This window comes from Capricornis sumatraensis, chromosome 6 (assembly GCF_032405125.1).
Source record: "Capricornis sumatraensis isolate serow.1 chromosome 6, serow.2, whole genome shotgun sequence".
NCBI classification, from domain to species: Eukaryota; Metazoa; Chordata; class Mammalia; order Artiodactyla; family Bovidae; genus Capricornis; species Capricornis sumatraensis.
The window spans coordinates 91,416,326-91,488,414 of NC_091074.1; positions in this window are offsets into that span (position 1 = coordinate 91,416,326).

The window sequence follows — 72,089 nt, forward strand, 5'->3', positions numbered from 1 at the left end:
TTCTTCACTATCTCCTGGAGATTGCTCAAACTCATGCCCATTGAGTTGGTGATGCCAACCAACCATCTTGTCCTCTGTCATCCCCTTCTCCTCCTACCTTCAATCTTTTCCAGCATCAGGGTCTTTTCTAAAGAGTCGGCTCTCCGCGTCAGGTGGCCAAAGTACTGGAGCTTCAGCTTCATATCAGTCCTTCCAGTGAATAGTCAGGGTAGATTTCCTTTGGGATTGACTGATTGATTCCATTGTCTACAGCTATAAAAAGAGCAACATCACTATCAAGTCAATGACATTGGAGATCAGAGTTTCCCAAACTTTCTCAGTTCACAGCTCCCTTCATTTCAGTTCAGTTCAGTCTCTCAGTCGTGTCTGACTCTTTGCAACCCCATGAACCACAGCACGTCAGGTTTCCCTGTCCATCACCAACTCCCAGAGTCCACCCAAACCCATGTCCATTGAGTCGGTGATGGCATTCAACCATCTCATCCTCTGTTGTCCCCTTCTCCTCCTGCCCTCAATCTTCCCTAGTATCAGGGTCTTTTCAAATAAGTCAGCTCTTTGCATCAGATGGCCAAAGTACTGGAGTTTCAGCTTCAACATCACTCCTTCCAATGAACATACGGGACTGATCTCCTTCAGGATGGACTGGTTGGGTCTCCTTGCAGTCCAAGGGACTCTCAAGAGTCTTCTCCAACACCACAGTTCAAAAGCATCAATTCTTTGGTGCTCAGCTTTCTTTATAGTCCAACTCTCACATCCATACATGACCACTGGAAAAACCATAGCCTTGACTAGACGGACCTTTGTTGACAAAGGAATGTCTCTGCTTTTTAATACACTATCTAGATTGGTCATAACTTTCCTTCCAAGGAGTAAGCATCTTTTAATTTCATGGCTGCAATCACCATCTGCAATAATTTTGGAGCCCCCAAAAATAAAGGTCAGCCACTGTTTCCCCACCTATTTGCCATGAAGTGATGGGACCAGATGCCATGATCTTAGTTTTCTAAATGTTGAGCTTTAAGCCAACTTTTTCACTCTCCTCTTTCATGTTCATCAAGAGGCCCTTTAGTTCTTCACTTTCTGCCATAAGGGTGGTGTCATCTGCATATCGGAGGTTATTGATATTTCTCCTGGCAATCTTGCTTCCAGCTTGCGCTTCATCCAGCCCAGGATTTCTCATGATGTACTCTGCATATAAGTTAAATAAGCAGGGTGACAATATACAGCCTTGACATACTCCTTTCCCGATTTGGAACCAGTCTGTTGTTCCATGTCCAGTTCTAACTGTTACTTCCTGACCTGCAGATAGGTTTCTCAAGAGGCAGGTCAGGTGGTCTGGTATTCCCATCTCTTGAAGAATTTTCCACAGTTTATTGTGATCCACACAGTCAAAGGCTTTGGCATAGTCAGTCAAGCAGAAGTAGATGTTTTTCTGGAACTCTCTTGCTTTTTTGATGATCCAGCAGATGTTGGCAATTTGATCTCTGGTTCCTCTACCTTTTCTAAAACAAACCAGTTTGAACATCTGGAAGTTCACGGTTCACATATTGCTGAAGCCTGGCTTGGAGCATTTTGAGCATTACTTTACTAGTGTGTGAGATGAGTGCAATTGTGCAATAGTTTGAGCATTCTTGGGCATTGCCTTTCTCTGGGTTTGGAATGAAAACTGACATTTTCTAGTCCTGTGGCCACTGCTGAATTTTCCAAATTTGCTGGCATATTGAGTGCAGCACTTGCACAACATCATCTTTCAGGATTTGAAACAGCTCAACTGGAATTCCATCACCTCCACTAGCTTTGTTCATAGTGATGCTGTCTAAGGCCCACTTGACTTCACATTCCAGGATGTCTGGCTCTAGGTGAGTGTGAGTGATCATACCATCATAATTATCTGGGTCGTGAAGATATTTTTTATATAGTTCTTCTGTGTATTCTTGCCACCTCTTCTTAATATCTTCTGCTTCTGTTACCTGAAAAAATAAAATAAATATATAGAAAGAAAAAACAATTTTGTTTCATTCTTTAATAGTCAAAATCACTACTGGGATATGTGTTCCTGGTGGAACTGCATAACTTCTCAGATCCTGGAATTAGATTGGCCACCACTTGCACATTCCCTCACCCACTTTAGTTTTTGTGCAATATTGCTTTCATGGAAACCACTGAAAACCCAGTCTTGCAAATATATGGCATCATCAAGAAGAATATAGCACAATTTGATGTTGAAACTGTGAGCTCCTTTAAGCTAGCAGTTCATTCTGTGTCTGACAGGTGTCAAGTAGCTTGGCACTGCCCTCAAAAAATCTAAAGTACTCTATAGTGATTTGAAGTGTTCACTGTAGCACCCCTGGGTGCCTTGACACACAGTTTGAGAACCATGGGAGTAAGTAATATTAATAAATACCCTCAATTCATCATTAACAGTGACAATTTTTGTCATCTACATATAGCTATTTTTAGAACTTTAAAACATGATTTATCATGATTTTCTTTGAAGTCTAAATGTTTTGATATCTGTAATACTTGCTTGGAAAGGATTTCCAACCTGTAGTAACTAAGGTCAAGACAAGTAATCATCTGTCTGCTATACTTATAAGGACACCACACGTATTTCAGTGGGTCAACTTTTGTCATTAATTTTCATGCTTTTATAAAATACTGAATTGCGTCAAACTGGTAATTGAATTAGTTCATATAGAACTTGAGTAGATGGAGAATGAGAGCAATTACATGTGAGAATTGACCTTTCAGTGGGAAAACTGGGAGTCTTCATTTATTCTTAAGACTCAACTCATGACTAATCTTCCCTGAGATGCTTTCTGATTTCCTCTCACTAAAAGGAACTACTCTGTGTTGACTTGTATCATAAGTTTATCACACTGCTAGCTCACCCACTGGCCCCACCCACCCCTGAAGGAAGTCCTTAGAAGCCGAAGTTTCATCTTTTGTCTTTGTTATCCAAGAACCAAGCACCCTACCGGATCATGAAAGCAGATGAATCACAATATCAATAACAAGAGCTCTAAGAGTTGAAAAACCAAGTGTTGGTAGAAAACTAATGCTAAATGAATTACAGAGGGTATTGGAAGGGAAGTAATGTTCAAGCTGAGTCTTTATGGAAACTTAGGAATTCACCAGAAAGCAAGGGAGGCATTCCAGGTAGTCTGAACAGTAAGTGAATTCCAGGAGATGGTGACAGAAATTGAATGCTTGAAAATGAGTCAGAAGTTCTGTGGGCAGGAGAGGAGAATGAGTGTTTGGAAGTGGCAGGATTTGTGAATGCAGAAGCAGGTTTGGGCTAGATTATTAAGGGCCAGTAGGCTGTTAACAAAGGATGAAGATTTAATCCACCAGGAAATCCATCCCAGAAGCTGATGCAGGGCTCCAAATGGGGCAATGGGATAATCAGATCTGTATTACAAATGGACCATTCAGGCTGCAGAGTTGGGGAGTGAATAGAGCTGTGGAGATGAGGGAAATGACTTTTAGAATAGACCAGAAGGGAGATGAGATAGATGTCATTCATGGGGCCTGGGTTTCTTACTCCATGACCTTTGTAAGATATGCAGGTGACATGTGTTCACAGAACATGTCAGGGACTTTAAACTTTTCATTTTGAAATAATTGTAGACATACAAGAAAGTTATACAAACAGTAGAATGTTCCCATATATATCTACCCTAAACATCTTCAGATGCATAGTGCAGCTACCAACACCAGGAAATGAATGCTGATGAAACACCAGTAACTAACCTACATACCTCATCTGACTTTGTTTTCTCCTATTAATATCTTTTTTTCTGATCCTAGATGGACCCCACCTTGCATTTAGTTGTTATGTCTCCTTATCTCCTCCAGTCTGGGCCACTTCCTCAGTCTTCCCCTATTCTTTCATGATCTAGACACTTTTGAGGGCCATTGGCCAACTATTTTGTTAAATGTCTTTCTATTTGGGTTTATGTATTATTTTTCTCCTGATTAGAGTGATGTTATAGATTTTTGGCATGAATACAAGGTGATAGGCTGCTTTCTCAGTGCATCATATCGGGATGTGTAGCTTTCTGACATGTCTTAACAAAAAGGAAATTTTAGGAAATCTTATATTTTAATCTCTATTCTTTTTCCTCTATTGATTTAGGTCCTTTACTGCTATTACCCTTTCTTCTTTCAGGAAGAGATTCCCTGAATTCTTCAGTATAAGTTGGTCTCTTCCTTCTCCTATAGCAGTGATGGAGCCTGCTGATTCTTCTCAGTATACATTCTCTTTGAATTCTTTTTAGTAATGGAACACCTCAAGGTGAAGCTGAGTTCATGACTGCCAACTAAAAATTACAGATTCTCTTGAATCTGAAATAATAGACCAAGTTGGGGCCAATGGAATGTTAGTCGAGATGATCTCTGCTCATTAGAGACATTTCTTCCTAGACTTTCTCTGGGAGCTATCCTCAGCCATGAAGATAAGGGTAACTGGAGCAGCCACCTTGTCCATGACCAAGCTTCACAACAAGGATGGCAGAGCTATTCTTGGGCTGTTTCATAAAAGAGAAATAATAATGCTACTATAATTGAGATCTTAACTTATTCTCTATCACAAGTCATAGAGTTAAGACATCACAACCAAGATGATGTATATGTTTTCTTCTTTACATGTGTTCCCTTATTAACATAGCTATATTTCTATTTAGGGGGTAGACACTGAAATTGCATAACATATTTCTTGCTATTCCCTAGGAGCATATGCCATGGTTTATATATGTGAGTTTTCCAGGCCACTCCATTATTTTTTGGATGGGAAATAATAAGCTGGTAAATAACTTTTCTGTTTTAGCTAGGAATAGGTTCAGTTCAGTTCAGTCGCTCAGTCATGTCTGACTCTTTGTGACCCCATGAATTGCAGCACACCAGGCCTCCCTGTACATCACCAACTTCCAGAGTTCACTCAGACTCAAGTCCATCAAGTCAGTGATGCCATCCAACCATCTCATCCTCTGTCGTCCCCTTCTCCTCCTGCCTCCAATCCCTCCCAGCACCAGGGTCTTTTCCAATGAGTCAGCTCTTTGCATGAGGTGGCCAAAGTACTGGAGTTTCAGCTTTAGCATCATTCCTTCCAAAGAAATCCCAGGGTTGATCTCCTTCAGAATGGACTGGTTGGATCTCCTTGCAGTCCAAGGGACTCTCAAGAGTCTTCTCCAACACCACAGTTCAAAAGCAACAATTCTTAAGTGCTCAGCTTTCTTCACAGTCCAACTTTCACATCCATACATGACCACTGGAAAAACCATAGCCTTGACTAGATGGACCTTTGTTGGCAAAGAAATGTCTCTGCTTTTGAATATGCTATCTAGGTTGGTCATAACTTTTCTTCCAAGGAATAGGTTAGCAAATGAAAACTTTTTTTTTTTTTCAAAGAATTCCTCTTTCCTAAACACAAGATAGATACTACTAATGGATCGCATCATTCCGTTCCCAAGTTGGGATGCAGTATCATAATCTTTCTCAAATAAAATGCCAAGCAGCCACTACTTATCTATTAGAGTTGATTCAAAATGTGGCTCCTGGGGGCTTCCCTGGTGGCTCAGTGGTACAGAATCCACTTGCTAACGCACAAGACATGGGTTTGATCTCTGGTCTGGGAGGATCCCACATGCTGTGGAGCAACTAAGCCCATACACCACAACTACTGAACCAGCGCTCTAGAACTGAGGAACCACAAGTACTGAGCCGATGTGGCCTAGAGCCCATGCTCTGCCGCAAGAGAAGCCACCACCGTGAGAAACCCAGATACCGCAACTACAGAGTAGCCCCTGCTCACAGCAAATAGAGGCAGCCTGTGAGCAGCAAGGAGGACCTAGCACAGCCAAAAATAAAAATTGTTCTTAAAATGTTTAAAAAAAGGATGACTCCCTTTTGCTATCCAGTAGAATTTTTGCAGAAATACTTAAGTGTATCAAGCAGACTATCAAGATTTCCACTAGCATGTGAACAACTCCATCACTTCACTATAAATAGCGAAGACCATAGTTAAGTATAGATCAGATCAGACTGTAAGGAAATATGTAAGAGAGGTTTTTCTCATCTTTCCCCTTCATATTTTACAGGAAAGAAGCATCTCTTACCACTTTTCTTTGTTTTTGAGTTCCCCCTGAGGTTGGGTTTACCATTCCAGTGTGGCTATCTGCTACCTCATAATTGTTTTCCCGGCTCTCTTTCTCCCCTGGGGTAGGAGTTTCTGGCAAGAGGGCATACTTTCCAACCACCATCTTGCCTAGCATCATGCTGCTTACATCGTGGACAGCTGTCAGTACGCAGACGCCCTTTACACTAGAATAACAAACAACTCCCAGATCCTGTGACCTAATGCAACAAGTTTATTTCTTACTGAGAGGATCTCCTCCTGGAATGAATCCAGTTATGGAGGTGCCATCTTGCTGCTGACCTCCATGGTGTGGCTGTGGATGGGTAGGGAAGGGAATGCAGTGGGTACCACACAAGCTCTCTGAGTCTCACATTTCACTGGCCAAAGCAAGTCATGTGGCCACATGTTACTTCACAGAGGCTTCAAACTTGCAATGATCCCAGAAGGAGAAGCAAACCAGGAGATTTGTGGAGAATCCTAAAGACTACTGCAGTACCCAGGAAGTACTTGTGAATGAATGCAGTCATATCTCTTTTTACTTAACAATTGGGATGAAAACCTCAAAGAAAATCATACTTCCCTCCTCCCCAAAGCTTGAAAAAATCCAGAACAGAGAGACAGTTACACCAGAGAATACATTTTCATGCCAACAATGTGAATTCTCATTTTGTGTCCTGAATCAGAAGGAAATAGCTTTCTTTCTTCTAAAGAAGGATTCCAACCCTTGAAAAGTCTTGAAATTTGCACAAGGGCTTACATGTATTCATAACACACTTAAGCAATATGTCTCCCACAATTGTTTCAGATTAATTTGTTCATTGAAGAATGTTCCTTTCCTCTTATAACACACTAAATGAACTGGAACTTTACTTTTCAGAACATATTTACAATGAGTATAATAAAGTTTTATCCATTAAATTTTAAACATTAAGTATTAACATTAAGTATTAAAGAGACAATTTACTTTGCTCACATGTTATGGCACCAAGTCTTAAGTATATAGGGGTTCAATAAAATTTGTTGTTGGATTAGTGTTTCCCTCTTTAAATTTCTCCAATAAACTATCTTCCAGAGCAATCTAAATATCTTCTTGTAACAGGGAGGAGTCAATTTTGACTCTTCCACGCTAGATCTGTTTCTTTGGTGCTTTTGTTATTGTAATCACACATAACAGCCAGCCTCTGAGAATCGTGCCTCTCTGCCCAATTGTCAAGCTAAAGTGCCTTTGTTTGGAATCCTGTCCACCTGTAGATGGCAGGAAGGAAGAAATTAATACATCCCCCCTGCCTGAGGCTTTCCATTCTAGGAGATACTTGCAAGATTAAACAGCCTTTTTACTTTATTTTCTACTTCCTCCCATGTCTGACCCATAAAAGGGTCTGGCATCCAGACCCCAACAAGATGGTTATTTTCAGGCGTTAGTCTGCCATCTTCTTTGTCAGCTGGCTTTCTGAATAAAGTCATGTTTGTTGCCTCAACACCTCGTCTTTCATATTCACTGGCCTATCATACAGTAAGCAGAGTGAGCTTGAACTCTAACATTTTGAGCTTAAGAGAAGAAAAAGTTTTCCAGAATCCTGAGAGAAATTTGGTCAGATCTTTAGATTTAATTATAAATTTCATCTTTATTTTTTTCTCTATTGGCCAGGAAAACATTCTGAGACTTTTGAGACTTCACTTAATCCTTATGGGACTTTTAAAAGATTCACTAAAATTTTTGCATGTTGCATTTCAATGTTAAGTGTAATAATGATGGAAATGCTTGTTTTAATTTTGGCTTATTTTCACTAGTATTAATTCATTGTTCTTATGGCTTGGTTTGGGGGAAAAAAAAGATGAAACTATTTGTCATACTTCTGGGATTTCTAGAACAGGAAATGCTGTTGCTTTGTTGTACGTCCTATTTTCTGTCACCATGAGCATGGGCCACTTTAGAGCCTGAGGGGGATGTGATGCCTGTCTATCACAGGCCTGTTCCATAGCATAATGTGGCAATAATGAACTGGGAATATGTGGGGGACCGCCCGTGAAGGGTTAAGTCCTGGGAGCTGCTCCGCAGGTATGCAGAGCCTTAGGCGTTGTCCTAAGCTCCCTGTCCCGCCACCCTCAAGAATTCTTGTAGCCCTTAAGGCTCCAGGTCGTCTTGCTCCAGGATGTCTTGTTCCTGCAACATGTCCTAGAAGATAGATTATCTTATACACGTATCATAAAAGATAGATTATCTTATTGAATTCTGTACATAATGGTAGGGGTCTGGTGATTGTATTTGGAGATTAAAGAATAACCTTGTACATGTCTTAAGTCACGTACTTTACCCTATAAATACCGTGGCCTAATAAAGGAAGGCATCAGACATAGTGGGTCTGATCCTCTCAACCCCATCTTTTGTCTCTCTCTCTTATTTTTCCACGCGGGGACGCTCCGTTCTCTCCCTTTGCAGGTGCGACTCTTGCTTGTGCTGGCCGCGGCAGGTGGCGCCCAACGTGGGGCCCGAGATCGACAGCTTCTCCTCGCCACTGCTCATATTAAGTCGAAAAGAGTGAGTATATAAGTATACTAGCGACTATCAAGGAAGGAGCAGTAAGGTATATCGTTGAGAGTATAAATATGGGACAGACGCATAGTCGTCAACTCTTTGTACATATGCTATCTGTAATGTTAAAACACCGGGGAATTACTATTTCTAAACCTAAATTAACCAATTTTCTTTCATTTATTGAAGAAGTTTGTCCTTGGTTCCCCAGAGAAGGCACGGTGAGCTTAGAGACATGGAAAAAGGTAGGGGAACAAATTCGGACTCATTATACTTTACATGGCCCTGAAAAGGTTCCTGTAGAAACTTTATCTTTTTGGACACTAATTCGGGATTGCTTGGATTTTGATAATGATGAATTAAAACGTTTAGGAAATTTATTAAAACAGGAAGAAAATCCTCTTCATGTTCCTGATTCGGAGCCCACGTATGCTGTTCCCAAGGGAATTAAAGGTGACCCTCCCTTTTGTAACTTGTCGAGTCCGCCAGATAATGATGATTCACTTTCCTCCACAGATGAGGCAGAATTAGATGAAGAGGCTGCTAAATACCATCAAGAAGATTGGGGTTTTTTGGCACAAGAAAAGGGGGCGTCAACATCTAAAGATGATTTGGTCGAATGTTTAAAAAATCTCACTGTTGCTTTGCAGAACTCAGGAATTAAGTTTCCTAGTAACAGTTTAAAATCCCCTTCTGCTCCACCTCTCCCTCCTGCCTATGCTCCTTCCGTTGTTGCTGGTCTCGATCCCCCTCCGGGGCCTCCTCCTCCTCCTCCATCTGAGATGGTGTCTCCGCTACAAAAGGCATTGAGACAAGCACAACGACTTGGTGAGGTTGTCTCCGATTTTTCCCTTGCTTTTCCTGTCTTTGAAAATAATAACCAGTGTTTCTATGAAGCACTGCCTTTCAAACAATTGAAAGAGTTAAAGATTGCTTGTTCACAATACGGTCCTACCGCTCCATTCACTATTGCTATGATAGAAAATCTGGGTACTCAAAATCTACCCCCAAATGATTGGAAACAAATAGCTAGAGCTTGTCTTTCGGGGGGAGATTATTTATTATGGAAATCTGAATATTTTGAACAGTGTGCCCACATAGCTGATATTAATCGGCAGCAAGGTATACAAACCTCCTATGAAATGTTGATTGGTGAAGGCGCTTTCCAGGCTACTAATACTCAACTTAATTTCTTACCTGGTGCATATGCACAAATATCAAATGCAGCCCGACAGGCATAAAAAAACAAAACAAAACAAAACAAAACAAAACAAAACTCCCTAGCTCCAGTACTAAGACAGAAGATCTTTCAAAGGTCCGACAGGGACCTGATGAGCCTTATCAGGACTTCGAGGCGTGACTCTTAGATACTATAGGTAAGATAATGTCAGATAAAAAGGCTGGGATGGTATTAGCAAAACAATTGGCTTTTAAAAACGCTAACTCTGCCTGTTAAGCTGCTTTACGACCTTATAGAAAGAAGGGAGATCTGTCTGATTATATTCGCATTTGTGCTGACATTGGACCCTCCTATATGCAAGGCATTGCTATGGCAGCGGCATTACAAGAAAAAAACATTAAAGAGGTACTTTTTCAGCAACAAGCTAATATTTCCTTTTTTGGTCTTACTATGCAATATCCTATGTGCTTTTCTTATCAATTACAGCATCCTCACTGTATACAGGTGTCAGCTGATATATCATATCCTCGAGTGACTATTTCTGGCATCAATGAAAAAACCGGAAAAAGATCGCACCGTGACGGGGCGGGACCTCTCGACATTCCGTTTTGTGACAAACATCTAAGCATCCGCATGGGAATAGACACTCCTTGGACTTTATGTCGAGCCCGGGTTGCGTCGGTGTACAACATCAACAATGCCAATACCACCTTTTTATGGGATTGGGCACCTGGGGGAAAGCCTAATTTTCCTGAATATCGAGGACAGCATCCACCCATTCTCTCTGTAAACACTGCTCAGATATTTCAAACAGAACTGTGAAAACTTTTTGTTGCTTTTGGTCATGGTAATAGTCTATATTTACAACCCAATATCAGTGGGAGTAAATATGGTAATGTAGGAGTTACGGGGGTTTTTATATCCCCGAGCTTGTGTCCCTTACCCATTTATGTTGATACAAGGCCATGTGGAAATAACATTGTCATTGAATATTTATCATTTAAATTGTTCTAATTGCATACTTACTAATTGCATAAGAGGTGTTGCAAAAAGAAAACAAGTTATAATAGTAAAACAACCTGCTTTTGTAATGTTACCTGTTGAAATAACTGAAGCTTGGTATGACGAGACTGCTTTAGAATTGCTACAACGCATTAACACGGCTCTTAGCCGCACTAAAAGAAGTGTGAGCCTGATTATTCTGGGTATAGTATCCTTAATCACCCTTATAGCAACTGCTGTTACTGCTTCTGTATCTCTAGCACAATCCATTCAAGCTGCTCATACTGTAGATTCCTTGTCATATAATGTTACTAAAGTAATGGGAACACAAGAAGATATAGATAAAAAAATAGAAGATAGATTATCAGCTTTATATGATGTGGTTAGAGTTCTAGGAGAACAAGTTCAGAGCATTAGCTTTCGCATGAAAATTCAATGTCATGCCAATTATAAATGGATCTGTGTTACTAAAAAGGCTTATAATACATCCTACTTTCCTTGGGATAAGGTGAAAAAACATCTACAAGGAATTTGGTTTAATACTAATGTCTCTCTAGATCTATTGCAGTTACATAATGAAATTCTTGATATTGAAAATTCTCCTAAAGCTACTTTAAATATTGCTGATGCTGTTAACAATTTTGTGCAAAATTTATTTTCTAACTTCCCTAGCCTGCAATCACTATGGCGAAGCATAATTACAATGGGCGCGGTTTTGATTGTTGTGCTTATCGTGATTTGTCTGGCTCCTTGTCTTATTCGTAGTATTGTTAAAGAATTCTTACACATAAAAATTCTGATACATAAAAACATGTTGCAACACCGACACCTTATGGAGCTTTTAAAAAAAATAATAATAATAAATAATAATAATAAAGAGAGGGGAGCTGCGGGGGACCGCCCGTGAAGGGTTAAGTCCTGGGAGCTGCTCCGCAGGTATGCAGAGCCTTAGGCGTTGTCCTAAGCTCCCTGTCCCGCCACCCTCAAGAATTCTTGTAGCCCTTAAGGCTCCAGGTCGTCTTGCTCCAGGATGTCTTGTTCCTGCAACATGTCCTAGAAGATAGATTATCTTATACACGTATCATAAAAGATAGATTATCTTATTGAATTCTGTACATAATGGTAGGGGTCTGGTGATTGTATTTGGAGATTAAAGAATAACCTTGTACATGTCTTAAGTCACGTACTTTACCCTATAAATACCGTGGCCTAATAAAGGAAGGCATCAGACATAGTGGGTCTGATCCTCTCAACCCCATCTTTTGTCTCTCTCTCTTATTTTTCCACGTGGGGACGCTCCGTTCTCTCCCTTTGCAGGTGCGACTCTTGCTTGTGCTGGCCGCGGCAGGAATAGGCTCTGGGTAAACACCAACTTCCATGGCATGATACATAGGACCTTCCATGATCTGGCCTCTACCCACCTTTCAAGTCTTGCTTCCCACAACTGTCTCTTTTATAGAATGAAAGTGAAAGAAAGTGAAAGTCACTCAGTCATATCTGACACTTTGTGATCCCATGGACTATACGGTCCATGGAACTCCCCAGGCCAGAATACTGGAGTAGGTAGCCTTTTTCCTTCTCTAGGGGATCTTCCCAACCCAGGAATCAAACCTAGGTCTCCTGCATTGCAGGCAGATTCATTACCAGCTGAGCCACAAGAGAAGCCTAAGAATACCGGAGTGGGTAGCCTATCCCTCCTCTGGGGGATCTGCCCAAACCAGGAATCGAAACAGGGTCTCCTGTATTGCAGGTGGATTCCTCACCAACTGAGCTATAAGGGAAATCCTTTCTTATAGAATGGGGCAATAAATTTCCCAAGGGCAGGGATTGTGCCTCTCCCAGTCAACACAGAGTCCCTAATACTGATGGCAGTTTAGTGCTTAATGAATACCTGTTGAATGAGGGAAACTGCCACAGTCTGGGCATATGACTAGCTCTCTCCTGCATCTATGCCTTCCTACAGCTATTCCCCAATTTGGAAAATTTGCACTTCTCTTTAAAGTCCGAACTCAGCCATCACTGCCCCTGTGCTCTTTCTCTCACCTCTCAGACAAAGCTGATTGCCTGTTTACTTCTGTGATGCTGTAGTCATGCCCCAAGTATATACTATGGTTTTACATTTGTTTGTCTCACTCACAGACAATATACAGCTCCTTAATGGTAGGACATTGTCCTCTTCATCTCCTTATTCCAGAAGCTGGTTAAAGTGCCTGGCATAGAGCCTGCATATTGAGAGCTTTGGGTTATAGCAGCTTATCCTATATCCTCATTACTGCAGGTTCTTCAAGTTAGAATCATGCAATCCAGAGTCATGTTGATGGCAGACATCTACTAAATGCTGCTGACATGAAATGAGAAGCAAGCACAAGATCTGATGGATCTGTATTTTAGGTCTTAAGACCAACAGGGTTGCTGCAGCTCTGAGTTGCTAGGGGCAAGGGCCTGTGCCCATCTTGCAAGGCAGTCGTCAGTTTCACCAACTGGAGGAGCTTCTCCTTCTCTGTTCTTACTGTTTTCCTCCATGTAGAGGGAGGTCAGTTGTATATACTCCTGGTCTCTCCTGCCTTTTTGTTTACTCCATTCAGGAATGTGGTCGGACTTAGCTTTTGGATACATTTGGGAGAAATATGCTGGGCTTGCTCGTCATTTTAGATGTCCACAGGAAGCATGTATTTTCATGTGCTTCTCCACATCATAGGTTTTCTCCACACTGTGAGTCCCACTGTCATGCAATGTCTGAGGTGACTAGGTAATAAATTCTGCCTAATTCTGAGGTTCAGAGAGTAAGCCCATGAGGCTACAAAATAAAATGATGCATCCTCCATCATCAACTTTATCAGAATAAACATGAAGTTCCAGGCCCTAGTTCTCATACATTAAGGGGATTTTTTTTTCCTCAATTCATTTATGGCTTGGCTAGGGAAGATGACTGTTTACCATTTTGCCTCAAAAGACCCCAAACAGCCTCCATAGGGTCGTCAGCGACTTTCAGTAGACAGGACTGAATCCATGATCCATCTTGAATCTGCTCAGAGACCACCCTGCTGCCAGTTCAGGGTGGTCCTAACACAGGGGTGCGGTGAAGGTGGGAGGTCCTTACTCTTGGGCGTGCTTCATTTTTATGCTGATTGCTGGCTCCTACCACACAAGAACACCCTGCCTCAGGCAATAACTCAGGCCTCAAAACTATTTCTCACTTCTCCCTGCCCTTGGAGAACCAAGGCTCCTATTCTTCCCAAAATGCCTAAGGAAAAAAAAAATATTCTGACCCACTAATTTGCACTCAGAAATTAGAGTCTGAAGAAGTCAATTAGAGGTATTATCCCAGGGATACTTACAGCCTCACACAACACTTAGAAGGCAGAAATACATTTATCCGAAGATTCAAACCAAAGAAATAACCTGCTAGGAGTTTAACTTCGCTCACTGGTCTCCAGGCCTCTCCATGTGGTCTCTCCATGTGGCCTGCCCAGCACGGTGACTTCAGGGTGACTCGACATGGCAGTTCAGGGCTCAAAGAGCAAAAGCCTCAGGCTTCATGTGCATCCCAAATTAGTACGGGCTCTGCCCATCACAGGGACCAGATGGGAGCTACAAGACTTAACCTCAGAAGCCCCAGAACACAACTTCTGCCATATTCTGTGGGTCAAGCAGTTTACTAAAACCAGCTCAGATTCAAAGGAAAGATAATTAGAGTCCACTCCTCTGTGCGATAATCAAGTGCCTAGTTACGATGATTAAAGCCTTGGAAAATAATCTTATAGAAATTAAAATATATACAAAATTAAATGTAGCTGAATTAGATTTCTAATTCTTAAAAAAATAATTTTGAATGATTATCATTTTTTATGAAGTCAGTCATGGGGGTAATATCACATTGTCTTGTTTCACTTAAATTAGATGTAGGCATGGGACTTGCTTTGGCCAGAAAAATGCAAGCACCAGAGACATATGTCATTTCTAGACAGAAGTTTTAAGAACCAGTGCATGGTTCACCATCATCCCCCTTTTCACTATCATCCCCCTTTTCCCATCCACAGCTATCTTTCTAAAGCACACATCTTCTTTAAGGTTTTAATCTTCTACAGGCAGACCCTGAAGATATTGTAGGTTTGGTTCCGGACCACCACAATAAAGCAGATATTGCAATAAAACAAGTCACACAAATTTTTTAGTTTCCTAGTGCATATAAAAGTTATGTGTACACTATACTGTGACTTATTAAGTGTGCAACAGCACCATCTTAAAAATATATATACATACCTTAATTTAAAAATACTTTATTGCAAAATATTGCTAACCATCATCTGAACCTTCATTGAGTCATAGTAGTATATTGTTGGGGAAAAGGTGTTAATAGACTTGCTCAATGCAGGGCGGCCATGAATCTTCAATCTGTAAAACAAACAAACAAACAAAAAACAACCCAGTATCTGTGAAGTGTAATAAAATGAGGTATATGCCTATATTCATGAAACCATCTCAAACTTCCATACGGTTCACATTTTTCTTAGTATCTTCTAGACAATTCAGTTTGTTTATAATGACCATAGCTTTTAAAAAAAAAAAAATCTTAAATTCAAAGGGCAACAAACAGCTTACTCACGTAATCCAAATGAGAAGAGCTTTCTTCCATTTCTCCGGCTGTATGTCAATGAATTGAACATAGCTACCCCTTAAGGCACTTTTGTTGCAAGTAAATGAAAATTATTTGATCTATGTTTAACCTGTCTGCCTACAATGCCTACCATGTGGGAGACCTGAGTTCAATCCCTGGGTCGGGAAGATCTCCTCGAGAAGGAAATGGGAACCCACTCCAGCATTCTTGCCTGGAAAATCCCATGGATGGTGGAACCTGGTAGGCTAAAGTCCATGGGGTCGCAAAGAGTCGGACACAACTGAGCGACTTCCCTTCCCTTGGAGAACTTGATAGATACAGAGAGCCACAGAGAACAAGTTCCCACCAGCTCTTCCAATTGCTATTTTAATTGGTATGTGTGTGCCTGGAGGTTTCTTCTCCTTTGACAACAAATCAACTTTAATAATACGATAGACAGTTACTTTTTTACCAGCAAACAAAAATTTATTCAGGAATAGTCAGAGGAATTGCTATTTAAGATATTCAGACTATGGCGAACCATAGGCAAACCAGAGAACAAGGAAGGAAAATTTGCTTTTAAAGGGAAAGAGGGAGTTGGAAGGAGCTATAATAATCAAAAAGACCATTGCAGGAAAATGCAATCTGAAGTATAAGTGTTAGTTGCTCAGTCATGTCCGACTCTTTACAGTCCCATGGACTGTAGCCAGCCAGGTTCCTCTGTCCATGGAATTTTCCAGGCAAGAATACTGAAGTGGGTTGCCATTCCCTTCTCCAGGGGATATTCCCAACCTAGGAATCGAACTTGGGTCTCCTGCATTGCAGGCTGATTCTTTCCCACTGGAGCTGCTAGGATCAGTTCAGTTCAGTTCAGTTCAGTCACTCAGTCGTGTCCGACTCTTTGCGACCCCATGAACCGCAGCACGCCAGGCCTCCCTGTCCATCACCATCTCCCAGAGTTCACTCAGACTCACGTCCATCGAGGCCATGATGCCACCCAGCCATCTCATCCTCTGTCATCCCCTTCTTCTCCTGCCCCCAATCCCTCCCAGCATCAGAGTCTTTTCCAATGAGTCAACTCTTTGCATGAGGTGGCCAAAGTACTGGAGTTTCAGCTTCAGCATCATTCCTTCCAAAGAAATCCCAGGACTGATTTCCTTCAGAATGGACTAGTTGGATCTCCTTGCAGTCCAAGGGACTCTCGAGTTTTTTCCAACACCACAGTTCAAAAGCAGCAATTCTTTGGCGCTCAGCCTTCTTCACAGTCCAATTCTCACATCCATACATGACTATTGGAAAAACCATAGCCATGACTAGATGGACCTTAGTCAGCAGGGTAATGTCTCTGCTTTTGAATATGCTATCTAGGTTGGTCATAACTTTTCTTCCAAGGAGTAAGCGTCTTTTAATTTCCTGGCTGCAGTCACCATCTGCAGTGATTTTGGAGCCCAAAAAAATAAAGTCTGACACTGTTTCCACTGTTTCCCCATCTATTTCCAATGAAGTGATGGGACCAGATGCCATGATCTTCGTTTTCTGAATGTTGAGCTTTAGGCCAACTTTTTCACTCTCCTCTTTCACTTTCATCAAGAGGCTTTTTAGTTCCTCTTCACTTTCTGCCATAAGGATGGTGTCATCTGCATATCTGAGGTTATTGATATTTCTCCTGGCAATGTTGATTCCAGCTTGTGTTTCTTCCAGTCCAGCGTTTCTCATGATGTACTCTGCCTAGAAATTAAATAAGCAGGGTGACAATATACAGCCTTGACATACTCCTTTTCCTATTTGGAACCAGTCTGTTGTTCCATGTCCAGTTCTAACTGTTGCTTCCTGACCTGCATACAGATTTCTCAAGAGGCAGGTCAGGTGGTCTGGTATTCCCATCTCTTTCAGAATTGTCCACAGTTTATCGTGATCCACACAGTCAAAGGCTTTGGCCTAGTCAATAAAGCAGAAATAGATGTTTTTCTGGAACTCTCTTGCTTTTTTCCATGATCCAACAGATGTTGGCAATTTGATCTCTGGTTCCTCTGCCTTTTCTAAAACGAGGTTGAACATCAGGAAGTTCATGGTTCACATATTGCTGAAGTCTGGCTTGGAGAATTTTGAGCATTACTTTACTAGCATGTGAGATGAGTGCAATTGTGCGGTAGTTGGAGCATTCTTTGGCATTGCCTTTCTTTGGAATTGGAATGAAAACTGAACTTTTCCAGTCCTGTGGCCACTGCTGAGTTTTCAAATTTGCTGGCATATTGAGTGTAGCACTTTCACAGCGTCATCTTTCAGGATTTGAAATAGCTCCACTGGAATCCCATCACCTCCACTAGCTTTGTTTGTAATGATGCTTTCTAAGGCCCACTTGACTTCACATTCCAGGATGTCTGGCTCTAGATGAGTGATCACACCATCATAATTATCTGGGTCGTGAAGATCTTTTTTATACAGTTCTTCTGTGTATCTTGCCACCTCTTCTTAATATCTTCTGCTTCTGTTAGGTCCATACCATTTCTGTCCTTTATGGAGCCCATCTTTGCATGAAATGTTCCCTTGGTATCTCTAATGTTCTTGAAGAGATCTCTAGTCTTTCCCATTCTGTTGTTTTCCTCTATTTCTTTGCATTGATCGCTGAAGAAGGCTTTGTTATCTCTTCTTGCTATTCTCTGGAACTCTGCATTCAGATGCTTATATCTTTCCTTTTCTCCTTTGTTTTTCACCTCTCTTCTTTTCACAGCTATTTATAAGGCTTCCCCAGGCAGCCATTTTGCTTTTTTGCATTTCTTTTCCATGGGGATGATCTTGATCCCTGTCTCCTATACAATGTCACGAACCTCCCTCCATAGTTCATCAGGCACTCTATCAGATCTAGGCCTTTAAATCTATTTCTCACTTCCACTGTATAATCATAAGGGATTTGATTTAGGTCATACCTGAATGGTCTAGCGGTTTTCCCTACTTTCTTCAATTTGAGTCTGAATTTGGTAATAAGGAGTTCATGATCTGAGCCACAGTCAGCTCCTTGTCTTGTTTTTGTTGACTGTATAGAGTTTCTCCATCTTTGGCTGCAAAGAATATAATCAATCTGATTTTGGTGTTGACCATCTGGTGATGTCCATGTGTAGAGTCTCCTCTTGTGTTGTTGGAAGAGGGTGTTTGCTATGACCAGTGCATTTTCTTGGCAAAACTCTATTAGTCTTTGCCCTGCTTCATTCCACATTCCAAGCCCAAATTTGCCTGTTACTCCAGGTGTTTCTTGACTTCCTACTTTTGCATTCCAGTCCCCTATAATGAAAAGGACATCTTTTTTGGGTGTTCATTCTAAAAGGTCTTATAGGTCTTCATAGAACCCTTCAACTTCAGCTTCTTCAGCATTACTGGTTGGGGCATAGACTTGGATAACTGTGATAGTGAATGGTTTGCCTTGGAGATGAACAGAGATCATTCTGTCGTTTTTGAGACTCCATCCAAGTACTGCATTTCGGACTCTTTTGTTGACCATGATGGCTACTCCATTTCTTCTGAGGGATTCCTGCCCGCAGTAGTAGATATAATGGTCATCTGAGTTAAATTCACCCATTCCAGTCCACTTTAGTTTGCTGATTCCTAGAATGTCGGCGTTCACTCTTGTTTGACCACTTTCAATTTGTCTTGATTCATGGACCTGACATTCCACGTTCCTCTACAATATTGTTCTAACCGCATCTGCTTTTATCACCAGTCACATCGACAGCTGGGTATTGTTTTTGCTTTGGCTCCATCCCTTCATTCTTTCTGGAGTTATTTCTCCACTGAGCTCCAGTAGCATATTGGGCACCTACTGTCCTGGGGAGTTCCTCTTTCAGTATCCTATCATTTTGCCTTTTCATACTGTTCATGGGGTTCTCAAGGCAAGAATACTGAAGTGGCTTGCCATTCCCTTCTCCAGTGGACCACATTCTGTCAGACGTCTCCACCATGACCCGGCAGTTTTGGGTTGCCCTGCAGGCATGGCTTGGTTTCATTGAGTTAGACAAGGCTGTGGTCCTAGTGTGATTAGATTGACTAGTTTTCTGTGAGTATGGTTTCAGTGTGTCTGCCCTCTGATGCCCTCTTGCAACACCTACCATCTTACTTGGGTTTCTCTTACCTTGGCCGTGGGGTATCTCTTCACGGCTGCTCCAGCAAAGCACTGCCGCTGCTCCTTACCTTGGACGAGGGGTATCTTTACCGCCACCCTTCCTAACCTTCAATGTGGGATAGCTCCTCTAGGCCCTCCTACGCCCGCGCAGCCACCGCTCCTCGGGTTGCTCCTCCTGTCCACCGTGCCTGGCCTCGAGCTTTTAGTGTGCTGCCGGGTCGCAGCCACCCGCGCTTTTAATGCGCCAGGTCGCAGCCGCCTGTGCTGAGCTGCTAGGCTAGAGGCTTTTTATTGTTAGGGCTGCAAGAGTCTCTGATTGGCTGGGCTGTCCTGAGGCAGAGAGAGGTTTTCTTCCTTCTGCCTGATTGTAGAGTAGGGACACCTTCCCGTCAGAGATGCAAGCGTATGTCTCTTCCTGTTTGGAGTAGTCGCCAGCTCCAATTTTAGCTGAGGTTTTTTAAAGTTAATTCCAAAGAGTACAAGTTATAACTGGGTAATCTGGACCAGGGCAGGCTTGGGGTTTGCTTCTACAATTCTTTTTATGTGTATCAGTAGGTTTACCCATTTGAAATACTCTTGATTTCTGCACTTTTTTTCAAGATCACATCTGTAACACTTGTTCATGGGTGTACTCCCCATTAGAATGCAAACTCTGTAACAACAAACACAGTTCTTGCCTTGCTCAGTGCTATATCCATCCCAGTTAGCACAGTGCCTGGCCCAGAACATGGACACATTATACTGTTGTCAAATGAATAACTGAAACCAGTATTCTTTTAGCAACAAGATCTTGTGAAACCTGGCAGAGATTCAGGAGGTCACAGTGAAACCACAAAACCATGGACTGGGAACAATTAAAGATTACTAAATATGTTGTTAAATATGCAAAATGTTTTTACTTAGTGGAGTCTTTACATTGATTTCATTACTGTTTCTTTATTGTTTGGTGTATGTACGTTTAAAGAATTTCTGTAACATAGAGAAAATTATATGGACATTCATTTATTCTCTTATTTTGACCTTATGTTCATTGTTTATTTCCTAAAAAATATTGAGGAGAACTGCCTATGCTCTTCCTAGTCCCTACCCTGAACTTTACGTGTGAATGAATATAGGGTGGGCTTTGGGCTTCCCTTGTGGCTCCGCTGGTATATAATCTGCCTGCAATGTGGGAGATCTGGGTTCAATCCCTGGGTTGGGAAGATACCCTGGAGAAGGGAAAGGCTACCCACTCCAGTATTCTGGCCTGGAGAATTCCATGGATTACAGTCCATGGGATCGCAAAGAGTCAGACACAACTGAGTGACTTTCACTTAGGCTACAGGATTCTCAATCTCTATTTCTTCCTTAGCCCAGGGAGCTTCTCTTTCTCTTGCTGGGGGTGGGGGAAGAGGCATCCTATTAGCAAACAAATTGCTTTACAATACTCCATTTGCCAGGCCTGTCTACTTCACCGTGTTTAATGTCTGTGTGATCCCTGTGGGTTGGTAGCTGTGACAGACATCTAATATCTTGTTTATTCAACTCATTTTCCCTTTCTTCATAGAAGAGCTGCTTTCGCCTCTCCAGTCTTATGGTTCAAGTGAGGACCACCAGGTTTTTACTCAACCCCACTTGTCCCAGAGTCCACTGACTGAGAAAGTCCCCTGACTAGCATGGAAGCAATTATAGCACCCCTCCCACACACATCTGGCCATGGCTGATTGGTTTAGGGGTGAGCACCTGGCCTGATCCTGGCCAATCAATGTGCTACCCTGGGATTTTTTTTTTTTTTCAAGTGTAACTAGAGTAAAAAATTTAATTCCTCTGTGATGGTGACACTGAGAGATTAGAGAAACCCAACCTTTCTAAAGCTGAAATATAGAAAGAAGCAGAAAAGAGAGAAATAGAGCAAAAATCTTGGCAGGGTTCTAGATTTTTGAGCTCTAGCTGCTTCTGTGTTCTGTCTATGGGTTAGTAATTCAATTCTCCTGTAGAGTCTATGAGATAAATTCCCCCATTTTTCCTGAGCTATCTTGATTCCTGTGGCTTAAAACCAAAAGACCCAATCAATCCAGTGTCCCCTTTCCCCTCCCCATCCCACCACCAACTTCTTTTATCTGCCTATATGATCAAGAGTATCTAAGAATTTCCTGGTTTTGAAATAAAATTTTGTTTCCCACAGGGACTGAGTGTAAAGGGAGTGTAATCATTGTGAAAAGGGTCTCAGTCGTGGTGAGTGAATCAGTTCTCCTCTCTCCCTCACTCCCTCCCTTTGTTGCCCATATAATTTGAGGTTACCTAAAACACTCTTCTCTTAAAGGGGAGGAAAGTCTCTCAAACGCATGACTCCACTATATCCATATATTTATAATGTGTACTTGTCTGGTGTCCAAGGATTTGGGATACTGGGCTCCCCTCCTCTAATTTGTCATTTTTCTTTTTAGTTGCTAAGTCATGTCTGACCTTTCACGACCCCATGGACTATAACCTGTCAGCTCCTCTGTCAATGAGATTTCTTTGGCAATAATACTGGAGTGGGTTGCCATTTTCTTCTCCAAGGGCTCTTCTCAACCCAGGAATCAAACTCACATCTCCTGAGTCTCCTGCATTGGCAAGCAGATTCTTTACTGCTGAGACACCAGGGAAGTACCACCCTTCTCTAATAAATAGCTCCTTTTTTTAGGTTTGAGAACTTTAAAAAGAAAATACCAGTTTAGAAACATCTATAGTTCCTAGGATAATGCTGCATACACTGTGTTTACCTCTGGGTATCTGTCTGCCCTGGAGGAGGGCACGGGAACTCACTCCAATATTCTTGCCTAGAGAATCCCCATGGACAGAGGAGCCTGGTGGGCTACAGTCCATGGGATAACAAAGAGTCAGACACGACTGAGTAATTAAGCACCATTTGTCTGCTCATCAGATATTTAAGAAATTTTTACCTTTTATGAATTTTTAGAAAATTCTTGCTAAATACATCTATTCATTCTTTTCTAAGGTGAACTTGACAGAGGACTGAGATGGAGGTCAGGGCTCTTGTCCTGCCACCATACTCACTGGCCTGTGCAAGGCTTATGGTGACTCAGATTGGGCTTCAAACCAATCAGCAGCAGGACTGAGAGAAATCTGGCTGCCCCCTCATTTGGGCAGGTTTTGGTGGGAATTAGTCATGGGGGTGAACTTCAGTTTGCACCATGGGACCACCATACCTCAGTGTTTTGGGAATGAGATGTGGTTAACTACAGGTAGGGGCACTCTGTTTCATGTAGCTAGGTCAAGTTTGACCTGCATAACGGTTTCTGGGCCTAAGAAGTTGCCAATCCTACTCATAAGAACTTGACTTCTGCCTCCCAAAATGTGAATGATTATGTCCCCACCCTTTTTCTCTCTTTTGTTTCTCTTTTGTTTCTATTTTCATGCCGTTATGTTGGAGGTTTTATGTTCTTATGTGATGATTTATATCCTTTTTGGAACAAGGCAAGTATAAATACATACATACATATGTAAGAGGGGCTTCCCAGGTAGTGCTAGTGGTAAAGAACCCACCTGCCAATGCAGGAGACATAAGAGGTGCAGGTTCGACCCCTGGGTTGGACGATCCCTTGGAGGAGGGCATGGCAATCCACTCCAGTATTCTTGCCTAGAGAATCCTATGGACAGAGGAGCCTGGTGGGCTATAGTCTTTGGGGTCGCAAAGAGTTGGAGATGACTGAAGTGACTTAGCACAGCACATATGTGAGAGATTTTATGAAGCAAATGCTAATCAATATTCCTTGCAGTCTTCAGGACTGAAGAAAAGGGAGAAGGTTGAAATTAAAGCCTGAGAGGATCTGATGGAACACAAGAAAAAATTCGCTGCTCTTTGAGCGATTAAGCTCATGAGAAACTTTAAGAATGCTGTTGTCCCAAATGGTTGGTAACACTTGTGTGGAACACACTGTGTGATTGCCCAAAGTCATGTGTGGCTTCTCAGTTTTTTGAGATGTGGCCATTCATATCCTTTCTAACCAAATCCATGTGCTAAGAATATAGAAAGAAAGACACGGTCCTGGCTTCAAAGAGTTCCTGATCTAAACAGATACCTAATCAGATCATTACAAGAAAGTACAATGTGTATAGTTATAGAGATAGACAAAGAATTATGGGATCATAGAAGATGCTGAGAGAAGTACTGAAAGGCTACATGATAAGTGGAGAGGGTTTATGCTTAGGTTCAAAGCTCATTGGTTTAATCAGGATACTATTGAGTCGTCTATCTTCAGGGTAAGTAACTGTCATCTTGAACACTGCAAGTTCTGGCCATAAACCTAGTGTCCAAAACATAAGGCAAAGATGCGACTATCCAAGGGAGGGTAGGATATACGGCAAATACACACCCCTCTCAGAGCACAAGGCCTCAAAATAGAGAGGATAACGAAGAAGAAACCCAAGTGATAAAGAATTTGGAGAAAGGGGAGATGGGAGAGGAGAGTAAAAGCACAGATGAAAGAGGTGCTACATCCATCTCTTAGAAGAGTGCTGCAGCTGATGCCCAGCAGGTGGCCATGTGCAGTGGCGCAGGTTGTTGACTGCATCAGTGCACTCTGCCAAAAGGGAAGTGAGGCTGAATCAAGACTGCATTCAGCTTTTTGAGCCATATGCCTTGGTATGGGGCTGACTCTGCTGGCAGGAAAGAAAGACTGTTTTCTAAATTATATAGAAACATTATTAAGCAGTGGCCTTGAGTACAACCTTCTCTACTTACACATTTCTGCCTTTAAATAATCTCTAGCCTTGGCTTTCATCACTATTTTTTTTTAATTGCATACTATGCTTTTTTAAAACATTGTCTGTTACATGACTATAACATCATGAAAGCAATGCATAAATCTTCCAAGTGTAAGGTAGTAGAAAGAGCACAGGTTTTTTGGAGTTGAACAGGTGTTACTTCAGATCTTGGTTTTCTCATTTACTAGTTTGTCATCTTGGACAAATTAGCTAATCTCTCTGTACCACTTTTTTTTTTTTTACCTGTGAAGTAGAAACAAAACTTCACTTGCCTTCTGTCTTGGGAATGAGGGATAATAAACACAAAGAGTCTTCCTTTGTGCCTGGCATACCCATACTCAATAAACAGGAGCTATTATAACACAAAATCTGGAAATCATTGAAAGAAGATGAAGGAGCAAAGATTGTGCTTAATCTTTCCATCTAGTCATAATCAATTTTAATGTTTTAGTGTATTTTCTTTTTAGTCTTTTCTCTGTACATTTTTGTTGTGCTTAGTCGCTCAGCCATATCTGACTGCAACCCCATGGACTATAGCCTGCCAGGTTCCTCTGTCCATGGGGATTCTCCAGGCAAGAATACTGGAGTGCATTGCCATGCCTTCCTCCAGGGGATCTTCCCAACTCAGGGATTGAACCCAGGTCTCCCACATTACAGGTGGATGCTTTACCATCTGAGCCACCAGGGAAGCCCACGAATACTGGAGTGGGTCCCTTATCCAGGGGATCTTTCTGACCCATGAACCGAACTGGGGTCTCCCGCATGGCAGGCGGACTCTTTACCAGCTGAGCTACCAGGGAAGTGTTGTTTATATATAATTGAGACCACAGTGTGTGTGTGTGTGTGTGTACTGTTTTGTCACAGAACAAGTCATAGCATTTTCTTATATCCTTAGAAACACTTCACAAATGTCGTTTTTAATTGCTGCATAGCAGGCATCCTGTGGCTATATGGAGTTTACTTAACCAATCCCCTATTGTTGGCCCTTTGAGTTGTTTCCAGATTTTTTCGCAATTATAAATCCCATGCCTACTTTTAACTGCTTACAGGTTGCCAATTCTGTAGCATGCTGTTGTGTGGAAGGAATGCAGGATAATTTGTAATCCAAGCACCAGACCAATGTTTAGATTAAGAATTTACCCAAAAAAGGCAGAGAATAAATGGTCAAAAGAGACCCCAATCATCCTCATAGCGGTTGACCCAGAAGATGAAATCTTCTAGGTGATAGAACAAAGAACCAAGTCAGTGAGGCAGATAGAAATGAGAAGCAGAAATAGGACATTCAGTGCAAACTGTTTAGTGCAATTAATGCGGTGCCAGCAGAGCTCAGCCTGGTTGCTGAACAGACTCTTAACGCAAATTAAGCAGTCACATGAAGTGAGCACAGACCAAGGGAACAGCTCCCATTAGCACCCTTACAGAAGATGGCATTCAAAACAGCATGAGCATAGCTACCCAAGAGCTGGTCAGGCCTCTAGGCCCGATCTCATCACAGCTACTGCCCCTGCAGTGCCTGTGTGTCCAGTGTGTCGCAGCAGGCTTCCGTATTCCTCCCGCAGCTCCACAAGCTTTTACAATAGTTTACATATAAGAACACTGAGGCTTAAAGAGGTTAAACAACACACCCAGAAGTTAAGTGTCTACTAGGTAACAGGGCTGGGCCTTAACCAATCCAAAGCACCTGCTGCTCCCAGTCTAGCCCTTTCTTCCCAACCCCAGGCCAAGGAGTTCATGCTAGTAGCATGATGTTGGCCATAATCAGAGGAGAATGTGAATGTAAATACAAAAAACTCTAGATCTCCAAAAACCGTTAGCAGTGGTGATCTCTGAGTGGTGGTATTTTGGTGCTATTTTCTTTTTAAAAGAAGTTCTGTGTTTTCCAAGTTTTCTGAATTATAATTGGAGAAAAGTCTGATGTTGACCACAGAGGGGATATAACATCATGGGAGGAGGTGCTTCAGGTCAGGGCTTTTGCTGTTGAGAGTTGGCTATTCACTACTGCACTCCTGCCATCCTACTCATCTGATCTCCATCTGGTCGCCATCATATCAACACACTCTTTTTCTTTAACAAGGAAAAGGAATAAGACAGAAATGAAGGCTTTGTCTATCTAATGGCAAGACACCAACCTGATTACATCATATCAAACAACTGATAAACTCAATTCTGAACCATTAAGAACATTGTCGGGTTGATTTCACCATCTAGGTCAATGGTTCTCAAAGAATGGCCTTCAGATCATTATTGATTTTAAAATATAAATATAGTATCAGGTTAACTGGCTAAATAGTGGGAAATTTGGTTAACCAATTTGGTGTCTTCCACAGTGGTAAAGAATCTGCCTGCCAATGCAGGAGACACAAGAGACTCCTGTTTGACCTCTGGGTTGGGAAGATCCTCTGCAGAAGGACATGGCAACCTAATCCAGTATTCTTGCCTGGGAAATCCCATGGACAGAGGAGCCTGGTGGGTTGCAGTCCAGGGGTCACAAAGAGTCAGACACAACTGAGCAACTGAGGACACATGCTGAACTACTGGTTCCAGACATTGTGTGGCTGAACTGAAGTGCTGTTGCAGCCAAAACCAGGGGCGGGGAAGGGGGAAGGGCTGGAAGGGACAGAACTGCTGGTATCTTCAGATACACTGGTGTGTGTGAAGTCCTGGAAAACAATAAAGCAGTTAAAATCTATTCAACCACTCCATCAGCAGGCACCTGCTTTATGTGCCTCAGGACGTTGTCCTGAGCGCTGAGGATCCAAAGTTGGCACATCACATCTTGAAGCTTCAGGAACTGAGGGCTACATGGCACAGGCAGCCATGTTAGAACACAAGTTGCAGAGTTGTAGGATGCGTAAAGAACTCTGGGAGCAGAGAAGGAGGCAATTAACTCAGCCTGCATGCAACTGGTGTTGGATGGTGGAATATTATATAAATATCACAGAAACCTGCCGTGGTCTCCTGCATCTCTGCATATCTCTCTGTGGATCACAAATTCCTGTCATCAGCTACTAATCAGGCTGATAGACAGTAGACTGTTTTATTCCACTCTTGGAAACATTGAAACACGCCCCGTAGTACCTCTATTAAAACAGAGACTTCATGTGCAAGATAATGGAGGCAGAGCTGGAGCCACTGGCGTTTTTCTTGGAAAAAGCCCTCATTTGGATGGCAGGTGGGGGAGGTGGAATTTCAGAAGACACACTTTCCAAAGCTAATGTCAGTGTCAGGGAAGGGGAGACTGTGTTTCCTTTGTCTTCACATTGTCATTTTAGGGTGGCAAACCCCAAATATATCAGTGAACATAACACACATGGCCTCTCCACAGAGTACATCACTGCCTTGCTTTTCTCACTCAACCTCTTACAAGAGCCTGGAGCTGATGGCAAATCCTTGGTGTAGAAGTAATCAATCTGAGGAATACTAGAACAGTATTCCCATGGTTGGGCAAAGTATACATATACACGCAGCATACATACAATTATGTCATATAGATTGCCTGCATTAGTGGCTCCATTTGAGAAAGAATGTAGGGGAAATAACTCCTCTCAGGTTCCCTTTGTGGAAAGAAAATGGTTACACTTCATCTACAGCAGAACGTGCTATTCCTTTTGAGCATGTACCATGGAGACAGCAAATGTTCATGAACCATTCCCAGAAAAAAACCAGAAAAGTAATATAGAGCTCCCCCTTAGTTTTTTACAGTTATTTATAAAATATTTTATAAAGTTTATAAAGCTAGAGAGTGTATCTAACTAATTTGCAGAACCATGGAAACAGGATACGCAAATTGTAGTAATACATCAGGGTAGAGCAAAGACTAGAGTCTATTTATCAAAAATGGTATGGACACAATTAGTGTCTTTGTGTTTCGCAGTCTGATCAGCATCTCAAAAGATTAACTCCCTGAGTGATTCTTCTGTCGCAAAGGCTTACTAAGCACACAAACCAAAACTTCTGCTGCTACTGCAGTTACTCTCAAGGAATATCACAGTCATGGAATTATGACTCTCTCCATCATACGTGCGCACACACATATGCGCGTGCACACACACACACACACACACACACACAAACATACAAACTGCTTGTCTTTTTCCACCAGTAAATTCTTGGTGATGAAGTAAATGACAAAAGAAACAGATGACTTTCCAAAGCCACACTGAACTTGCAACTCATAAACATGAAAATTGGAACCAGAAATTACAAAGGGAAAGAGAGATGGAAAGTCCTACATGATCCCTTTTTCAGAATTTCTTCATTTCCCTACCTCTGGTCTCCTAAAGCTGACAATTACTCTTCCAAATCTTTCTGAAGTTGACCTTCCATGGGGGTAAATGTGTCCCAGTGGGTGGGCTCTGGGGTTGTGTTTTCACTCATCCATGGTTCCAAGGCACTTGTGTATAGACCTCAGGCTTTAAAAGCAGACGGTCCTCAGTTTTAAGTCAGGGTGAATATAGGTCTGTGCCTAGAATCCTTGTGTGCCCTTGCACTTGGTCATTCTTGTTGAGGGAGCTGATTTGTCCAGAAGTCTGACTGATGCCCACCCAGCTTTATTTTTATATTTTTCCATTAGATAATTGCAAGCTATTTATAACATATTCTTCTTGCTCAATCTTTGCATGAAACCATAAGGATGAACAACACAAAGCCTCCCATAGACATGTTTCACATTACAAAGTGATTTAAGACTCTACAAAGGATGTAAAATATGCAAAGCAGCCCCCTGCTCCTTGGGAGGAAAAGAACTATTATTAGATATTCCATATTGTCATGAAGTATGATAATTGTGCCCAAAGGGAGCCATAGCCCCAAAGAAGTTGACTACCTCCAGTTGAGTTGTCCATGCCTCAAGCACAGAGAATGTGCCACCACCAGTAACCACCGTGGCTTCCTGTACCCCACCACACCCAGGCAACTGGGTGACATTTGAAGCCTCCCTCTGTACCAATTCCTTCAAGAGTATCGGCCATTTAATCACTCCAGGCTTCTGTCAGCTCCTTGGAAGCAGAGGGTCTCAAGGAGGAAACTGCTTCCTTTTATGGAACATCTTTTATGTGATGCCTCAGGAGTTGGTACTTTGCATCATTTAAACACCCTAACAGCTCTGTAAACTGGATATGATCATTTTACAAAAGAAAGAAGTAGCTCAAAGAGGTAAAATTTAGTAGCTAGTAAAGAAGAGGAGGAGGGCTTCCCAGATGGCACTAGTGAAAAGAACCTTCCTGCCAATGGAGGAAATGTAAGAGACATAGGTTCAATGATTGGGCCAGAAAGATCCCCTGGAGGAGGGCATGCCAACCCACTTCAGTATTCTTGCCTGGAGAATTCCATGGGCAGAGGAGCCTGTTGGGCTACAGTCTGTGGTGTCGCAGAGTCAGAACTGACTGAGTGATTGAGCAAGGAAGAGGAGGAACCAGGATTCTAACCCAGATCTGCCTGATTCCAAAGGCCCTGCTTGTCTCCTACACATTGAAGACTCTCATCTTTGTCATGCTCCTTCCCATATCTCTTGCTCCTAAACCTGATACGTGGATGTGTGCTCAGTCACTTCCATTTTGTCCGACTCTTGAGACCTTAAGGACTGTAGCCCACAAGGCTCCTCTGTCCCTGGGATTCTCCAGGCAAGAATACTGGAGTGGGTTGCTGTGCCCTCCTCCATGGGAATCTTCCCGATCTGGGGATTGAACCCATTTCTCCTATGTCTCCTGCATTTGCAGGGGGGTTCTTTATCACTAGGGCCACCTGGGAAGCCAAACCTGATACATAGTAGATCCTTAATAAGTAATTTTAGAACAAAACATGTTAAAAATCAGAAATGAGTAAGCTAAGTGAGATAGAATCATGAACTCAGATTAGAACTATAAATCATCTTTAGCCAGAAGATATAAATACCAGTGAACTTTCAGTGAATTTTTAAGTTCTATGAAGGCTTCTAGATCAAACTTTTTTGGTTTCCTGGTTGGATTAAATATTTTAAAAGCCAATTTAAGTGCTTACTTCCTTAGGCTAAGTTAGATCAATCTGCAAACTAAAAGTTGGGCTGCCACAAATAGGTAACAATACCCACTAGGAATCACACCCTATCACATCCTCAAAAACTGGTCACTGTCTGTCTGAAATTACCCTGTCTATTTGTTTGATTACTTGTTTATTGTCTCACTCCCAAATGTCATCTGCACTCAGGGCCTCATATGGTGCCAGACACATTATCATTCTATTGTAGACAGTGATTGAGATTGTATCTGATACAATAACAAATGAGAAGATGGGTATCTCCATGCTCAGAGAAGGCATAACCCACTACGCTTAAGCTATGAAGCTAAACCTTTGCTCACCCCAGAGGAATGCCATTGTCATTCAAAAGGATCAAACCTGTACCCTTTTGGAAAGAATCTTAACATCATACCTCTCCTTGTTGGCCATTTGCATTGCCAATGCAGACAGCAAAAAGCAGGCAAAGCCCCATAAGCCTGTCCTATCCTATCTTCTGCTCTTCATGTCTTCTCAACTGTGGCTAATAGGAAAGAAATTATGTTTATGGGTTGGAAAATAAATCTGTCTCTACTTTTCACTCAGCATATTTATTATGTACCTACTGTATGACAGGCACTGTTCTAGGTGCTAGGAATACTGCTGCTGCTGCTAAGTCGCTTCAGTCGTGTCTGACTCTGTGTGACCCCATAGACGGCAGCCCACCAGGCTCCCCCGACCCTGGGATTCTCCAGGCAAGAACACTGGAGTGGGTTGCCATTTCCTTCTCCAATTCATGAAAATGAAAAGTCAAAGTGAAGTCGCTCAGTTGTGTCCAACTCTTAGCGATCTCATGGACTGCAGCCCACCAGGCTCCTCTGTCCAAGGGATTTTCCAGGCAAGAGTATTGGAGTGGGGTGCCATTGCATTCTCAGCATTCAACAAATCAGGACTTCTGCTCACGATGCTTACATTCCAGTTGACATGAGATAGGTCATAAACAGAAAATTAAGATATGACAGCATAGGATCTGAGCAGGACCCTATAGGGCAGACCCTCCCACCAGATCCTCTGCTTTAATTCCTCTCTGAAGTGCTTAGATGATAGTATCTGATGCACATTTCCTGAGTTGTTTTGCAGATGCTAAAACTCCCCACCAAAGGGAAAATGTTAACTACTTGATAACCATGAGTATGTAGCCCCAGACCTATTGGATCCTAATTATATCCCTATTAAAGTGGAAGTGAAGTCACTTCGTCATGTCCGACTCTTTGCAACCCCATGGACTGTAGCCTACCAGGCTCCTCTGTCCATGGGATTTTCCAGGCAAGAATACTTGAGTGGGTTGCCATTTTCTTCTCCAGGGGATCTTCCCAACCCAGGGATCAAACCCGAGTCTCCTGCATTACAGGTAGATGCTTTACCATCTGAGCCACCAGGGAAGACCCCTATTAGACTTTATTAGAACCATATTATGATTGATAATGTGACCCTACCCTGTTACCTCACCATCAACCAATCAGAAAATTTTTTGCAAACTGATCACAAACCCTGTGACTCCCCTCCCTCACCTGGTCCTTAAAACTGCCTCTCTAAGGGACTTCCTTGGTGGTCCACTGGCTAAGAATCTGCCTGCCAGTACAGGGAACATGTGTTTGATCCCTGGGCTGGGAAGATTCCACGTGCTGTGGGGCAACTAAATCTATGCACCACAACTACTGAAGCCTGTGCACCGAGAGCCTGTGTTCCACAAGAGAAGCCACTGCAATGGGAAGCCCGCACCCCACAGCTGGAAAGTAGCCCCAGCTCACTGCAACTCGAGGAAAGCCAGCAGCAACAAAGACCAAGCGCAGCCAAAAATAAATACATAAAATTTTAAGAAATTAAAAAATAGAAATGCCTCCCTGAAACCCACTGGCGCATTTGCATTTTTTTGAGCACTAGCTGCCCTAGACACCTGGTCTGGCCCCTTACAATAAACCCCGCATTTTTCTTTACCACGACCCAGGGTCGGCAGATTAGTTTTACTGCATTTAGGTGAGTGGACTCAAGTTTGGTTCAGTAACAACAGGAAGTAGCGAGAAGAAAATCATACAGAGGAAAGGGACCTAGAAGGGACTGAGAGGGATCAGGGAACACTATTTTATCTGGAGTGGCCAGGAAGACTCAGGATCCAGACCATTTTGAGGGACTAGGGGCACCTAAGGAAACTCTCATGACAAGAAAGAGTTGAGGGCCCAGGTGTGGCTCAAGGTCAAGTGGGCCAGTAGAAAGGAGGGCAGCTCTGAGCATGCATCACTATGTCAACCACTCGACTCATCCCAGCCTCAGGGACTATTGCTGGGCCCTGGGAGGAGAGGCTGTGGTGGTCCCCCTAAGCTCAGAGCTAGGCACCACTGCATATGTGTGTGGGGGGTTGGGGGTGGCGGCGGGGGGTGGTGACTGTAGGGCGGGGGTGATGACAGACCTTTTCCCGGGGTCCCTGTTACAGCCACATGTGACCAGCATGCCTGAGGCGTCATGGCATGGGCAAGACAGTCTCTGGGGAACTTGGGTGGCCTAGGCTTCAGGTCCCACCAGGGAGAAGTAGAGCATCAGAGAGGAAAGATGGTGAATGTCAGTCAGGTAGCACCTGAAAAGGTCACTTGTAAGGGATTCCTTCCAGGAAGCCCCTGGCAAACTGGGTTCCCGAGTTCCTTTGGTGGGGAGGAGGGCCAGAGTAACACTATGATGTTACTTTTACCCCCAGGCTGTTGTGTCCTGGAAAACAAGGCCAAAGCCAGTGATAACTTTAATTCTGAGGCTGCCTAACGTTGCTGGGGCTCAAAGTGTGGGCAAGATTTGCAGCCCCTGGTGTCCTTGACAAAGGACTCCCCGCACAGCAGGCAGTAGGTCTGATCTAAACTGCCTGCTGTGTTAACAATGCCATCATAGGGTGAAAGATTAGGACCTGGGAATTTGCATTTAATAGGTAGTAAAACAATCATGAGGAATGCAGTTGAAAAAGTGTTAATAAAAATTTGTGGCTGGAAGAAACTAATACCACATGGTAAGTGGGCCTCTTTCATACTTGCAAAATCCTCACACCCAACCTGTGGACAAAATCTTTAGGCTAAACTATGACTCACGTGGACCTACTGGTCATAACTAACCTACCAGCCTTCAAATTCATCAGGCATCTTTTAAAAGGGAGAGCTTGAACCTCATGACATGGAGGAGTTGGTGACTTTTTATGACTCTCAGGCCAACCCCCATCTTGCTGTTTATGGATCGACCCTGTCATTGTGCCAGCTTAAGTCCTTGAAACAAAGCTTCTCAAAATTGCTGGGTGGGTGCTGGGAAGACATTGTGTGAAATGCAAAAGCCAGGAGCATCTCAAGCTCAGAAAACTGACAGAGGCAGGCAGGAGCTCCAGGTGAGGAGGGCCAGGGACTTGCAGCCACTCAGCACCTGCTGACATTCGTCATGTGAGCAAGTGGGCCCATGGTTCCGTGTCTTTTCAGTCTCCTCAAGAGGAGCAGGAAAGCCATCTTAAATGTAATGTCTCCCAAGTTTTAAAAGTTTGCAATTACTTCTTTTTGGAAGCACAGTGTGAAACAAACAAGATAAAAATATCTGTAGGCAGGATTTTCCTCTGCAGACCACTAGTCTGAGGCCTCTGATTGAAAGGATGATTGAGACATCTTTAGAGAACACTGTGACCTTTCTGTATTCTTTCCTGGGGCCCTAAGCATCTCCATTAGTAATTCTTCCAAGATGAAGCAGGAACTCTTTTGACCAGGTTCTACCTTGGGCCACCATAGTACTTGATCTCCATCTGTGCCCTGAATCAGTACAGTCAGGTCAAATTGCAGAACAAGTGGACCTTAACTGCAGCTCTTATTCTATGTTCTTCAGACTGTGGAGAGCTCCATGTTCACCTTTGAAAAGAAAGTGTGAGGTAAACATGACTCTGGGAAAAACAGGGTGTGATGCGACGCCAGCAACTTGCTCAGAATGGTAATGTCCACCTTTCCTCCAATAAGCAACCTGGAGTATTGGAGGAGTAGCTCAGTCAGAATGGATGACCTGAATTTGGGTGCTAGCTCTGTGATCTGGACCCCCAGTCATCCCCGGGAGGCCCCCAGTTGTCACAGAGCAAAGATGAATTGTTCCTACCAAACTCTGCCCAAATTGCAGATTCATAAACAAAATAAATGACTTGCTGTAAGATGTTTTGGGGTGATTTGTTACACAGCAGTAGAGAGCCAAAATAGTCATTTTGACTTGGACAGGGAAAGATTTAGGAGCTCTGAGAACCCAGGCACTCGCAGCCCCAGAAGCAGGAGGCTTCTCCCCAGTTTCTCTGCTCCTGTCTCATGTGGTTCCTATGTGGCTGGGGTTCCTACAGGGCTGAGATTCTGCCCTCTGGATCCTCTCTTTCTGGGTGACCTCACGTCTTGCTCTCTTCTAACAGCATGGCTTTCCTTATGTCACCAATTCAAATCCGCCCAAAAGAGGGCCTCTGATTGGCTCAGTTCATCGTTCTGTGCAAGGCTGTTGATTGTTGGCTTGTCTACAGATCGACTGTTGTCATATCTCCTGGAAAGTGGTTTGCAGTTGACTGGTATGATCCATGCGTCAAGAATGGAAGTGAAGCAAAGAGCAAATAACAGTAGAACTTTGCGCAATGGACAGCAGGTTTCAAATCGGGTACACGTATTTTCTGAAGGGCATGCTAGCTCTGTGACTTGTGATACAGACCTGGACATTTTCAAAGAACCAACTTGCAATTGTCCTCTTTCTAAAATTGATCAAGAGGTGTTATGATGGTTTCCTTTCTCATCTTTACTTTTACTGATAAAATTGGCCTTCTCTCACTTCACAGATATCCTTACCCTTCCTGAATATTCTCTAGTGAACTGCTTCAAGATATGAAAAATTTCCAGAGTGCCTAACAAGGTCATAATTCAAATATTGTTGTTTGTTGTTGTTCAATCACTAAGTTGTGTCTGACTCTGTGACCCCATGGACTGTAGCCCACAAAGCTCCTTCGTCCATGGGATTTCCCAGGCAAGAATGCTTAGGTAGGTTACCGTTTCCTTCTCCAGAGGACCTTCCTGACCCAGGGATAGAACCTGCATCTCCTGCATTGGCAGACGGATTCTTGACCACTGAGCCACCAGGGATTAGTATCCTCTGATGTTGATCCTTCATTCTAGGGATCATAAATAGCCTTTAATCACAGTAAGAGATTTATTTCCATTAAAATGACCTTTTTCCTTTTAAAAATGATCAAAATCAGTATGAATAATACTTTTAACCAGTTCTAATAACAATGAAATGGTGCCTCAATCCAGAATATATTTTTAATTGCTTGAAACCTTATGGTACCATGGAATGTTTAAGTTAAATTTAGATTTATATCTTTGCCACAGAGGAATATGAAAACCGTTTTACTTTGAAACTGCAGGTTGGGTCTCTGGGAAGGGGGCTGTGACATGAGGCCTGGGGAGCAGAATGTTCACCGGGGGTGCCTCTGGAAGGACTCCTGTGGAAAGAAGAGGGGGGAGGCAGGAGTGGCAGACTGATGCAGCCCATGGAGGATCCGGCAACCCCGTGGGAGCTCTGCCAGGAGAAGGGCCTGTCAGGGCACCCGCCCTGCCCTGTGGGACGTGGGCTGCCTGAGAAAAGACATGACCTAGGGCAAGGCGGGTCTGCAACTGAGGCAGATCTGAGAGGGCTACAGCCAGGGCCTGGCAGTATTCCAGCAGCAGGCCACTGAGAGGCAACAAGTCTTTCCTCAGAGGAGGGTCTTGGTGGTGAATCATCTCCACCATTACAAATACTGACATTTTTATTATGCCAGAAATTACATTCTTTCACAACTCTTTACACTTATGAAAAAATTCAGGTATAAACTTTAAAAAACAAGGGAGGAGGCAATCTGTGGGCTTCCCTGGTGGCTCAGATGGCAGAGAATCTGCCTGCAGTGCAGGAGACCTGCCTGGGTTCAATTCCTGGGTTGGGAAGATCCCCTGGAGAAGGGAGTGTCTACCCGCTCCAGTATTCTTGCCAGGAGAATTCCATGGACAGAGGAGCTTGGTAGAGGGACATGGCACAGACTTCTGGAGACCATGGCAACAGGACTCTCTGGACCCCACTCACAGCTGGGAAGGTTTGCTGAGAACATTTCGTGGTCACAAAGAAACAATGGTTTATTAACAATATCCATATAGTTGATTCTGCTTCCGTGGTGGCTCAGACAATAAAGAATCAACCTGCAATGTGGCTTCAATACATGGGTTGGGAGGATCTCCGGGAGAAGGGAATGGCTACCCACTTCCAGTGTTCTGGAGAATTCCATGGACAGAGGAGCCTGGTGGGTTACAGTCCACAGAGTTTCAAAGTGTCAGACACAATTGAGCGACTTTCACTTCACTTCATAGCAGATTTTGGTGAGTGTAGTTTGCGTTAGGGATATGGATCAGTCAAGGTTGAGTTCAACTCTAAAGAGAAACCTAATGACTGAGGCTTAAATAATGTGAGGGGTTATACTCTCATGTAACAGGCTAGGAAGTTATATGATCCAAGGCTTTATTAGCTCCATGGTGACATGGAGCTAAAAGCATATGACTGCTAGCTCTCCATTCAGGCCTTCTTAGGATGGCCCTCCTTCATGCACATGGCTACAGAGCTCCAGCTGTCATGTTTTCACGCTGGGCAGAAGGAAGAAGGAAAAGTGGCGTGAACATGGGCATGAGCTGGCTCTGGTAGGTGCTAGGATGCTCCAGCCACATTCCCTCAGGCTCTTCACTTCAGCCAGCCTCACACACAGTTCCAGGCACAATTAAGAGCATCACACATGTAGCATCTCTTTGCTTTGCTGGAGTCACAGAAGACCGTCAACTACACACAAGAATAATGAGTCAGCACACAGGCATTAACAGCCCCAGGATGATTGCAGCCAATAGGGAACAGAAGGCCCAACCTGCCTGTTCTCCAGTGAGACCATCATGAGGCAGGTTTACACAGCTCCTTAGAGGGTCCTCAGTGCACTGAGGACTCCACCGTAATGGGCCTGTTACTGCCTCTTCTTATCCTTTTCACCCTTCCTCGTCTCACTCGCCCCTCCATTTCTGTTTCCTGTAATCACTTCCAGAGGAAATCTCCCGCCCCCAAGTCCTGTCTCAAGATCTTCTTTTCAAATCATCTGACTGTCCTCATTTAAGGGACTTTCCTAAGGGACCCCTTTTAACAAACTCCAGCTAATCGCATTGCTCAGCGTTAGGTCACATGCTCATTCTAAGCTGAAAAGGAGATTGGGAAATATACATTTTTTTAGATGAGCACTTTGGTACCCCCACCAAAGTCAAGATTCTGTTCATATGGAGGAGGAGGATGCACATTTGATGGGCGGCTAGCCAGTCCTGCCACAGACACAGGCACTGTAAAAGTGAAGGTGAATGTATTGATGTTTGGGTGATTTTCAAGCACTAAGTTTGTGAAGAGAAAAATTGGGGAAATGACATACATAAAAGTAGAAAAGATTTAAACAGTATAGAAAATACAAAAATAGGAACTTCAGAACTCAATCTCTGGTTGTTTAGGATCCATTTAACCTGGGAATGTCCTATGTGGTAAGAAAAAATGTACTGTGTTTCAAACAAACCATTCTCCACAATGGCCTCTTTGATGCACCGTTGTGATGGTGTTAGCCTTTGACTTGGCTTTGATTAAATGTGTTGAAATAGAAACACATTACTTTTCTCTTCCATATTTACTGATTGCCTCTTTTTCCACAGAAAATTTGAGGTGAGTTACAGCAGAACACAGTCAACAAAGCAATAACAAAATGGAAACCAGATTAGAGAGAACGGGAAGACAATAGGTGTCTCCGGGACCATGCCCCATGACAGCCGTGCATCAAAGGTGGATCAGTGCTTCCTGGTACCCAAACCTAAGTGGAAGGGAGCATGCTTTACATTATTTCTGTTACTGGAAGAAGACAGCATCCCAATTTCCCTGGAGCAAGTGAATCAATCCCAGCATGGAAATCTAAAAACAGAAAATAAAAAAAATATTAGGGGTTACTTTTGAGAGTAAGGAGCAGTGCATGTAAACTGTTTTGAAGAACATTTTTATAGCAAAGCCCAATAATGGGTTTCATGGGCTTGGGTTCTGCTGTGTAAGTGATTCCATAAATGTTTAAGCTGCAACACTAATGTTCAACTAAGTGACAGTGATTCTGCAAATGGCAAAAATGCTTCCAGTGATGCAGCAAATTTCAAGGATAGATCTCAAATTTTCTAGAGGATTGGGGAGACTGCTTGGCTCTCTTAGAAACTATATAGGATATTAGGAACAGACACCCTGAGGCAGTCCTCAGATGAGGCCAGGACATTCTGGCAATTGGCTTACTTGTTGAGATAGTCACTCACTGTTTGGCTAATGCAATGCCTATTCCCAACTTCACTTCTCTTGCCTGTCTCTTTCTCTAAATGCCTCTTCTCCCTTATTCCTGTTTTGAACATAGATGTGATGTCTGGTGCAGTGGCAGCTACCATGAGGCTAAAAGCATGACACTGAAAAGCCAACTGGTTGAGGACAGTCTTGAGAAAAGAGATAGAGTGCCTGGGTCTTAGCTGACACTGAACTCTGAGTCCAAACTTGAGACAGTCTACCTACAGATTCTTAAGTAAACAATAACATAATAGCAATTGTATATGAATAATAAATACTAAATATGGTGGAGTTTTCTAGTTCTTGGTGTTGAAACCTTTCACTTTGGGAAGAGATAGTCTGTGTACTTTAAAAAATAGAGAAGCAGTTGATGAAATTGGTACAAGATATGAAAATAAAGAGTCACATCAGGGATACCACTTCATATGCAAACAAGGGTGAGACCTACACAGTCAGAATTTTGCTCAAGAAATAACTTTGGGCCAAATACAGCATGGGAATAACTGCTTAGTTGAGTTCTCAATGTATGATGCCCTAAAATATGGTAAAGGTAGTTTTTAAAAATTTAAAAACAGAAATAAATAGTTACCCATTAGAACCATATAAATCCTCATTATAACTATCCTGGATCAACTGATTTGAAAAAAAAAACACTGCTTCTCAGTGAGCCTACTGGGATAATTGAGCTGGAAATTATGTTCCTGGATTATTGAATTAATTCATCTGCAGCTTGAAGTTAGTCAATATAAATAGATTTAATCCTGGAAACTGTTAAAAATAATGGTTTTAGCTTCCAAAAAGTTAATATAATTCTAAAGTCATTATTTCTGAAAAACAGAAATCAGTGCTGCTTTTTAACAATAAAAGTATCTGTCTCATTGCTAGGTGACATGCATGTAATTTCTTTCAAAGTAGTTTTAAATAATTGAAAAATAATTCAAAAGAAAGGGAGGATGTAGACATCATAAGCTTGTTTAAAACCAATTAGAGAGAGTTATTCTTTGATGTCCTGAAGTCCTATGAGTATTTTCATACTGATCTCGCTTTTTATGATGATTTTGTGTGAACTTCAGTGACCAGAAGTTCATGTCATTGTTGTGCAATTTGGCCACACATTGGCTATTATTACTGATTGGGGGGTGGAAAGCATTTCCAGCCCTGCTTTCTTCTTTTATATGAACTTCCAGACTAAGTTAATACTTCAGTAGAACACCTTGGAATGCACTGGTGTGTGCATATCTAGAAATGCTATTGTTCTTGCTTCATTTGTCTCAATAATATGATATTCGTCATTTGTTAAAACTGAAATAACAATGAAATGAGAGGAAAAGGTATAGTAACATTCCCCATGTAAAATTAAGCCATAAATATGCATTTTTGAGAAGACAAAGTGCTTTCTCCAAATGTTTCCAATTATAAGAGGAAAATGAAGTGTTTTTACTATTCATGGGTCTTTTTTTGTTTCAAGTACATTGTTTTTTGAAAATGTGGGAGACAGACATGCAAATAGATGTTTTCTTTACAGTCATCCATTGTAAAACTCCAAGTTTCTCTTTTGTTTTTGTTGGGTATAATTTATCATTTCTTACGTTGTGTCAAAAATCATTTCTGTGACACACATGGTGGAATGTCTCCTACAGTAAATGAAATAGTAATTCAACTTGTCATTGTTTAGGTCATGGCGTGTTGCAAGAGACCACTTTTTCTGGATCACCAGCAACATAAACAAAGGGTTTATCACAAAATAAATAAATGTAATCTACAGTTTTCCATTTAACTGTATCAGAAAACATTTGGAGGACATAGCCACATGCTTGTTCAATTTAGTCTCAATAATGTTATTGGCATGACAAGGCCAACAAGTATTGCCAAAGTCAATACAGTAGGCTGAGATGTGCTGGGCGGGTTTCACGAGGGTGGTGAGATTTTATGTCAAGAGCCTCAACATTCATCCAGATGAGGTCTGGTTTTGGGGCTTCCCAAATAAGGGATCCCCTGTTTCCAAATTAGATAAGGCTTTGGGGACATTTGAAAGACTGATAGGTTTGGGGGAACTAGGAGAGAAGAAATGACTAAAGTGACCGATACACTGATCATACGTGTGTGCAAATTTACGGGTAAAGAATCAAAGAAATGTCAACAAAACTTAGTCCAGATTTAACTTGTATTAATTTGTTTTCATATACTACACAAAAAACTCCACTAACTTTTTAAACACCTTTTAGACTTGCATTTCTTTATTTCTGGAATAGCTAATGCATGCTAATGGCACAAAGTTAAAAGTTTAAAAATGTATATTTAATGAAACATAAGACTCCTTCCTACCCCTGCCCTTCAGACACACATCTCCCCTTCCCAAAGCAACCACTACTTTCAGAAACAACTTATGCATAAATGAATATACACAGACATAGCAGAAACTTTTTCACTTAATGATATGGCAATCTTTGAGATCATTCTTTATCAATATATACAAACCCACCTCAATCTTTTTAATGGCTGCCGTGTATTCCATGGCTTGCAATATTCATTGCATTATTAATCAGTTTCTTCTCATCGGACATTTACATTGTTTCAGTAGTTCTTTATTAAGTAAGACGGTATAGTAAGTACCACTGAACACAGATATTTCATGAATGTGCAGACATATAGAGAGAATAAAGCTCTGAGAGTTGAATTATGGGGTCAAAAGGTATGTGAATTTTACAATCTTTAAAGCTTTTGCCAAATTGTCCTCCAAAGAGCTTTACCAGTTCCCTCTGGAAGTGTAGAGGAATGACTCCCCGCAACTCAACACAGTATGTTGTCAAACTCAGTCCAAAATCTGAATGCCCTCTTTTATTCAGACATTAACAGTAAGTCAGAGTCACACTATTTTAACAGCTTCTTTTGCTTTTAGGGACTATAACAGACCAAACAGCCATCTATTCATCCATGTAACAAATAGGCATTGAGCTCTTATTAATTCATTCAAGAACACCTTCTATGTACCAGGCATTTTGCCAGAGCTGGTGATACAATGATCCCGGATTTTATTGACAATGAGAAAGACAGACATAATCACATACAAGAGCTTGGAAGGAAAAGCACGGAGTCTGTGAGAGTGTAAAACAGGACAGTCTGTTCTGGTCTGGAGTGGCTACAAAAGCTTTCTTGAGAAATGCTGTCTGAACTGAAGGATGAGCAGGAAACCATGGAGGGTATGACGTATATGTGTGCACACAGGCACACACAGAATTTTTCCAGCTAGTAGAGAAAAAGCATGTCACCTTCTTCAAAGATCCAGAAGAAGGACAGGATGTGGAAGGAGGAAGAGGCAGAGAGCATGAAGACACCAGCACGGAGGGCACTATGGGGCAAGTCCCTCAGCCTCCAGGGAGGAGTGAAAGGTGCCCAGCCTCAGGTGAGTCTGGTAAAGAACTGGGTGACACGGGCCATCACAGGGGTCAAGTACAGAGGACCTGAAGAATGAATCCCCATGGTTTCAGTTCCATTGGCTGCTTGTGTGCGTGATTTATTTATTTAGTTTATTTGGCTTTGATAAAATAAATACTGTAATACTCTTTAAGGCTTTGGTCTACTTTGGCTTCCCTCATAGCTCAGTTGGTAGAGAATCTGCTTGCAATGCAGGAAACCCTGGTTTGATTCCTGGGGGGAGAAGATCGGCTGAAGAAGGGATAAGCTGCCCACTCCAATATTCTTGGGCTTCCCTTGTGGCTCAGCTGGTAAAGAATCTGCCCTGCCATGTGGGAGACATGGGTCCTCTTCTTACCATTTTATCCTAAAGGAAGGGCCAAGAGATATAAAAATTTCAAACTCCAGGAGTTTCTACATGTTCTCATCAGTGTGGTGAAAGCTGAGCCAAGACTGATGGCACAGTCCGCCTCAGGTGGGTGTCTTATCTCTCCAGGCATGGGTCGTAGTGCTTGGGATATTGACTAGGTAGTAAGACAGACTAGGTAGTAAGACATTTCCATGTTTGAGAATAAATGCAAAAGAGAGGTTAAAACTAAGCAGCTGCCCTTTTAAATTATTTTTAAATGAGTTGGAACCTCAAACTTGGTTTATAGTAACATGATATGCATGCCATAAAGGAAATATAAATGAGTAAATGACTATCTCTTTGGCTGTTGATATACCATACTTTTCAAAAAACCTTAAAACGTGACTCATATAAATATAAATTATATACACAAGAAAAAGTGTATAACTCATTAATTGATGAGGGGACCAGTAAAACGTTAAGACTGGTTCAGTGGAGATTTTAAAGAACTAATTTGTATAGTCAGATAATCAAAGGGATGCTGAGATAACTTGCTAGTAGATGAAAAACTGTTTAATATTCTACAAAGTAATAAGCTGCAATGTCTGAGGATGTTTGGGGCTATCTTTTCCATCAGATGGAAACCAAATCCATCTCTGTCAGATAAAATTGTGTTGTAATGAGTAGGAATAGTTTGTTTTATTTTCAAATTAGAATCATTTCTCGTTGTGATCAGTTTTCTACAAGTTAACCTTATCCCTGCACAGCTGTAAATAGTTTAGTCAATAGGAAATCAACAAGACCTGCCCAGAAGTACCGCACTGACAGAACATCCTGTAATCCCTTCTGCTTCTAAAAACATTGTATTACAGGGCATTAACTGCGATGAACTCAGAGCACTGAGTTATTCCCGAGGATTTTATGACCACATTATCATCCCCAAAATGATGTTTAGAAACTAGTATCCTGTTATTGCACCAAGATTGAAAGAAGTGTTCATAACATCACATATTATTAAGAGCTAAAAATTAGCACCTGAAGCAAGCTAAACTGCAGCCTATAATTAATTATTCTCCTACTCCTAGCTAGAAAGATCACCGCTCTTTGAACCACATTTTACATCTCTATCTCTGTCTAGTACAAACCCCTGACTTTAAGCTCTCAGTCGCAGAAAGCAAAACTTCTAAAATGCCTTTCAATTCTTTAGTAACATGAATATAACATTCAATCACCAGCTTTCTTTTTGACTAGAGACCTTTGTCAAACACTGTAGGAAGGTGATAAGCAGAGTAACTTTTGTGGTAGAAAGCAGTATCCAAAGATGCCACTTCCAGAATAGGATGTCCAGTGCAAAAGTGAAGGATGAGCAGAAACACCATCTGGTCCATGAAAGAAAAACAGAATCAGGTGCAACCAGAATCTGACATTAGGCCGTCCCAATAGGAAACATCAAAATCTAGCAGAAGAACAAAAGAACCAGAGTTCAGAAGTGTATCAGGGCTCAGAGAAGCTGAACCATGATCAATATTATGGAATGAAGAATTTCATATAGAGATTGCTGGCAGAGATGGGGGAAGGAAGGATCTGAAAACGGGAGCTGAAGATTTGGCGAAAAGCCCTGGTTTTGGCGTATGAGTCAGAGTTCGCAGGAAATCTTGAAGGGACACTCACCCAGCTCCAGCGTTGGGTGGGAGACAGAGGGAGGGTCATTGGCTCATCACGGCTACCACTTCTGTGTCTCCACAGCAGTGCACTTAGTGGCGGGCCCAGTGTTGACATTGAGCAGAAGGGCTGGCCGTTGGGAAGGACAGGAATGCACAGTGGAGAGGCACTTCTCACCCCCACACTCTACGATGACTTTCAGGACCTTTCGCTTCTATCTTCCCCAAGTCTTGTTGAGTGTCATTTTCAATCAGCTCTAACTTGGAACCAGATAAGGAAGGGGATTCACGGACATGCAGCTGACAGTGAACCAGGCCAGCATACAGTGGGCAAGTCTGAAATCATCTTGTGGTAATGAATTCAAATAAAAGGCATAAAATGCCAGATGACATGACACTTTTAATCTCTAAGATTCTCTCGGAGACTACTTATGACAGACAGACTTCCTTTGAAGAATGCAGACCCACCACTAAAGACAGGCCAAAAGTACTGAAGGACCAAGCAGCAACATGTATGGCTGTGTCTATAGCCTCCTTGTAAATAGACGAAATGGATGTTTTGTGTTCTTCAGTCTGAGGGAGGAATTTGGATTACTTGAACCGTGCCCTGGTGGTCTGATGTGAATCCTCATCACGACCAATTCACAGTGACTCCTTCCTTGAGAAGGAAAGCATCTAAGAAATGCTGGTCTCCATTTGGTTGATTGACTTCTAAGCTCCTACTTCCAATTTGATACAAAGTTTTCATTTCACTGTCTCCTCTTTTTCCTCTCCTTTTTTCTTTTCTTTTATTCTTGCTTTCTTTTCTCCTTCACAGGTCTGCATTTATTTATAGAGCACAAAATGGTATATGGAATGATGGATAAGATCAGAATTGATAATAATGGGAAAGAGAAATGGATTGAGAATCAGGAAGCCTGGGTACTTCTGTAAGTATGGTGACTAAGGATGAAATTCTTAACAACTCTGAGGCCCCACAAAGTAGATTTCCGCTAGATTAAAAGAAAAAGTACATGTGTTCTACTAGAAATTTGCGTTTGATATCTACAAGGCATTTTAATTTAATAAAAACTCAGAGAACTCCTACAGTAAAGCACTCTTTCCACCTTCACTCAATCCAGTGTTTCCCACATTAATTTCACTCTGGAACCCTTTTTCCCATAATTTCTATTAATATTCTGCAGATGAAATACACTTTGGGAAAATTCTAGATGATGTCTAGGGTAGTTCTTTTACCTCTACGAAACCCTGAACTTTTCCATTTTTCTCTTAAAACTCAAACCACTATATAAATTTTAGTTACTAATTGAATGTTGATCTGCCTGGAAAGGGACACTTTTTTTTCAATAAAGATTTCACTGAGGGCTAGTTCAAATGGCAATTTATACGATGTAGGTGCCAACGCGGAAGATAAAGGTTTGATCCCTAATCCAGGAGGATCCCACATGCCTCAGAGCAACTAGACCCACGTGCCACAACTATTGAGTCCATGCTCTAGATCCCGGGAGACACAACCACCGAAGCCCCTTGAAGCCTGTGCTCTGTAACAAGAGAAGCCACTGCAATGAGAAGGCTGTGCACCACAGGAGATAGGAGTCCCCCTCCTCCGCTTGCCACAACCAGAGGAAGGCCTGTGCAGCAATGAAGACCTCACACAGCCAAAAATAAATAAATACAATTATATTCTAAGAAGATGTAACATAAAGTGAAAAATGAATTTTCTGACTGTGTCTCCAGTCAAGAGACCAAAAGTGAGTTGTCAGTGTTTTTCAAACACTCACAGAGAATAATCTCATTCAAAAATGTTGGTTTTGAATTCCAACAGCAGTGATATGCAGAAAAATATTACCCTCCCACTTTGTATTGGACTACATCAGATCTTCTCAATCAGGATGGCCAGCTAGAGTTCTAATCTTCCAAGTACTTGAGATAGATCAATTGGTGGAGGGTTGGACAGCTGTTGGTTCTCAGTGGAAATGAAAAGTTCAGTCATCCTGTTATGTAGATCTGTTGGGTTTACCACTAGGGGTCACTAAAGAGAGATGGGAGATAGTCAATCTTTTGTAAGTAATTCCAGAATAGCCATGGGCTTTGGAAAAGATTTAATTTGCATGTGGATAACCTGGGGATTTTGTGCAGATTTTGATTCAGGTTGGGGTGGGATGGGGGTGGGGGCTGAGATTTCTCTATTGCCATCATTTCCCAGGTGATGTCCATGCTGTTGGGTCTAGAACAGGCTCTTGGGAAAAGCTCACACTCAAAATGGAACATAGCCTCAATCCAGCTCTCTTGAAGGAAATGGAGATTATGTCTCATCCAGGCTGGGTCCATGGTTCTTCTCAACCTCTCCTCCTCTCTCTGCTTCCTCCTTCCCCATCCTCCTTACCCACCTGATTCCCTCCACCTCCTCTTCCCTTTTCTGCCAGCTGTAGTTTGAGCTCAATCATCTTGAAGGACACCTTCCCAAATATTTGTTATAGCTTTTCCTAACGAAATCTAGCTTGGTGGCATTGATATCTATTTGTGAAATACTCATTAAAGAAACAGAAGCACAGCAAACAGTTGAATACTTATTTCTTCTGAAAATTTTCTCTTTTGTGTATGTTACATTTTATATAAATGAGTTAAACTAGTCTGATTCTGGTTCAGCTAGACCAGAATAGACGGGTACATCATATGTCTTTGGTGTTGAAAGCTATTTGATTTTATTCTTCAGTACATGCATGCTAAGTCTCTTTAGTCATGCCCAACTCTTTGAAACTCTGTGGACTGTAGCCTGCCAGGCTCCTCTGCCCATGGGATTCTCTAGGCAAGAATACTGTAGTGGGTTGCCATGCCCTTCTTCAGGGGATCTTCTCTACCCAGGGATCAAACCCACGTCTTCTGTGTCTCCTGCATTGACAGGCAGGTCCTTTACCCCTAGCACCTTCTGGGAAGCCCCAATATATTCTTCAGTCCCAGCTGTAAAATTATTTTAACCAATAAGAAACCTATTTTGTTTTTTTTCAGAGCTGAGAAAAAAAGACAATTGCCTACATAAAATCCAGAGTTTCATCTTCCACTCAATTCAGTAACTCAAAGGGAGTAAAAGTCTCTTTTGGTGTGAGAAATTTGTGAATGGATCTTTATGTAGACAAAGATTAAAAAAAAGTCATAGATAGTTTTTTCCAGTTATAATTCAGAAAACTTGGAAAACACAGAACTTTATTTTAAAAAATAGTACTAAAATACCATCACTCAGAGATAACCGCTATTAACAATTTTTGGAGATATCCCAGGGATTTTAAAAATATTTACATGCACATTCTCCTATGATTATGGAATACTGTTTTATAATCTGATGCTTTTACTTCATGATGTAAATATTATCCCTTTTCCATAACTATTTTTTACTCTAAAATTGCTAATGGTTTTGCTGTAATCTATCATAAATATTCCACAATTTATTTAATTAAGTCTCTACTGTTGGACATCTAGGTTGTTCCTAACTTTTCAGACTAATAAAAATGTTTACAAACATTGCTCTACAGACATATTTGCCCTTACATTTCATTATTTGGTTTGGAAAATTTCCAAGGGATAGAACTTCCAGGTCAAAAGCTTTTGAAGTGTGCTACTAAAGAACTATTTGGGAAAGATGCTCAACTATTTGCTGGCAGCAGGAGGTGGTTAGCGGACTCTGAAGGCAAGAACAGTGCAAGGGGTTACACATGAAATCTACAGTCAGACTGCTCCTATTTGAGTCAAGCTTGGAAGATTGTTTAATCTCAGTGCTTCTATAAAGTAGAGATGATACTAGCTCTTACACCATGAAGTTGATTTGCAGGCCAAGAGATGGAACATACATAAAGCTGGACATGGTAAGCAATTAACAAATGGCATCTGCTTTATTACTGTTGTTGTTATTTTCCTTCATGCTCAGTAGTAATCCCAGAGTCTTTAAATGCCAACTGGTCTATAAACTTGGCTTCTGCATTTCTGCCAGGGGCATCTGTTGAGGTCAAGGAGACTGGTTAATGACTGGGGAAAAAAACCTGTGAAGAGTGGACTTCAGAAGAAGGAGGTATAATAAGGCTGTTCTCCCCTGAAACCTGGGAAGGCTCACTGCAAACCTTTCCCAGAAATGAAGGCTCGAAAGAAATGCACCAAATGGAAACTTTCAGGGGTACCAGTGCTACCCTTTCACTTCATACAGCAGCCTCTTCATCCAACAAAAGACAAAGAGTAGTTTCTGCGGAAGGACAAACTCAAGCTACCTTAAAGAAGAGGGAGGAGGCAGGAGGGACCTGGGAGATGTAAAGCTTCCTCTGGTTTCCAGTTACGGTGGGGACACTTAGGGGTGTGTCTCAGGACAGGAAGGAGAAAACATTTCCTTAGGATATGAAGGTGCTACTTGAAAGATGTGCTGAAGACACAAATACAAGTATCTTATTAACACTAACTTGTAATGGTGTGCAGGGTGGACACACTTGAAATCAAACTTCACGGTGATGAGGTGTGTCTGATTCAGACACTTTAGGAGATGAATGGCTGCAAGCTGCGCTGGAACTCTCCCTACCCCACACCCCAGCCTTAGGCGCTGGGGCCAGAGCTCACCCCGCTCCCCTGAAGAGGGAACAGGAAGGAGGACATGAGCTGTGGGAAGAGTTCACAGGAAGTGTGTGTTGAGAATGGGGAGATGGAAGGCCATGGGAAAGAAGAGGGTCCGCAGGAACCTCCCCCAGTCTGGGGTGCTGGCATTTGGGGTCCCCACAGGGAAGAGAGGAGCCTTGTGGCTGCAGAGGGCCTCTGTCCCTGAGGGCACCCTCAGGGGGTTCACGCAACTTGAAAGGGAAAGTGTCAATCACTCAGTCGTGTCCCATGGACTCTAGCCGGCCAGGCTACTCTGTCCTTGGGATTCTCCAGGCAGGAATCCTGGAGTAGGTTGCCATTTCCTTCTCCAGGCGATCTTCCCGATCCAGGACTTGACCTCAGCACTCCTGCATTTCAGGCAGATTCTTTACCATCTGAGCCACCACGCCTCAGCAAAGAACTTCCACCTTCATCAGGAGCTGGTGGGAAGGAGTGACATGGTCCTAAGGAGACATGGGGAGAAGCCCCTCACTGTGGAATGTGGATGGTGAGCACCCAGCCTCAGAAATGCTGAAACCAACTTGCCTATGTCTTTGCACAGAGGTGCTAGAGAGGCACCACAAACAGCAAAAGCAGAGGCCCCCACAGAGCAGAACTCAAAAATCCAGAAGTGCCAAAGATGCACTGGTAGGACCTCAGAAGCTCATTTGGGAAAATGAGGTGGACTTCCTAGAGAACACTCTAGTTTTTCACAATTAGAGCAATTTAAAAAAAGTGGCTGAGAAAGATGTGTCCCTATCACATAAACTAGAGGTCAGCAAAGTTTTCCTGTGACAGGCCAGGTAGCAATGTTTTGGGCTTTGTGGGCCATGTGGTCTCTGCTGCAGTTCTTTGTATTAAAGTCTGAAAGAAGCCACAGATAATACATACACGCGAGTGGGTGTGACTGTGTTCCAAAAAAATTTCTTTACCCATATAGGGAGCTGCCTGGGTTTGGTCCACAGGTCATAAAGGTCACACTTTGCTAACCGGTGATGTATGTAAACATCTAGAACATTAGATCTTTTTTTTTTTTTGGTTTCAGAAATTAATTCAAGAAGCCTGTGTGTGGCACTCTGCTATACTGACTTCAGATTTACCTTAAGCATTTGTTTCTGAGCCAACATGAGCTTATGGATTCCAGTCTCCTCAATGGGCTGTGAGGATCTTATCGAGATGCGTGATCTACAGGGCACATCAAACATGAGGTGTTCTGTTTGCAAATTCACTTCTTCATGTGGTGAAGCTATAGTTGAAGCATACTCACATATAACATAGATGTGAGAATCTTAATTCATGTGAATTTTTAAAAGCTGGCTCTTTAAATTTTGTGACCTAATTTGCAAGCAGGATTCAGTTCAGTTCAGTTCAGTCACTCGGTCGTGTCCGACTCTTTGTTACCCCATGGACTGCAGCACGCCAGGCTTCCCTGTCCATCACCACTCCCAGAGTTTACTCAAATTCACGTCCATTGAGTCAGTGATGCCATCCAGCCATCTCATCCTCTGTCGTCCCCTTCTCCTCCTGCCTTCAATCTTTGAAAAGATTGAAGAGAAAATCAAAGAAGAGAAACCATTACAAAGATCTGTGAAACTATGAAGAGATGATGAACAGATTCAAAATTCATGCCACGTGAAAGACACAAAACTGAAGACCTGCAGCTTGCCTGTACTCCCCCTCCTTTCCCCAAAGAAGATATAAGATAGACTCACTCTTCTGTTCTTTAAAGTAAGCTGCATTTATTTTTCTCTAAATAGTCATTCAATACAGCTCAATAACAAGAAAAAAAGCTTAAACAAAACAGAAGTTTATTCTATCAAATTGAAGGAGATTGAAATTTGACAAGTCCAGGCTGGTATGGAAGTCATTTTGGTATCCTCAGGGACCCAGGCTCCTTTCTTTCTGTTGCAGCTTTCTAAGCCTGGTCATGGTCCAAGGTTGCTCCCCAAGCTTCAGTCATCACATCTGCATTTTGATCAGCAAAAAGGAAGATAGAAGGAGAAGGGTACATGTCATTGGCCAGATCTTAGTGACCCACCCATATCTAGCTACATCAGAGAGAGGGAAAAGTAGACTATTTAGGTGGGTAACAGTGTAGATAGAAGAGCCCGGTGGGCTACAGTCCAGGAGATCACAAAAGAGTCAGACACAACTTAGTGACTAGACAACAACAATAACAAAGAGCCCAGATCAAAGCTGGGGTTCTTTTTTTTTTAATTAGAGGATGGTAGATATTGAGAAGCATCTACCCATAGAGGGTGTGCTCAGTTGCTCAGTTGTGTCTGACTCTTTATAACCCCATGGACTGTAGCCCACCAGGCTCCTTTGTCCATGGGATTTTTGAGACAAGAATACTGGAGTGGGGTGCCATTTCCTTCTCCAGGGGACTCTTAGGGAGAGACAGATATTAATCTAATAATGATTCAAAAGTATAAGTGATTAGCTGTGAGAAGTATTATGAAAAAGACAAAAAAAAAGAAACTACTGGAGTCAATAAAAATCTATTTGAAAGAGCAGGGAGTGTTTAAAAAATACTACTCTTGAGAAGGGACTCTCGGCTGGAACTTGATTGATGGGTAGGTGTCATCCAAGCATAGAAATAGTAGGAAGAGCCTTCCTAGCAGAGAGCACAGTGTATGCAAATCCAGGCATCCTGGAGAGCTGGGCTCTGCCATGGTCCAGCAGCTGAATACAGGTCAGCATTGTAGACCTGGCGCGTAGTCAAGGGAGAGAGGCCTGTGGCTAAGCTGGGAAGCTGGGGAGCGCTCAGAATATCTCAAGTCATGTTGAAAATTTTGAAGTCATGGGGAGGACTGGGGAGGACTCAGAATATCTCAAGTCATGTTGAAAATTTTGTTTTAGGCACAACAGGAAGTCATTCAAAGATTCTAATTGGAGGGCTGGCTCCATCTGATTTATGTTTCATAACGGCCCTTCTGGCTGCCTGCTGCATGGGGTTGGCTGGCTGTACGGTGGGAGGGAGAGGAGGTTCCCAGTGCAGGAGGCAGACAGTGGATGGGGACAGACAGTAGGGGTAGAACAGAGGGGTCTTGGTAAGGACTGGCTGTGGGGGATGGGCACAGGGGTGCTTTCTGGGTACAATGGTTAATGCTGAGCACCACTGGCCAAGAGACTCTGTTCTTGGGGGTGTTATTAACTCTCAAAGCCTCAGTCCTTAGGGAACAAGGGGTGCTGGCTGCTAATGAGGCTTCAGTCTTCCTGTCTGGGATCAAAGTGAAAAATCACAAAACAATAAGATGGGCTTCCCCAGCCAGGTTTTTCTAGCATTTGTCCCTTGCTGCTGCTGCCTTAACCACCTTAAAAAGTCTTTCCTGTAGCTCAAATGGTAAAGAATCTGCCTGTGATGCAGAAGACCAGAGTTTGATCCCTGGGTCGGGAAGATCCTCTGATGAAGGGAATGGCAATCCACGCCAGGGTCACTTGATCAGCATCTGGTTGGCTTAGAGCCCCCAGGGCGAGACTGGAAATGACAGGGTAGGGAGTAGAATTGTTAAGACATGAAGGGAGGAGATTCATTCTTTAGGTTCACACCCATTTAGGTGGTGTGCTATCTTGGTGCTCAGGTGACTGATGGATTTATTCCAAACTATAATCAACCCTGGCAGTCTCCGAACTTCCAGCCTGTAAGGTTAGGCCCAGCAAACCTGCCTGTCTTACTGTTTGGAAATGAAGCTGTTTCTCTGAGTCCCTGACCCACCACTGATCGCAAGAAGTTGGCCTGTGTCTTGAGGTCATTCCTGGACTTGGGTTAAAATTATAAGCTTAAGACAGAAACAAACTGTCACTTCCTTGTAAATCAAACAACACTGATGGAGCAAAGCACAAGTTCAAAGGTCAGCACTGACATTACTAAAATGTTTTCTTTGCTTTATATTTAATCATGCAAGTATAACTGGAGATGAATAATAAACACAGTGTACTTGAGAGTTTTGCTTTCAGAGAGTCTGGACCTATGACATGAGCAACCCCACCACATTCACTGTGAGCCTTGTCAAGAATTGCAGTTTGGGGCAAAAGTGCTAAAGAACATGAACTGAAGTAAACGGTACAGATGGAACATGTGAAGAGTCCAGATTTGTTATCAATATCCTCTTGTCACCCCTGGTCAATGTGCCCAACTAGATTTATCTTCTTGCAACAGACATACAAAAATATCACATTCCTTTATCATCAAAATATTGCAACAGCATTATCAGAACTCCTTGGGGGCCTGATTTTCTTGGTAGAGGAATTACTGACACCCAGCTCAGCGCTCAAGGCTGAAAAATGTAATTATCCCATGATCACCAGGAGTACTTTGTTCCCTGGATGTCTCTCATCTACAGTGCATTTTCTGGATGCCTTCCTCTTCCATTAAAGCATTTATGTCTATAGAAGTTCTTTAGAAGTCACCGGGGCTCTAAAAAATGAAAGGGAATGAATTTTAAAACCACAGTTATTTTACCTACTTCTTGGAAACAAAAAATAAAGGCTGACATCTGGTAAGTAAGAAACTTCCCCTGGAACCCAAGTAACTAACTTTTATTTTCTCATCATGAAAGGGGCGGATCTCCATTGGTGGCCTTTCTTATTTACACCACACACATGGCGATGGCTCCGACATCCAGTTCCTTTAGTATAAACAGAAAGGATGGCCTTTTTCTGTGGAAGTTAATGAATTGAAAAACAAAGCTGTTCTGTATACCCACTTCTTCCAAACGAATAAAAGAACTACAGTGTTCTGAGACTTGGGCAAAATAGTTGCATTCAAATTAATTTTGCCCCTTTTACTCTCCCCCTCCCCACTTCCCACCACTCCCCCCGACTCGCTTTTTCAGGAGAAAAAAGAACCATTTAATCACCTTATAAGGGCAGAGAGTATTAAGGGAATAGAGCGAGAGTCATGAGGCCCAGATCTTATTCTTGGCTCAGACGGGGCCTCACTGGGCGATCCTGGGCCATCCCTTAACCGCGAGCCTCTGTTGATGCAGCTGTAATATGGGGATGCAGATGTGTGTGTGTGGTACCGATGTGGGACCTCGGGGAGAGGTCCAAAGCTGAATGTGGGGTCCATTTTGCTGGTTGTACGCTGTTTCCAATTTGAAAAGGCTGTCTGCAACTTAGGAATTACAAAGTGACCTGGTACGTCTTAGATGGATAACTGGTGTATGCTGCTAAGTCACTTCAGTCATGTCTGACTGTGCGACTCCATAGACGGCAGCCCACCAGGCTCCCCCATCCCTGGGATTCTCCAGGCAAGAACACTGGAGTGGGTTGCCATTTCCTTCTCCAATGCATGAAAGTGAAAAGTAAAAGTGAAGTTGCTCAGTCGTATTTGACCCTCAGAGACCCCATGGACTGCAGCCTTCCAGGCTCCTCCATCCATGGGATTTTCCAGGCAAGAGTACTGGAGTGGGGTGCCATTGCCTTCTCCGAATTGGTGTATAGATGCATGAAAAAGAAAAAAAAAATGTCCTAAGGGCCTCTAGGCCTCTTGAAATTAGATTGCCAGGGCAATAAGAGCTGCTAGTATCTGATTTTATAAATAGCTCATCGCAAAAGTAAAGTATGATTCATGGTTTTGTTTTGTTTTTTTCTAAAAAAATTCGTGGTGTTTCCTTTAGAGTATTTGAAGAATAAAGGAAGGAAAAAAGGAGTGGGCATGTCCAAGTTCCTCTAGGCAGCACCTGGGAGCCCTTCTTATGGTAGAAACCCAGTCCAACTCTGTACCCGGGCAGGGGCCCGAGGGATGTCACCCCTTCCTCTGGGATTTGATTGTGTTCACCGACCAGAGTCACTTGATGCTAACTGCAGGTCCCTTTCGCAGGGTTCCTCATGAACCCAAGCAGAGGGAACAGAAGCTGGCTGAGACCACCTTCTACCAACAAACATGCCGCTCCATGCTTCTTCTGACTTTGTGGAAGCCCAGCAGAACTGCCTTCTCATGGCTTGCTTTCCTTTCTGCCCCAGAGCTCCCCCGCCCTGCCGCCATGGCTGCCCAGACCTCAGCTCACCCATCAATGCATAAGAAAGGGTCTTAACAGGGACAGTAAAAGAAGATTCACGTCCAGTAGCTGAAAGCCTGAAGTTGAGAAAGGAGACCCAAGAGTTTGTCTTACTGCTGTTGTGGTGGGTGTCTTCGAACTTGGATTGGGTTAATCATCACCTGCTTGCAGGTTGCTTGGAAATCACAAGCGGTAATGGTGATTCTGACCCAAGAAAGGCTGTAGAATGAAGGCTTCAACCCACCCTTCTCTCTCTTCCTCCTGCAAACACTTCCCTTAACTCTACCTGTCCAAAGAGGATTCTTAGTCACAAGAGACACAGAACTCACATTTGACTGGCTTCCAAACATGCCTTTAAAAAGTTCGGTGCTTCTCTACATATGTACCTCAGGTGTGCTGGGACTGGGTCTTTTTGCACACCTTACCTACTTTACTTCCCCAACGGCTCAGTGGTAAAGAATCCAGCTGCAATGCAGGAGTCAAAGGAGACCTGGGTTCAGTCCCTGAGTCAGTCCCTGGAGAAGGAAATGCCAACCCACTCCAGCATCCTTGCCTGGGGAATCCCACGGACAGAGGAGCCTGGCTGGCTACCGTCCAAAGGGTCGCAAAGAACTGGACACGACTGAGCGTGTGGTAACCACATACACCTACTTTTCTTACCTTCCCTCCTGCTTCAGTCACTGCCAAAGTGAAACAGCGGCCATGTTTTCCTTAAAAGCTGACGCCCACCCTCCCCACCTCCACCGCTTGCAAATGGAGGCCAAATTTCTTTGCAGTGCCTACGAAGACCTTCCCCACCTGGCTCTGACCCAACTTCATCTCCTCTCCCTCCCAATTCTGTCTCTGCCCCTACCTCTTTCCAAACAGCTTCAGGTCTGGGAACACATCATTCCTGCTCCTGTAGTGCGTAAACTACCTTTCCACTCTCTTACTCTCCCTGCTGAATTCCCAGGCATCCTTCAAGATCCAATTCCAACGTGATATAGTAAAGCCTGGGGCTGCTTCCGTCTCTGTCTGTGGGCAGAGTTAATTGCTCTTTCCTCTGAAGTATCACTGCCCCTCTGAGAGTTTCTCTTCCAGAGGAAGCATCACATTGCAGGGGACCTACTGCTCACATGCCCATTTCTCTCCCTAAACTACACGCTCCTTATGGTCAGGGGTAAGATCTTATTCATCTTTATGATGCTAGTTCCCAGATCAAGGCCAACAGATGTTCAATAAGCTGGCCAAAAATACATGTATTCAACTCTAGGTTCTAATCAATATATTCCTTTGCTTTAGAGTTTGAAAATATCTAGAAATTGAAATTAACAATATCTTAGATAAGTTTTCTGAATTTTGGAGCATAGGTATAAGTGTAAGCTCACCATTAGAACCAGTGCCAAGATGAAGATTCATTTTTAGACTACAGAAAGAAAAGTGTTAGTCATTCAGTTGTGTCCGACTCTTTGCAACCCTGTGGACTATAGTCTGCTAGGCTTCTCTATCCATGGAATTCTCCAGGCAAGAATACTGGAGTAGGTTGCCATTCCCTTCTCCAGGGAATCTCCAGTTCAGTCTCCCGACCCAGGGATTGAACCAGGGTCTTCTGCAATGCAGGCAGATTCTTTACCACCTGCGCCACCTGGGAAGCCCTAGAGTATTTCACCTAGAGTACAGAGCTTTACCTAGAGCACAGAGCTCTAGGTAAATGGAAAAGTCCTGTTTTAGATCAACTGCATTAGGAAAGAAGTTCACATACACTAACCTGAGTAGTAATAACACTTCAGTTTTCCTCAGTGTTTACTGCGATCGGACACTGCTCAGTCCTGCCTATGCATGTACAGTGGGCCCCTGCAACAACTTTTCAAGGTGGGTATTAGGATTCCAGTTTCACAGGTGGGGAAACTGGAAATGTGGTAAGTTTCAGAGTCACGTAGCTGGTAAAGGAGGTATGAACCTGGAGGGCTGGTGCTGGAGCCTCTTTGTTCTACCACCACCCATTGCACCGCCACCTCCCCCAGCACCACACACACAGTGCCATCTGATGAGCAAAGGGAGTCGGGTCAGTTGTGAAAGAAACATGAATAACAATTTTAGGCAACGCCATGTGTCAACTACTATTCTACCTATTAACTCATTTAACACTGGCAATGACCTTGTGAGCGGGGTACAATTATTATCCTCATTTTACAGATGAGAAAACAGAGACAGAGAAGTTAGCCGTTTGCCCAGAGGCCACGTAGCTAATAGGTGGCAAATTTGGGATAGAAACCAGACAGGCTGGCTCCAGAGACCTTGCTCTTAACGACCCTGCTCGGCAATCTCCCAGGAACCCTGGGACGAGGATAGATGTTCAGACAGGATCCAAAGCTGTGGGAGCATGAAGAATTGGAGGTTCTCAGGGACCATCCCCAAGGCCCACCAGAAAGCCTATCAGCTCCTCTCAAGCTCTTCTATAGACGCGTAACCTCTAGGTAAAAACAATACTCTTACGAGGCAAACTCAGGCTTCACGAGACGCAGTCCAGAGGACCACCCCTGCTTCTTCTAAAAAGCATTCTGGGACTCTCAGAAGGCTCTGTTCTCAAGGGTCCTGCTATTGCCTGGATCGGTGCAATCGCTGTTTCCTCCAAATTCCCCCATAAGCATCATCTTCTTCGAGTATACGTAGCTTCCCTCTCCCTTCTAGCATCTGTCTATCACAGCCCCAACTTTCCTTATAACCCCCACTTGGCAGGACCCCTGGTGGCCTCCTTTACCTGTCAACTTGATTCTGTCTGATGACTCTGCGTTCAATACTTCAAGCACAGCTCCTAATCATTTTATTCCTTTAACTTTTCCTGACTCACATTTTTTGGAAGGAAGGCACTAATAAGTCTCATTCATCTTTTCAAATAAGATGGCACAGGTTGCTGGCCAACCTATAAACTTACTGTCCTTGGCTCAGGTATGAGGACTTTGAGCTTTGGGGAGACAGATGGGGACAAGAGGGTAGTGGGCAGGGCAAAGACACATGGGGAAAGACATGGCCACCTAAGGCTGCCTCTTCATCAAGGACTGAGGGCAAGGTGGTCCCTTTCGAAAAAGCTACATATATGGAAGCCACAGTGATGGATGTGGTGGGTAAAATACCATAGAGTGTGAACAATCTCTCTATTGCACATATAACCAACTCGCTCCAGATTGAAGAAATCTTACTCTATAACTAGAGGCAGAAGGGTGTTCCTACTGGTTAATATCTGAAAAACTAACTGATTCAGTCAGGTCCCAGCAGAAAACAGATGGCAAAGGCAGGCAGGATAAGTAGAGAGAGTTCAGTGAAGGAACTATTTACGAAGTAGTGAGTGGGCAGGATATAGAGAAGCCAACAAAAGATGGTGATGCATTGGGGGGCTATGACCATCTCTGGGCCTAAAGGGCAAGGGAGGGAGTGGTTACTGGAGCCCAGAGACAGCGGTACCATTACTATGTCTGTGTCTGCAGGAGATGGCCACCCAACAGCCCCATGGCTTTGGGGAAAGGAACAGAGTCTCTGCTCACCTGTGACTCAGAAGGAAAGGAGCCAGGAAACTCAACACCCCCTCCCTCCTCCTCCTGCTCTTTGATCTACTGCCAGGGCCTCGCTCCAGCTGCACCACGCTGGAGCCAGAGGGCAGAGAGGACCACATGAAGATTCTGTAGAGTCTCCCAGGGCACACAGAGCATGTGGAGAAGGTGGAAGGGGTGCGGGAGGGGCAGGAGAAGACACTCAGCACAGTGATTTCCTTGTCCTAAGGCCCTTGTTGTCCCGAGGTAACCGCACTGACGTGGTGCCTAAGAAAGTAGTGTATTCCTTGCTTATTACATTTCACATATTTTCAAGGAAATCAGACTGTTAGCATACCACATCCTGGAGCTTCAAGTATGTTTTCCTGGGATCTCATGAGAATTTCCACTTCAGTGGAGAGTAGATGAATATTCCCATAACACCAAAAAGGAACAGATGTGGGAGAGAACGGGATATAGCCGACCTCCAAGGACTCATCGTTCAGCTGAGGGCATGTGGTAGGGCTGGCAGTGAGGCCCGTGAACCAGGGGCAGGTGGGCATGTCCACACCTCAGGGGATGGCAGGATATGACCACCTTGGCAAATGTCAAGCGCCCAGAACATAAGGGGCAATCTAGGAGAGAAATGGGAGACAGAAAATGCTCAAAGGGATTTATTCTGAATTTATTAACGTTAAACTTCTGCCATGTTGTACAATGGGGATTTCAAAAAGAAATAACCCTTAATGTAAAAAAAAAAAAATTTTTTTTTCACACTTGCCCCTGGGAGTGGCACATTCTCTCCCCACAGCAAATGCTATGGTTGCTGTTTTGAGTGGAGAATAGCGTTTAAGCCCAGAACGACAGCACAGCTACCATATCTGCATTTTCTTTAGGATAGAACTGTTCCCAGAGGAGGAGTTTGTCCTGAGTTAAAAGGTGTTAATTGATGTAAGTGTTCAAGTCTATAAAAAGTCGATGATAGAATAAGATATGGCACTCAGTGAAAGTTGCTTCATTATTTCATCTTTGAAGGCCCAAATGAAGGCATGTTTAGATAAAAAATACCTCCCAGGGAGTTAAAAATGTACTGGCCTCAAGTATATCTCTTTCCCATCACTCATGCACGTTCACACAAAGAGGAAACCACTAAGGGAGGCTTGATGTTTAGTTGTTCTAGAAGTTGGTGGGAGGCAGGAAGGTTGAAGGTCCTGGCATGTGCCTCTAATTTATTTCCTTCTACTTTCCCAAGAGTGAGAGAAAAAATATTTGTGAACTTCGTATTATTAAAAAGTTCGTGCTGTCTGCTTAGCACTTACCTATAAGCCTTTCAATTCTCTAGGCCAAGAATGAGCTTCGATCTCCAGATTAATTCACTTAGTAGACTCTGATTTTGTGTAGTTTCCCAAAAGGTAAGTAAGAGTATTTTTTTTTCCCAAAAAGTCTCTTTGAACATTCTGCTGTGTCTTTTACGTCTTCTTCCTGCAGCATTAGCCATTCCACACACGATTGTCCAAAGGCAAAGGCACATTTTGAAATAGCCTTTCTACTTTTCAAGCACACACTTGCATGCTCACTCTCTCCATTTTAATCTCTTTGTCTCTTCCCAATACACAATTAATACTTAACAGGTGATGGCTGGTGTTTCCCGAACAAAATTGAGGACTCCAAGCCTTCATCACCTACTTAAGATGAATGATGGGACACATGACAATCCTCCTGGGTAAAAACCTCACTTTTGGCATCTGAGCATTCCTCTCCTAAAGAAATTACGATACTCTCCTTTCTTCCCTGTAGCTCAAATGGTAAAGAGTCTGCCTGTAATGCAGGAGACCTGGGTTCAATCCCTGGGTGGGAAAGATCCTCTGGAGGAGGGAATGGCAATCCACTCCAGTATTCTTGCCTGGAGAACCCCATGGACAGAAAAGCCTGGAGGGCTATAGTTTGTGGGGTTGCAAAGAATCGGACACAACTGAACGACTTAACACTTCACTTCGCTTCCTTTCTTCAGCTATCCTTGGGCAGTGATTTTCATAGTGCAGGTCCTAAAATCAATGCAATGGCTCATGACTAGCATTAAACAAACAAACAAAAACCAGTGAAGTATAATTTAAAATATCAAAATATGCTGCATACATTAAAACAAATACGAGAGTGTTGTTTAGTCATGCCTACTTGTATGCGCTTGTGTTGGCTTCCAGTGTAAAATGTATTTCTTATTATGGATCACCTGAAAATTCTGAAATCATTGAGCTTAAGTTGGTTATTGAGAGGCAAATTCTTCAGTTCACAGCCACACTTTGAAGGCTTGGACTTGTGGTCTGGCTGACCAGGTCCTCTGCTGTCTTGAAGGTCCTTACCTATCCATGTTTCCAATTTCTTAAAAACATTTCCATTCCTAATTCAGTGCGCCCAACTGCTGCTCTCCTCCCACCAGGTAATTCTTCTTCCAAGTGACATTCCAGGGCTCAGAAAGGGATTACCTAGAGAGCCATTCTAGAGAGCCTAGCTGTTACCTAGAGAACCTAGACTTTGGATTCTGCTATCTAGGAGTCTGTTCAGGGGTGAACCTGGGACTGGTCTCATAGAAAGACTTCTGTTCTTTCCTTTCCCTTCTGGCATACCCTCTCATACCTCCACTTCTGGACCCACCCAGCCATGGCTAGGGACTCTTGGAAATGGCAGCTGTGAAGGGATTATTGCTGCAGTCCCAGGGCAGAGACCTCTCCAGAGGATTTTTGTAATCTTGTCCTTTCTGTCTACTGAATTTTTGAAAAGTGCATGACATCCCATCATTTCAAGCCCAAGAAATAATTTAAACTTAAAAGTATTAGTGATTCAACAAAATTCCACCAAATAATCAAACATTCTCTCAACATTTCTTGAGCAACAGTTTTCTGTGTCAGACACTGCAGCAGGAGGCAGGCGCTTAGGCTGGATATACCATAGGAAAGAAAACACAACTTCAGAACCTCAACTCTACGGCAAAAGACCACTATCCTGAGAAATCATTATGATACTTGTTTTCATAGACATGGGAATAAAATGCTGTGATTTCTCAGAGCAAGGAAGTGTCACTTGATCTGGGGAAAGAGGGGAAAGGTTTTACAAAGGAGGAGATGCTTGAACTGAGTCTTGAGGACCTGGGGGCATGGAGCTGGCTTCGGAGGAGACTCCAAAGTAGAGTGCGTGCATGCTCAGTCACTCAGTTGTGTCCAACTGTTCGCAACGTCCTGGACTGTAGCCCACCAGGCTCCTCTGTTGATGGGATTTCCCAGGCAAGAACACTGGAGTGGGTTGCCATTTCCTTCTCCAGGGGATATTCCTGACCCAGGGACCGAACCCCCATCTTCTTCATCTCCTGCATTGGCCAGATTCTTTACCACTTCACCACCAGGGAAGCCCTAGGGCTATGTTGTAAAGAGCTTCACATGCCATATTTAAGAGGATGTATTATCCCAAGGGCAACAGGGAGCCAATAATACAGTTAAAGCATGTGATTCATATGATTTAATTTATAAACAAAAGTGTTTAATCCAACTCTGTTTGAAATAACAAACATTAGAAAAAATCAATTGTTTGTAATTACTTGGCATGTTCAGTAAATCATTGACTATCTATACAATAAAATAACATATGCCTCCTGTCCCACAAAAAATATGATGATGCTTTTGACATTGTACAGGAGACAGGGATCAAGACCATCCCCATGGAAAAGAAATGCAAAAAAGCAAAATGGCTGTCTGGGGAGGCCTTACAAATAGCTGTGAAAAGAAGAGAGGTGAAAAGCAAAGGAGAAAAGGAAAGATATAAGCATCTGAATGCAGAGTTCCAAAGAATAGCAAGAAGAGATAAGACAGCCTTCTTCAGCAATCAATGCAAAGAAATCAAGGAAAACAACAGAATGGGAAAGACTAGAGATCTCTTCAAGAAAATTAGAGATACCAAGGGAACATTTCATGCAAAGATGGGCTCGACAAAGGACAGAAATGGTCTGGACCTAACAGAAGCAGAAGATATTAAGACGAGGTGGCAAGAATACACAGAAGAACTGTACAAAAAAGATCTTCATGATCCAGATAATCATGATGATGTGATCACTAATCTAGAGGCAGACATCTTGGAGTGTGAGGTCAAGTGGGCCTTGGAAAGCATCACTACGAACAAAGCTAGTAGAGGTGATGGAATTCCAGTTGAGCTGTTTCAAATCCTGAAAGATGATGCTGTGAAAGTGCTGCACTCAATATGCCAGCAAATTTGGAAAACTCAGCAGTGGCCACAGGACTGGAAAATGTTCATTTTCATTCCAATTCCAAAGAAAGGCAATGCAAAAGAATGCTCAAACTACTGCACAATTGCATTCATCTCACATGCTAGTAAAGTAATGCTCAGAATTCTCCAAGCCAGGCTTCAGCAACACGTGAACTGTGAACTCCCTGATGTTCAAGCTGGTTTTAGAAAAGGCAGAGGAACCAGAGATCAAATTGCCAAACTCCACCGGATCACCGAAAAAGCAAGAGAGTTCCAGAAAAACATCTATTTCTGCTTTATTGACTATGCCAAAGCCTTTGACTGTGTGGATCACAATAAACTGTGGAAAATTCTGGAAGAGATGGGTATACCAGACCACCTAACCTGCCTCTTGAGAAATCTGTATGCAGGTCAGGAAGCAACAATTAGAATGGGACATGAAACAAGAGACTGGTTCCAAATAGGAAAAGGAGTATGTCAAGGCTGTATATTGTCACCCTGCTTATTTAACTTCTCTGCAGAGTACATCATGAGAAACGCTGGACTGGAAGAAGCACAAGCTGGAATCAAGATTGCTGGGAGAAATATCAATAACCTCAGATATGCAGATGACACCACCCTTATGGCAGAAAGTGAAGAAGAACTAAAAAGCCTCTTGATGACAGTGAAAGAGGAGAGTGAAAAAGTTGGCTTAAAGCTCAACATTCAGAAAACGAAGATCATGGCATCCAGTCCCATCACTTCATGGGTAATAAATGGGGAAACAGTGGAAACAGTGTCAGACTTTACCTTTTTGGGCTCCAAAATCACTGCAGATGGTGATTGCAACCATGAAATTAAAAGACGCTTACTCCTTGGAAGGAAAGTTATGACCAACCTAGATAGTATATTCAAAAACAGAGACATTACTTTGCCGACTAAGGTCCGTCTAGTCAAGGCTATGGTTTTTCCTGTGGTCATGTATGGATGTGAGAGTTGGACTGTGAAGAAGGCTGAGTGCCAAAGAATGGATGCTTTTGAACTGTGGTGTTGGAGAAGACTCTTGAGAGTCCCTTGGACTGCAAGGTGATCCAACCAGTCCATTCTAAAGGAGACCAGTCCTGGGTGTTCTTTGGAAGGAATGATGCTAAAGTTGAAACTCCAGTACTTTGGCCACCTCATGCAAAGAGTTGACTCATTGGAAAAGATCTGATGCTGGGAGGGATTGAGGGCGGGAAGAGAAGGGGATGACCGAGGATGAGATGGCTGGATGGCATCACGGACTCGATGGATGTGAGTCTGAGTGAACTCCGGGAGATGGTGATGGACAGGGAGGCCTGGTGTGCTGCAATTCATGGGGTCGCAAAGAGTCGGACATGACTGAGCGACTGAACTGAATTGAACTTTTGATATTCATTAGCATAAAAAGAGTGCTTGTTGCAATTTTATTGAACTTTTTAAACATTTACTACTATAATACTTTTTCTTAAACTCAGATTTTAAATTGACTGAATATTTTCAAAAATTGCCTAATAAAAGTCCCGTGCAAAATGAGAGTCTAAAATAAAAGAAATAATAGGAAACACCAGATTCAAATATTCTAAGTCCATCAGTTCAGTTCAGTCACTCAGTTGTGTCCGACTCTTTGCGACTGCGTGAACTGCAGCACGCCAGGCCTCCCTGTTCATCACCAACTCCCAGAGTTCACCCAAACTCATGTCGATCAAGTTGGTGATGCCATCCAGCCATCTCATCCTCGGTCATCCCCTTCTCCTCCTGCCCCCAGTCCCTCCCAGCATCAGGGTCTTTTCCAATGAGTCAACTCTTTACATGAGGTGGCCAAAGTACTGGAGTTTCAGCTTCAGCATCATTCCTTCCAAAGAACACCCAGGACTGATCTCCTTTAGAATGGACTGGTTGGATCTCCTTGCAGTCCAAGGGACTCTCAAGAGTCTTCTCCAACACCACAGTTCAAAAGCAGCAATTCTTTGGCTCTCAGCTTTCTTCACAGTCCAACTCTCACATCCATACATGCCTACTGGGAAAACCATAACCTTGACGAGACAAACCTTTGTTGGCAAAGTAATGTCTCTGCTTTTGAACATGCTATCTAGGTTGGTCATAACTTTCCTTCCAAGGAGTATGCGTTTTTTAATTTCATGGCTGCAGTCACCATCTACAGTGATTTTGGAGCCCCAAAAAATAAAGTCAGCCACTGTTTCCACTGTTTCCCCATCTATTTCCCATGAAGTGATGGGACCAGATGCCATGATCTTCATTTTCTGAATGTTGAGCTTTAAGCCAACTTTTTCACTCTCCTCTTTCACTTTCATCAAGAGGCTTTTGAGTTCCTCTTCACTTTCTGCCATAAGGGCGGTGTCATCTGCATATCTGAGGTTATTGATATTTCTCCCGGCAATCTTGATTCCACCTTGTGCTTCTTCCAGCCCAGCGTCTCTCATGATGTACTCTGCATAGAAGTTGAGTAAGCTGGGTGATAATGTACAGGCTTGACCTACTCCTTTTCCTATTTGGAACCAGTCTGTTGTTCCATGTCTGGTTCTAACTGTTGCCCCCTGACCTGCATACAGGCTTCTCTCCATACGAAGGGTCATTCTTTGAGTCTTATATTGATGGTAATAAAAAGATACAACTTTTCCTTCCTTGTCACGAATTTCAGCCCCAGGTGATTTCCCTGAGATTTGTGTCTGTATTGCCATCCCATCGTTATTCCTTTGCTTTTCAGTGTTCAGTATTCTGCCCGTTGCTTGCAGAAACCCTGATTCCCACCCTAGATGCTTTTAGGAGGCCTGATGGAGCTGACAGCCAGGCATCTCTGTCACCACAGCAACTACTGTTCTATTCAGATGAACATGGTAACAAGGAAGAAAAACCTCCTCTACTCTTACCTGGCAAACCAGCTTTTTCCAGCTATGAGTTTCATCATTTTTCTAGGGGTTAGATTCTATCATATTCTAGATTATTTATCATTCACGGTGGACATACTCTCTCCACAGGTTGGACTAGAGAAACTTAAAAAATGATGAGAATTTTTGTATTATTCCAAGTGGTAAGAACCAGTACAAAGATAGAACAAAATATAAACCTCAGAATGAGATTCTAGAATATTTAAGAATTTGATACCCCCTAGGAAAAAAAATACATAAATAATGTATCTACAAATGAAGTACCATCCCAAAGGTTATGCAAATATATATCCCATGCTGAACACTTAATAAAATTTGCAGAATGATACAAATTTTACTATAGATTTTCTTAAAGAGCTTCATCTTTAGAAAACTTCCCAAAGATCTTCTCTAGAAGTATTTCCCCTTCCCAAAGTTCAACGCTCATGCTGCTGCTGCTATGTTGCTTCAGTCGTGTCCGACTCTGTGTGACCCCATAGAAGGCAGCCCACCAGGCTCCCCCGTCCCTGGGATTCTCCAGCCAAGAACACTGGAGTGGGTTGCCATTTCCTTCTCCAATGCATGAAAGTGATAAGTGAAAGTGAAGTTGCTCAGTCATGCCCGACTCTTAACAACCCCATGGACTGCAGCCTACCAGGCTCCTCCGTCCATGGGATTTTCCAGGCAAGAGTACTGGAGTGGGGTGCCATTGCCTTCTCCATCAATGTTCATAGTAGTTACCAAATATCTTTCCTTTCTGTCAGCCACGCAGATTCCTCATTGCGTCCATGCTCTCTCCTTCAGCATCTCTCTTCCCTTCTACCCTATGCCATAATGGATTACATCAGTGGTCACTAGGACTTCTCACCTGCCCCCCAACCTAGACCTCTCTGAGATGGCCACAGCAGCTAGAATTTCTACCTTTTCTTATCATCCCTTGCTCCCCATGGACAAAACACATTGCAATTCTTTGGAAATGGAGAATTTTCTCAGATCAATGAAAAAATTCATGGGCATTTGGGGAAATAAAATTCTCTACCTTGTTGACAAATCAGTAAGGATGGATTATTCAGTAATTGATGGCTGACACTGCTGAAACTGAAGTGCCAATACTTTGGCCACCTGATGTGAAGAGCTGACTCATTGGAAAAGACCCTGATGCTGGGAAAGATTGAAAGCAGGAGGAGAAGGGAATGACAGAGGATGAGATGGTTGGATGGCATCACCGACTCAATGGACATGAGTTTGAGCAAACTCTGGGAGATGATGAAGGACAGGGAAGCCTGGTGTGCTGCAGTCCATGGGTTCACAAAGAGTCAGACATGACTGAACCACTGAACAGCAACAACTAGTACTAGCTAACTAGCTGTGGGAAACTGTTAAATTTTCTACCTCACCCCAAAATACATTCCAGATTGTTTGAAGAGGTAAATTTGTAAAATAAAAACCTAAATGAACTAGAAAAATACAGGTGGATATTCAACTGGTCCCATACAAATAGTAACACTAAAGACGTTGGCTACCACTTCATAAAAATACAAAATTCTGCATGTCATGAAATGCTACAGAAATGTTTAGAAAATGAAAAGCTAAAAGAATATTTACAAGTTATGACAGATCAGTGTTTCTTCTTGCTAACTTCTTAAAAAAAAAAAAACCCTTTACAAATCAACGTAAAGAAACAAGCATGTCATCAGGAAACTGACAAAGAATTGTAAGCAGACTTAGACAATTCACAAATATCTGGATAGCCAATAAATACTGAAAAAAAAAGATGTCCAGCCTTCATGAAGCTAACATCCCTTTGAAGGGATGGCCTTGCTCTGGGAGAAGGGGAGGACTAAGGAGGTCAGGAAGACTGTGGCTTATGGCCAGTGAGCTGGGTGACAGCAAAATCTGTCCTGCTGACGCTGGGTGCCGACTTGGACCTGAGATGTGAGGACAGGATTTGAGAGGTGTAGCCTTGCAGGATTTTTTTCTTGTGAGGCTTTGAAAGTTGAGTATGTGGTAGAACAATCACCTCAACCATTACAACTGCTGCAAAATGCCTCTGCTTGCTCGCTCCAAGCAGCTCCTCCAAACCTCCCTGACTCAAGCCTTTAGAAGTTGCCTCGTCAGCACAGGCATCTCCTCCCCCCTCTATCCCACAGCTTCTGTAGGACAAAGTCTGCTGTGGCCTCATGTCTCAGCTCTCTTGTCCTCAGACAAGCACTGGCACAGGACTCCTGGCCTGCCCCACGGCCAGCAGCTGCCCACCTTTGCAGCCTCTTGGTTCTGCTGGAGCCCCTTTAATTGTGCCTGAGTAACAGCAGTCCACCCCCGCCGCCCCCCGACCCCTGCCCCCTGCCAAAAATCACCACTCTTGATAGAAACAAAGCAATGGGATACCCGTCAGGGCTCTGACCTGTATTAGCTCCCTGGACATGCCTTGGGGGCCTGCTGTGCCCATCCAGTGCCCTTCCCTGCACTGACCGCCTTTTCCCACACAACCTCCTACATGTAAATTGAGGGGACCTGGAGAATGGCTCTGGTCTTGGATCTCCAGCTACTCCCAGCAGTCAGGATGCTCCAGCTTTCAAGGTGATGGGTGACATTAGTTGAACCTCAAACACTCCAGAGATTTTCCCCACAAGATATTACCTTGTTGTCTCAATTAATAAGGAACTGAAATTGGCATCATATGTGGCATTCAGAGCCATTTGGTTCTTGTAAAGGAAAAGCTCTACCGTTTTCCTTTATACTACGCATAATACTCTGAAGACTTCTATATTCCAAATGTGTGTGGTTTTACCCTACAGCAAGCAATTCTTCAATATTACCTGGGTGTCCTACAATTTAATTCCATTCTGACCCACTCTACCTGGAGAGAACATCAGATCACACAGGTTAAGGGCTCAGTTCCACCAGCCAGACCCTGTCCCCTTCAGATGCTAATCCCAAGGCCAGGCAGTCATCTGTGCTTCTGACTGACTGGCTATCAAGGTCAGAGGTTCTGATGACCCTCTTCTTGGGTTTCATTAATTTGCTAGAGCAGCTCACAGAACTCAGGAAAATATTAACTAGATTATTAGTATGTTATAGGCAGCTATAACTCAGGAACAGTCAGATGCAAGAGAGGCATAAAGATGTGGGAAAGGATACAAAGCTTCCTTGCCCTCTCTGGGGTACCACTCTCCAGAATTTCTATGTGTTCACCAACACAGAAGTTCCTTGAATTTGGGAGTTTTTTAATGGAGGCTTCTGTAAATGGGCATGATTGGTTAAAACATTGGTTACTGGTGGTTGAATTCAACCTCTAGCCCCTCTCCCTACCCTGGAGGTAGAAATCCTCTAATGACTGTTGCTTCCCCTGGCAGCCAGACCCCATCCTTAGGTCACCCAGGGCCTTTGCAGAAGTCACCACATCAACAAAACTGGATGTGGTTGAGAGGGTCTATGAGTAACTGGACATCCCTTTCACCATTACTATTTTGAAGCAGCTTCAGGAACTGAGGACAGAAGTTCAAATATTGAAGCAAAAGATGCTCCAATTGCTCAATCTCTTAGGAAATTCTAAGAGTTTTAGGAACCGTGAGCCAGGAATGGGACAAAGATCAAATATATATTTCTTAGTATAAATCACAGTATCACAGTTTTGTGAATGAACTTCTGTGTGTGTATGTGCGAGTTTGTGTGTGTTTGTTTCCTAATAACTAATATGATGCTGAAGTTCACGTTTATTTGTTCCACCTTCTATGTAGACTGTTTTTTTTTTTCCCTTATAGCTGACTATAGATGGATTTAAGCAGTTTCTAGAATGATAAGGAAGTGTGAATTCATGGAATTTGTTCAGTCTTTCAGACATCTACAAATTAAAGTCAAATGTCAGACTTGCTACCCATGAAAGTTGCTTCTACATCAACAGGTATTTTTTGCCTGCTAAATCCTCTTATGGCAATTCAGCTCTATCCACTATGCTGCATTTTAATCCTTATATTGCTATTAGCACAAATGGTAGTCGTTCTAGCATTGGGTCCATATCCTAGAAGATTTTTGCCATTGTCCACAGCAAATGAAGTGATGCTTTCCCCTTTCATTAGCCATGAAAAGAAAATATATGTTGTTTCTAATAAAACAGATGTTGAAGCTATATAAATTGAAAATGCTTATAGCAATTTAGGATAAAACCATTTTAGCTCTAGTTACAAAATGATCTTGAATTGAGTCTATAAAGGCCAAATATGTCAACAATTTCTTTGGGTTTTTTCTTTGAAAATTTCCTCTGGTTTTGAGAAATCTCCTTGGCTGTAGGTTGGAACTGGCCCTTGGGTGAACCAAACCTTCCCATAGGCTAGAGGTACCCCAAGAGGTGCTCATTTCAGGCTTTTACGTTACTGTGACTGTGAGGTTTGACCTGATGCTCTTGGTGTCTCACTGGTAACTCACATTCCCTTTGCACTGTTTCTCCACTGCACCCATGGCACCTGTGGCTCTGCCTGTGAGCTTTCTCAGCTGCAAGACAGTGCTCTTTGTGTACTGCAACCCATGTGATCTCTCTTAGGTTAACCTAAATTTCTTGGTCTATCAAATATACAGGTGACTTTCAGTTCCATGTGAGTGTGCAGGAAGATTTCATAATTATAGCTCGTTTTTGATCCTTGCAACTAACAGAGCTGAATTAGGTAAACATGAAGAAAACACCTATTGTCACCACCAAGGCAGGACTCTGACACGACCTCCTGGATTCTTGCCTCCTCCCCCACAAAAATCTCTGCTCCCTACCTCCCCTTCCCGAGCTTCCCCATCTCAGTAAAGAGCAATTTACTCAATGCTCATAGCACAAGCTTAATCATCTCCCAAGATTCTTTCTTTCCTTCACATGCTCTGTAGGATTTATCAATGAGTCCTGCAGCCTCCACCATCAAAATACGTCAGCAGTCCAACCACTTCTCATCACTGTCTCTGCTGAACTCTGGTTGAAGTCACCATCATCTCTACCTGGATCATTGCAAGAGCCTCCTACTGGCCTCCCTGCTTGCACCCTCAGCCCTCTGTGGTCTAAGCCAGGCATCGGCAAACTTTTTTCTGTAAAGAGCCAGATAACAGATATTTTAGGATTTACCAGTCATACAGTTCCAATCACAATTACAGGACCAGATTTGGCCCACAGGTTGGTTGACCTGCTGTGATCTAATCATGTAACTACGTCCTTCCTCAGTAACTAGCCTTCCTTGTCCTTCTCACCTCCCTGTCACTGGCACAAGGCCATCAGACCCTACTCCTTCCCCAGCACCCTTCCTTGTCTCTTCCCCATCTGTCACTTCTCTCCACCTGTGCGGACACCCTCTCAGTTCTCAGGCACCCTGAGAATGCTCCGACCTCAGAGTTGAGCACTTTCAGGTTGGCCTCTGAATTCCCTTTCCCAAAGATCTCGTGTATCCCCACCTCCACTCCCTTGAGCCTCTGCCCAGGTGTCACCCCTGCCCCTGTCCCAGCCACTGTATTTAAACAAGCACATGCATGCTAAGTCGCTTCAGTCGTGACCAACTCTTTGCAACCCCATGGACTATAATGCACAAGGCTCCTCTGTCCATGGGATTCTCCAGGTAAGAATACCGGAGTGGGTAGCCATGCCTTCCTCCAGAGGATCTTCCCGGCTTAGGGATCAAACCTGTGTTTCCGGTGTCTCCTGCTTTGCAAGCAGATTCTTTACCCACTGAGCCATCAGGGAAGCCCCTTAAACAAACACACCAGCTCCTATTCCAGGTGGCATCCTTGTCCCCTTTCTTGTTATGCTTGTCCCCATGGCACTTGTCACCTTTTGACCTGCTGTGTATTTTTCCTGTGTCTTAATTGTCTGATTCCCTGCACCACTCCCCCCAAAACTAGAATGAAAGTTCTATGAGGCTAGAGATTTTATGCCCCCTCCTAACTTCCAGAAAAGTATCCAATAAGGAGACACTTCGTATGTTAAATGAGTGAATAAGTGAATGAATGAGTGAACTGATCCCCATCTTCTGTTATCCTTTGATTGGAAATGAGTACATGCACTGTGGAATGTCTCAGTAGGAACAGCATGGAAATGTTCAATTCGGCCACTTAACTCCACTGGGGTTCAGAATCATCTGAGACCTGAAGGAGCACACTGGCCGTTTCCCGTGATCTGTTCTTCCAGGTGTGAACTTAGTCATGGCAATCAAGAGAAATAAACATCGTCTCACCATCAGTGGTGTCTTTGACTTTAGGAGGAGGCCCAGTCATTGAATAATCTCCTCTGCACAGTAATATCATTTTCTACAGTAATAATCATTCATAATCCAGGTTTTCTTAATTTATCCTTTAGTTCTAAAACAATTATTTTTTTAAAAATCTATTTCAGGTTCAAGGTATGATTCATACTCAGTAAACTATTTCATGTAGGAAGTAAAATCTACAGTTAATGAAGGCATTACTCCTCACAGTTTGCACAAGGTATTTTAACTTTGAAACACAAAAACTCCAAGGGATCCCCTGGAGTAACATAGTTAAAGTACAAGTCTGTCTCTTCATCTTTATAATCACGGAGCTACCACTGTTTGCTCCACGTCTGCTGCTTATATACAGGAATATGGAATAATGTGGGGGCCACAAATGCGGGGTCCTCTGGACAGGATCCTGCCCAAAGGAACATGAAGGAAAGCTGAGGGTTGAGCCCACACGTGTTGG